At 54.3% G+C, this 53,892-nt stretch overlaps 14 protein-coding genes across 14 annotated transcripts; 6 read left to right on the top strand and 8 right to left on the bottom strand.

Moving 5' to 3' along the window:
• Positions 1-10,600: 10,600 nt before the first annotated feature.
• On the bottom strand, positions 10,601-13,098 carry NCS54_00833400 (ATP-dependent RNA helicase DBP2; the record flags this gene model as incomplete). The annotated part of the gene is made up of 7 exons (XM_053153723.1): positions 10,601-10,641; positions 10,699-10,842; positions 10,890-11,018; positions 11,493-11,600; positions 11,651-12,619; positions 12,674-12,819; positions 12,971-13,098. 7 exons carry the CDS (start codon positions 13,096-13,098, stop codon positions 10,601-10,603), a joined length of 1,665 nt encoding a protein of 554 aa, XP_053009698.1.
• Positions 13,099-13,996: 898 nt separating this feature from the next.
• On the bottom strand, positions 13,997-15,518 carry NCS54_00833300 (Kynureninase; the record flags this gene model as incomplete). Its single annotated transcript, XM_053153722.1, has 3 exons — positions 13,997-14,917; positions 14,968-15,328; positions 15,370-15,518. The coding sequence occupies 3 exons, from the start codon at positions 15,516-15,518 to the stop codon at positions 13,997-13,999; spliced, it is 1,431 nt and encodes a 476-aa protein (XP_053009697.1).
• A 797-nt stretch (positions 15,519-16,315) lies between these two features.
• Positions 16,316-18,172, bottom strand: NCS54_00833200 (Pyr-redox-2 domain-containing protein; the record flags this gene model as incomplete). The annotated part of the gene is made up of 3 exons (XM_053153721.1): positions 16,316-16,389; positions 16,448-17,752; positions 17,824-18,172. The coding sequence occupies 3 exons, from the start codon at positions 18,170-18,172 to the stop codon at positions 16,316-16,318; spliced, it is 1,728 nt and encodes a 575-aa protein (XP_053009696.1).
• Positions 18,173-22,929: 4,757 nt separating this feature from the next.
• Positions 22,930-24,432, top strand: NCS54_00833100 (Hypothetical protein; the record flags this gene model as incomplete). Its single annotated transcript, XM_053153720.1, has 2 exons — positions 22,930-23,331; positions 23,383-24,432. The coding sequence occupies 2 exons, from the start codon at positions 22,930-22,932 to the stop codon at positions 24,430-24,432; spliced, it is 1,452 nt and encodes a 483-aa protein (XP_053009695.1).
• Positions 24,433-24,681: 249 nt separating this feature from the next.
• Positions 24,682-26,805, bottom strand: NCS54_00833000 (Hypothetical protein; the record flags this gene model as incomplete). The annotated part of the gene is made up of 11 exons (XM_053153719.1): positions 24,682-24,720; positions 24,779-24,858; positions 24,918-25,133; positions 25,190-25,298; positions 25,356-25,421; positions 25,476-25,626; positions 25,680-25,839; positions 25,890-26,277; positions 26,328-26,410; positions 26,468-26,649; positions 26,753-26,805. The coding sequence occupies 11 exons, from the start codon at positions 26,803-26,805 to the stop codon at positions 24,682-24,684; spliced, it is 1,527 nt and encodes a 508-aa protein (XP_053009694.1).
• Positions 26,806-28,271: 1,466 nt separating this feature from the next.
• NCS54_00832900 (Hypothetical protein) lies at positions 28,272-32,516 on the bottom strand (the record flags this gene model as incomplete). Its single annotated transcript, XM_053153718.1, has 3 exons — positions 28,272-29,972; positions 30,023-31,523; positions 31,570-32,516. The coding sequence occupies 3 exons, from the start codon at positions 32,514-32,516 to the stop codon at positions 28,272-28,274; spliced, it is 4,149 nt and encodes a 1,382-aa protein (XP_053009693.1).
• A 1,718-nt stretch (positions 32,517-34,234) lies between these two features.
• Positions 34,235-35,243, top strand: NCS54_00832800 (Uricase; the record flags this gene model as incomplete). Its single annotated transcript, XM_053153717.1, has 2 exons — positions 34,235-35,060; positions 35,119-35,243. 2 exons carry the CDS (start codon positions 34,235-34,237, stop codon positions 35,241-35,243), a joined length of 951 nt encoding a protein of 316 aa, XP_053009692.1.
• Positions 35,244-35,622: 379 nt separating this feature from the next.
• On the bottom strand, positions 35,623-36,218 carry NCS54_00832700 (Hypothetical protein; the record flags this gene model as incomplete). The annotated part of the gene is made up of 2 exons (XM_053153716.1): positions 35,623-36,141; positions 36,198-36,218. The coding sequence occupies 2 exons, from the start codon at positions 36,216-36,218 to the stop codon at positions 35,623-35,625; spliced, it is 540 nt and encodes a 179-aa protein (XP_053009691.1).
• A 290-nt stretch (positions 36,219-36,508) lies between these two features.
• On the top strand, positions 36,509-37,738 carry NCS54_00832600 (Superoxide dismutase 1 copper chaperone; the record flags this gene model as incomplete). Its single annotated transcript, XM_053153715.1, has 5 exons — positions 36,509-36,647; positions 36,710-36,747; positions 36,855-36,984; positions 37,038-37,118; positions 37,224-37,738. The coding sequence occupies exons 1-5, from the start codon at positions 36,527-36,529 to the stop codon at positions 37,736-37,738; spliced, it is 885 nt and encodes a 294-aa protein (XP_053009690.1). The 5' UTR covers positions 36,509-36,526.
• A 4,405-nt stretch (positions 37,739-42,143) lies between these two features.
• On the top strand, positions 42,144-43,968 carry NCS54_00832500 (Hypothetical protein; the record flags this gene model as incomplete). The annotated part of the gene is made up of 6 exons (XM_053153714.1): positions 42,144-42,158; positions 42,226-42,375; positions 42,447-42,782; positions 42,831-42,992; positions 43,042-43,890; positions 43,948-43,968. The coding sequence occupies 6 exons, from the start codon at positions 42,144-42,146 to the stop codon at positions 43,966-43,968; spliced, it is 1,533 nt and encodes a 510-aa protein (XP_053009689.1).
• A 549-nt stretch (positions 43,969-44,517) lies between these two features.
• Positions 44,518-46,707, bottom strand: NCS54_00832400 (Glutamate--tRNA ligase; the record flags this gene model as incomplete). Its single annotated transcript, XM_053153713.1, has 5 exons — positions 44,518-45,267; positions 45,320-45,577; positions 45,634-46,023; positions 46,076-46,186; positions 46,240-46,707. 5 exons carry the CDS (start codon positions 46,705-46,707, stop codon positions 44,518-44,520), a joined length of 1,977 nt encoding a protein of 658 aa, XP_053009688.1.
• A 769-nt stretch (positions 46,708-47,476) lies between these two features.
• NCS54_00832300 (Hypothetical protein) lies at positions 47,477-48,973 on the top strand (the record flags this gene model as incomplete). The annotated part of the gene is made up of 4 exons (XM_053153712.1): positions 47,477-47,534; positions 47,621-47,679; positions 47,737-48,828; positions 48,881-48,973. 4 exons carry the CDS (start codon positions 47,477-47,479, stop codon positions 48,971-48,973), a joined length of 1,302 nt encoding a protein of 433 aa, XP_053009687.1.
• Positions 48,974-50,424: 1,451 nt separating this feature from the next.
• NCS54_00832200 (Vacuolar-sorting protein SNF8) lies at positions 50,425-51,216 on the top strand (the record flags this gene model as incomplete). Its single annotated transcript, XM_053153711.1, has 1 exon — positions 50,425-51,216. One exon carries the CDS (start codon positions 50,425-50,427, stop codon positions 51,214-51,216), a length of 792 nt encoding a protein of 263 aa, XP_053009686.1.
• Positions 51,217-52,042: 826 nt separating this feature from the next.
• Positions 52,043-53,180, bottom strand: NCS54_00832100 (Hypothetical protein; the record flags this gene model as incomplete). Its single annotated transcript, XM_053153710.1, has 3 exons — positions 52,043-52,423; positions 52,620-52,898; positions 52,983-53,180. 3 exons carry the CDS (start codon positions 53,178-53,180, stop codon positions 52,043-52,045), a joined length of 858 nt encoding a protein of 285 aa, XP_053009685.1.
• Positions 53,181-53,892: the final 712 nt, after the last annotated feature.

Below are 53,892 nucleotides of genomic sequence, written 5' to 3'. Positions count from 1 at the left end.
GCCTGCATCCTCGCGTTGCTCACAGAGCCTGTCAATTCCGCCGCACCACGCCGCAATGCATCAACACGGTGTCTGACAACATGCAGATGCCTCACATGACGAACCAATTGACGGTCAGCGTTGCCCAATCAAGCATGAATTGGGCGGCAAGCCCACAATGATGCAAGTGGGCAGGGGAAGCCAGGCGAACAAGCACAGTACATACCATCCATCGCCTATCACACGCCGTGCCCTGTGTTGCAAGGCTGGGCGATATCAAGCACCATATCAGGGTCATCGGACCCAAGCCCCAGCTCTGCCATCCTTCACCCTTGACCGCATCCCATCCGCCCTGGACCATCCAAGGGCGCAGAGTGATGCAGTTGCCGTTGCACAATCGAATCGAATCTTTCAAGAAGGCTCCACGTGTTGACTTGACTCTGTGCTCCCTCGGGCTTGCAAGACAAGACAGTCTCGACTGTGCTCACGTGGAGTATCCACTGATGCGCAACCCATGCCGATTCTAACCCTTTGTGGCCCAGTGGCTGGGCCCTTGTGCTACACTTGCGAATAGCAGCTCTTCCGCGACATCGTCCAGAGACAGGGTCGTCGACCGCTCAACCATTCAGCCGACACCGTTAGTGGCCGTCAGAATTGGGGGGCCGATTCTTGGTCCTCGTCGTCAAGACGTTGATCCCACCGACACTGCACTGTGCTGCATCGTGTCCACACCTCCAGGCCTTCAAACCCGACGTCAACCACCACAAGCTGTCCGTGCGCCCTGATATGCGGGCGGAATTGCTTTTCATTTCCCTCTTGGCGTGCATGCAGCACCTCAATATTCATTACTCTCCAAGTTGGTCCAAGTCGTCCGCATTGGACATGGGGAGACGCCGCTTCTGCCTCCCAACTCTGCTGCAAGTTGCCAAGGTATACCACACTCGCGAATCGGCGAACCAAGGTGGTCACCAGAGCGCATCGATCTATGTCCTTCTCCAGAGCGCGAAGCACCGCGTCCCAGATCGCCTGCGGGGGGTTGAATTCCCTAGTGGCGCGTCTAGTCTGTGGATGCAAGTCGAGGCGCTCGTGGAGGGTGGATGCCCACCTAGCTCCCGGCTCCCTGTCACGCATCAATGGTACAGTATCTCAACCTCAGGCATTCGGCACCTCTACCCTGTGGGCATGGAGGTGAACAGGCATTCCCTGACTCGCCTTTGCAATCAGCCATCTCCGCCCATGCGCCAGTCCCCTTTTGACCTTAGGCTTGCTCGAGAGGGGGGCTTTGATTTTATCAACTCTGGGGGCAGCGCGTCAAGACGCTGCTTATTCTATTCGACCTTCTTGGTTTGCTGAGAGGCTGGAGAACACGCTCCAGGTGATCATGTACCGACAGGAAGACTCCTTCGCGACAAAGGCGCAATGTTCGCGTTTTTCCTTCACATCCCCTCACACCCCCCCCTTTTTTTCTTTTCCCTTCTCGAATGCAACCCTCTCCGTAATGTTCGTCTTGACCGCCTTCTCGGTGCATTTACCCAGACGTCCAATAATTACGCAGCCCGAGCCCGCAGATGAACAAGATAAGGCATGCCTGATTTTGTTGCGGCATATTCCTTTTGACATGGGAGCGATGGGCCCGCAAAGGATGGGACGGAGAAGGGCATCATCGACACTGCACCTGGCTAACTCTGCAGGGGAGCGATTGTCTGGACCTACTGTGTACCAGGGTTGAGGGCTCAGCAATCATCAGCACGGTCAAAAAGGGACCGTCCATACTGTCATCAGACGGTCCACAACAGCAGCAGACACGCCACGAAGAATGAAGTATTTGAAGCTCGTCATTACTTGCATCTATGACCCACAGTCACTATTTGGCATGCCCATGTCTGTATTTTCTTTGCCCGTCAAAGAAAATCTTCACATTGGATGGTCTGATATCAAAGTGATCAGAGAGCTGCTAGTCGCTGCTCCTCGAATGCTTCGGTCTCGCGCACAGGTCAACTGGGTAACCCTGAGGCTCCCACCAAAACGATACCAGTCGGCCGGGAACAACCTCCCAGGGCCTTGTGGCTCACATCTTTCGGCTAACTAGAAGAGGATAAACCGTGCTGCAAAGCCCTAATCATGGGTGTGGGTCTAGAAGGAGTCGGAATCCCGGCTTCCCAAAGTCCCCACCCGCGCTGGAGGAACGGAGTCTGGTGGACGACAAGTCTGTCACGTCTGTGTCAATCCAAGGACAAACTGCAACGAGCTTTCGTTTATCTCGTTGGTCAACAGGATCCGAGCATTCGAGCCAGGAGCATTTGAGCGAGTAAGAGCCGAGAAAAGAACGACCAGCTGGGAGATGCCCCCCCCCCCGAAAAGGGAAGTTGGAGGGAGTCTTCCTCAAACAGAGATCCGTGTGAGGTCCTCCGTCTTTGCACCTGGCGGTATGGGTTCTAAGAAGCCATCATGACAGCTGCCACTGATGTGTGTGGGCTTGACACGGCGTCTATACGACCTTGCTAGCTGGTCCGATTTGGCGTCCTCCAAATGCAGATACATCTAATCAGATAGGCTTATTAGCCATGGGGACGCCAAAAAAGCCTGGGAGGTTAGTTGGCTGGTCCCCGGAGTGAGCATCACTAATCCATTCAGCACGGCCAAACCCCGGTTTTGGCTCGAATAGCGAACAGGCATGACATTTGCTATTTTCTTGTTGGACATGCGCTTTCGCTTTCTCCTTGGTCCAGCCATCCCGATGTCCGATGCTTAAACTGGTCCAGGGACTCGGCGTCAACACCGTTCTCCTTAGTGTCCCCGGCGTTGCACAGATACCGACATCTCGGAAGCTCGACAAGCCGGGCAATATCCACTCTTCCAAGGAGAGGAAGGCAGCTCACCTCCTAGTGGCCACTCTGGCTAGTGTCGTTTCGGGCGCTCTAGCCCCAAGCTTCCAGCACAGACATGAGCTTGAACCACAGGCAGGGCTCATGAGTCGGTGGATGTCACTTGCATTCAGGAACGTGTGAAACTACGGCAAGCCATGAACTGTGACGGTGGACGGCAGTCGGCCTAGCCTGCGTCGACGGTGTCTTTCATCCCCAGCAAACGGTTGAACTAGTCAAAAGCCGGGACGGCCACGATCTCAGGGCTTCCCGTGGTCCTGGGAATCTCCCGCACGCCGTCTCCATTGTCTTGTGCGACCTCAAGCCACGGTAAGAGGACGAAAGTCGCCGACCTCACTGCGTTGAGATCGAATAATGTACGACGGAAGGCCACAAGGAAGCCGGGCCAGGTGACCAGTCATCTCACTGATCTACGGGCCAATCTCAATTCCTCTGTGCTGGCCGCGCCCCACCGCACGACGAGGACATTCAGATCTTGGTGGGCTGAGAGACGCTAGCGATCTCCAGAACGGTGGGCGCAAACAACCAGACGACTCAGCTCATTAGCGCAAATCGACTTGGGTACGGTGCGCAAGGTGGGACTGGGGGATTGCGCACTTGGGAGTTTGCAGTTAGGCGCGAACTTGAAGAACTGGGGTGAATTGCCCAACCTGGCGTGTTGCTGGTGAGTCCGGAAGCCAACCTGTCGCGACTGTGGTTCGTCCCTTGTACTCCGGCAGTCGCCGGAACCAAGAAGCAAAACGCATATGAAATCTGGAGCACGGAGGTTGGGCTGGGGTTCTCTGCCTTGGTTTACTACAGCGGGCTCTTGGGGCGTCGAAGTCGACACGGGGCATTCCATTGTCGATGGCTGATATCAGCGAGCACCTAGAGATGGCAGACGGGCAGTTTCATGTCATGAAACAAGGCGGAGCTCGACGTCGTGGTGCCAGTGACGATCCCGATGATGGTTCTGGAACCTCGAGGCTGAAAACTGAACGACACCTTCCTGAAGGGTCTTCAGCTGAGCTGAGGCTGCTGGCTGTTGACTCGCGAGGATGATGCCTCATGGGCAGTGCTCACGTTTCAACTCCTGACCAGATGCATTGCCCATCCCCTCCAATCCGCCAACCCTGATCTGGAAAGATGAGACGAATCGCGACAAGACAAGTTGGCTCTGGATGAATTTGAGAACCAACAAAAGGGGTTGTTGCGCGCGGCAGCCGCTTTCCTCTAGCTCTTCCCCAGCCACACAAGGCGGCTTTCAAGTTTATTTGCTCATTGCTTCAACCATAAGCTGAGGGGGGGAGGGCGGTGCGTGCTAAGATCGCCGTGTGTTTACTCACGTATGCTGGGGCCATCCCACGCTCCCACTTGTTCCCAGGACATGGGTTGGGTTTTCAACCCATTCTTGTTGCTGACTGCTGCGCTGCACTGCATCGACGCTCGCTGCAAGTCGAGAGGGCGAGAGGGGGCGCTTAGCTTTTCCGGGTACGACACCTGGTCAAAGTTGGAAATTGCGGAGCGGAATTCTGGGATTCTGGGATTCTGCCGTGAGGGAGATGAGACTGACGGAGAGACAGGGCGATGCCGTCGGCAGTATCCATCCGGCACCTTGTCCCGCCACCGACGTAATGACCCAATGGGTGCTGAATCGCACGTTGAGATTTGGGCAATGGCTCTGGATGCGGGAGAGGTTGTTCTTGGAAAGGTGTCGCACCGAGATGAGCTGCGCGGTGCAGTGCAGACTTGGGTCAACAGCTCAGTCTCCACCAAACGAAACACGCCCAGCGGCGGCGAGACGGCTGGTCAGTCCCAGCAGCATGGGGCTCTTCAGGAGGTGGATCTCGCCCATACCTTGTACCCGGAACCGCAGCAACAAGGATTGCCCCCCTCTTAGCGCCCCCGTGATAGTTCACGACAGCGAGGCCTGGCTGTCGGGCCTGGGAGCCTGGCTATCGCGGCTCGCCTGTGGGCTGGGCGGGCACCCGATTTTTTCCCTCATGCGCGCTGATGCACTCAAGCGCCCAAACCTGCCAACATCGACAGGCAAGGCATTCTGTCTGGAAATCTTTCTTTGGTGGCTGTGACGTAGCACCTTGATGCCACAAAACGGAGAGATATCCGTATCGATTTCATGCCGAGTCAAGAAACTTTGCTACAGGGGCGTGGTGCTCGGCGAGATGGATGATTCTCAAACGACGGACGGGTCAATGGGGCTCAGTGACATGCAAGAAATGCAAAGATATTGTGTCTGCTGCCTGTTGTTCAATCAGGAGTCTCTCGAGGACGCCAGAGAGGGGGGCGTTGCTTTGGCAGGGCGTCCTCCTCCATCCAGGCAGAGAGAGGAGGCCGGATGCGACGAAATATACAGCATAATGACGGGCGTTCACAATTTGCACATGGACGATGTGGGCAGGCATACATGCGCACATGCGAGGGCACAGTACTTGGTACGGAGTATTCCCATCTGGCAATGGAAGTACGTCTGTCTCAGTTGGGCGTTCGCCGCGGCATAAGAGCAGGCAGAGCAGAGGCAGAGTGGAAGGGCTGTCAGATGTCACAAACCTGGATGTCAAATGACGAAGGTCAAGGCGAGATCAAGCACGACGCGAGCATGACAGGAGACCACACGAAACGATACGATGTAGCACGACAAGAAATGACTGTGCGGTGGTCCGGGCCACGGTCGCGTCTGGAGAAGGGCCCGGCTAGGCATGGAGAATCCAGGGCAAGGGCATTCATACTTTGCGTGGGGACGGGCACGCACACAGGAAGAACACAGGGCAGGGGGGGGGGCTGGAAACATGGAAGCGGGCAGGTTGTTGAGCATTGATCAGGAGTTGATTCAGCTCCACGGTGTTGCACAATCCAGCCAAGATTGGCACCAGGCACTCGGGGATAAGCCACAGGTCCAGATTCAAGCTCTCGTGCACATTCCTGGGGTGCGTCGACAGCACAGTCAACAACAGCAAAGGAAGGGCTCGCTCACCGTCTCTCATGTCACCCTCTGCTCACACATCCTTCCTGCTCTGCTCCCCTCCTAGCGGAACCACCGAATCTCTGGTCAACCAATCCGCAGACGCAGGTCAAGATTGGATTTGTGATGAATTCCCTGCCACCCATGGCCGCCGAGCGATTTGGCAGTGGCGGGTTTCGTTTCTTTTCCTGGTGAAAGGAAGGGATGTCTGTCTGGTGCAGGGATGGGACGTATCGGTATAGAGGCCTCTCTCTCTCTCTCTCTCTCTGTTCTCCCTCCCTCCCATGCTACAGTAACTATGTTTGTGGTCCCATTGACATGACTTGAGAGTCTTTCTTGACTTGTCATGAGCGAGGGTTTGTGGTCCCGCCTCCGAATATTCTCGGTCCCCTGTTCGTGTCGAGGGCGGGCAGGGCAGGGCAGGGCAGGGTGGACGCGAGGGCAAAACACCACGCGAGTCGCCTCAACACCCCCGTGAAGATGAAAATTTTGGACGGGATGACTTCGGAAACACGATACAGGATGGGAGAGAGTGTCCGACGTTGAATGTTTTGGGTCCCTCAGCTCTCGACAGAGGCTGTTCTGGAACTCGAATGTTTAGCTCGCCGCTAGGTCGAGAATCGGCGAAACCGTTCTTGGTCAGCATTCGCTAACTCGGCCAGGTCAACTCGTCCGACTCCAGCAGACAAGATAGCGCTATTGTCGGGGCCTCTTGCATCCAGAGGATGTCATCGGGGTACAGAATTCCATTCTCGTCGCTTGCGAATTTCAATCGAGATTGGCATAGTTTAGCTTGGGCAGACAGAGCGTGCGACTCAATGCGCCCGTCAAACCGCCCGCCATGTCATTCTCATCCCGACTATGCCCAACAAAATCGAGTCCATTCCTTGGCCAGGGGCAACGCCCTCGATCTTCTACCCTGGAGTTGCTTCTTTGTTGCCATTTTTTCAAGTGAATGTGGTGGATTGTCTTGTTTGTTCTGGCAGTGCCTGCGTGTAACACTTGGTTGATGTGTCGTGTCTGCTCCTCGTTGTCGCAACTCGTTTGATATTGGTACCTCCTACGACCTCTGCCTCAGACTTGTAGGGAGTCTATCCTATGGGTTGATGGATGTTGGATTAGGCCGCTGATATATGCAGTACCTTCCAGACCAATCATGCATACTGTAAATATTCCCACCCCTTGCACGGGTGTGTTCTTGCCATGCAGTGGGTGAGCTCCTGTCATGTTGATGACGATCTTCGCAGTACTCTCACTCGACGGGGCAGAGGGCCCATTGGCCCCCCCCGAGCGGATCGTCAAAGGTCCCTCCGATGACCACGGAGGCACTACTGCGCATTCTCTATACGGTGTTGAACCCGAGAAGGAGGCATATGGACAATACAGACATTCGAGGCCCTCGGTCTATCAGACATTGAGATGCCAAGTCATCGACGATCAACCCCCCGAGCCCAAATCCGTCCACCGAATTCACCGCGCGAACAAACGCACAAGGGGCCGGGTCTTTACGAGACGTAATATCAATAGCACGAGAATCCCGATGTCTCTTCCGGAATGGAAGACATCCACGACGATGAACTGCCCCCTGGCAGCAGCAGAGTAGACACCCCCCTGGATATCAAAGCTGGCATGGAGATGAGGGACTAGAACAAAGATTTCCGGGGGCGGCGAGGACCTCGACACACATCAAAGCTGAGAGTAGAGCATCAACTAGCGTGCCGGCAATGGGGCCCGTGATTCAATAGCCTCGAAGACCTGGGCAGCTGTTGCTGTGGGCACCAGCTCTGGCCAGAAGCTCGATGGGAAATTCGACCCTGAGCTGAGGGTCCTGCCCATTGCCCAGATATCGAAGTGTCAGCAGCTCCTTAGTGCCGCGTCTGATTGCTATGGAGTAGGATTTGCGATTGCGCACACCTGGATGACCGGCTCCGTCTTGGGAGCCGCAAGCGCATCGAGGATCGCTGCTAAACTCATAGCTGATTTGCAGTGAACCGCAACCATTCCCATGAAAGCAATCAATATGACAATCAACAATATGATGATCGATCTCACGTTGAGCAGTAGCTTCTATATGTGGACTTGGGGATTTGGGGATTTGGGGGGACCATCAAGTCCTCTTGTCCACCCATGTGTGCTGAGCATTCGGCCCATATTCCCCTTTCCCCGGGGCGTAGTAGCCATTGTAGCGTGTCGATAACTTGGTCCTGTCATCGTGGAGACTAGAAGATTGGGGGAACCAGACACGACGAGGAGTGAGAACTTGTAGGAGGGCGAACTTGGGCGTGGTGGTGAGCACCCCAAGTTGCACTCGCGCCGCCCATCGTCGCCCGTCGACAACAGGGACACGTCACGGGCAACGGGGGGGGGCTTCTTTTACACCAGTAAAGCAATTCACAGAGACTCATAGGTCCCTTCGTGATGACTGGCACCTCCCGACGCCAAATCAAAGGCGTGTTCTGCCTAGCTAAGGCAGACTTGACCGCCAGAACCCGCAGAGACAAGTCCGCTTGCCAAGAACTTGCAGCAGCATCACACTCCCTCGCAGTGTGATCTTCGCTGACACTACTAAGGAGGTAAGGGGCACGAAGTAGCATCTTCCCCGTCCCTCCGGAGCGTCCACTCAGGCCTCCACAAGCACATGATCCATCTGTGACTGCTCCAACACGTCTCGCGGATGCCTCTACTGCACGCAAACACCAAGTGACAGCCATGTAGGTTCTCGAAATTGTCATTCTGACCCCCTGACCGCGAAGTTGCAGCCCATCTCTATACTGTCAAGAGGCCTGCGATAGATTCCTTCCTTTCTCTGAACTCGGCGCTGCCCAACGATGCGAACGACACCTTACCGGACACCGACCTCGATTCTCCCTACAAGTCTTTGAGCAAACGAATGTGTTCATTACGAGTCGGTGAAGACTTGGTCCCGTCTTAGAACGCATATGATCGATCTAGCACTGCGTCCTACTGCCTGTTCTGCATCCCATCTGGCCAAACAAGATGCGGTGAGCGAATCTAAATCCAGCGGCGACCGCCCTCTACCGAACAAGATGATACATGTCGAGCGAGACGGAAGCGTACGAGTCGGTATAGCGAACCTATAGATTATCATTCGCTTTCGAGCGAACCAGAGCTCAGGACTTCAACGGGGAGGAGTTCAAGATTCAGAACTTCGCCCCCCCTGAAGACCGTCTGGAGAGAGAATAGACGATGCCGTATATCTTGATTATATCGCATCGGGTCTAGTTCCACAGCATGTTGGAAAAAGGCTGCGGTTCCTCTAGTAGGGTTGATAAAGGAGTGGCCCAGCTCTTTTGGTTCTAGGACTTGAAAGAAGAGAAGTTCTGAATACAGAACCTCATGCCCTCAATGAAGAGGGAGTGGAAGGTTCCGCAGGCAATGATTAAGCTGTGATGATTCTAGTTGTACAAAACTTGGAACAAGATGGAAGTGCACGAGTCGTAGCAAAGCTCAAGACGCTGATCGTTCTGGAGGAGTACTGGCGTGGGAGAGGCCATCTCCACTGACCTGTACGGAGCAAACTTCTGGATTTAGGACTTCAAGCCTTGATGGAGAAGTCTGCCTGAAGAGGGGAATGGAGAATGCCGCGAGTGAAGATGCCGTGAACTCTGAGGATCGAGCCAACTCTAATCCCACGACATCGCTGTCCCCGTTTCCGAGAGACTGCGCCCGTATATCAAGTCCCCTTACTCGCCAGACACCATCTCCAAGATCAGAACGAGGACGTACAAAAGTCTCTAAACGTGGGGGGGGGATAACCCACGCGAGTCGGCATCACGAGGACAAAAACCGTAACTCGGAGAGGCGTCATTGTTTCTGCCCTGTGTCGACTCATGAAACACCAACCCAGGTTGGCAGCAAGAGCCGACGATGCAGAAAATCAAACACCACATCATCCATCGACACGAGAGTCAATCAAGCAGGACGGCGAGTCAGCCACACATGCACAACAACTGTGTGTGTGTGCGTGTGCGTGTGCGTATAAGCCGTGGCTTCTGACTCTGCCCTGTCGTGTCGAGTCAGTCAATCAACCACGGCAACACGTGCCTCAAAGGTTGCCATGCAGCCAGCCTCGGGAGCATAATCAAGACGAGTCATCTTTGCCCGTCGTGCTTGAGGTTATGACAACGATGCGCACATTAGACGTTGCCTCTGGTTATAGAGGAGAGTAGGTTCGAACCCTCCCAGCGTCATTGGTATATTCGGTGGAGCTCAGTTGCAGAGTCGTCCAACATAACACGTGAGATGGATTAACCATGGTAACATACATGTGCGTACAAGTAGGTAGGTAGTTGCAGGTGCTGTCAGGCTCTGTCATTTGTATCAACTACAATAGTCTATTGAACATTTGCCGCTTCGATCTCATCGAAATTGTCATCGGCCTCCTTGACGAGGGAAGGCCTCCAATACGATATGTTTCCCCCATATCTCGGCCGAGTCTTTGTCATGCCTCTCGAGCCGTATCACCATCCCAATCTAGAGCCATTACCTCCGAGTAACAAACAAGACGAGGAAAAAATAGATAAAAAAAAAAAAGACTGCCACAAACAATGCGTCACCAAATTGGTCCGCAGGCAAACCGTGATCCAGACTCGCAAACTACGAGTCAAAGTCTAGTCGAACCACCTGTCCTCTAACTAACAAACGCCGTGGGTGTCATATACTTTTATGGGATGCCATGATCCGAGAAGAGAATGCTAGGCATCTTGCTTGGTCCGTGTCGTGAACGAGGCCTAGGGAGGCCTCAAGATGGCAGGGATTACCACCGACGGTTACCGATGGGCATGTTGTTGGCGTTGGCTGGAGGTCGAGTCAGCTCGATAGGCGTCTTGCTGCTTCAGCGTCGGCGATACCCACCTCTGCCACCGCCGCGGCCACGTCCCCATCCACCGTAACCGCGGCCACCGCCTCCGCCGTAGCGGGTCATCTCAACAAGACGGGGGTCGATCTGCTGCTTGGCCTCCTGGAGAACGTTGACGAGGTCACGAGCTTGCTTCTGGTCTATGATGTGTCAGTACTGATTGGTAACTAGAGTCAGGGATACTCACTGTCAGTGGTGAAAAAGGTAATAGCGGTACCCTTGGCACCGGCACGGCCAGTACGGCCAATTCGGTGAATGTAGTCCTCCGAGTTATTGGGGTAGTCGTAGTTCAACACATGAGTGATGTTGCGCACATCTTTGAGCAAGAATGGTTAGCAGGCGAAGCAGGGGTTTGTATAGCAACGTTCCAGCACGGGAGGTGAAGGTGGATAGCTAAGCATATTGGCAAGGCCATCTGTACTTCACTCCTGGCGGAAATGGGGCAATCCAAAGTGCGTCAAATGCCATCCTGGGTTATGCATGCAGTCACCGGGTCCCCGGGACGAGAAGCCTTGGTTTGGCCAGCAGCTTGATCAAGGGCAGTAAATGCCACCACCACGCTCATACCACGGAAGCGGGAACGGTACAAGAGTGGAAACACGAGTATAGCAGCAGAGCAACGCAACGGCTACACAACGGATCAAGATCTCGTTTGGGTGAGAACCAAGTGGACACCATGGTTATCAGGCAGATTCGCACAGTCAAGAGAGCCCCTAAACACGAGAGTAAAGTACAGCAGGTGTTTTTGCTGGAAGTTGCCATGGAGGGGGAGGGGGGACTTGATACTTACCAATACCACGCGAGGCCACGTCTGTGGCCACCATGATGGGGGACTTTGCCGACTTGAACTGGTCAAGGACCCAGTCACGCTCGTTCTGCTGCTTGTCACCGTGGATGGCTGTCAAATGTTAGCAAGAGTTGTAGTTTGTATCAGGGTATAATACTCACAAAGCGCGGGCCAGCCATCCTGGCGGAGGAATCGAGTAATGTCATCGGCGACACGCTTTGTGCCAACAAAGATGAGGATCTTGTTCTCCTTGTTCTCCATCACCTTCTCAAGATGCTTAATCATGCGGTCACGCTTCTCCATGTCCGTGACAACCTCGACGATCTGAGTGATTCGGTGGTTGGCAGCGAGGTCCATGGAACCAATGTTGACCTGGATAAAGTCCTGAAGGAAGTCGGTGGCGAGGGCGCGAACCTCCTTGGGCCAGGTAGCAGACCACATCAGAGTCTGTCGGTCGGGTCGGATCTGGCTGATGATCTTGCGGATCTGGGGCTCGAAACCCATGTCCAGCATGCGATCAGCCTCGTCGAGCACAAGGTAGGTGACCCGGCGAAGGTTGGTCTTGCCAGCCTCGAGCATATCAATCAGACGGCCAGGAGTGGCAATGCAGACCTCGACACCCCTGGAGAGGTCACGGATTTGAGGACCCTTGGGAACACCACCGTAGACGCAAGTGTTGCGGATGCGAGATGATCGGCCGAACTTGTCGATTTCTTGCTTAATCTGGACAGCAAGCTCACGAGTGGGAGCGAGGACCAGGACAATAGGACCATCGCCAGGGGCGAGGAGGGGCTGGGCGTTGATGTGGACGATGGAAGGAAGGCAGTAGGTGAGGGTCTTTCCGGAACCGGTCTCGGCAATACCGACGACATCGCGACCCGAAAGAGCCATGGGCCAACCCTGGGACTGAATGGCGGTAGGGGCAGGGAAACCTTGGGCCTTGACCTCATCCATGACATATCGGGGGAAACCAGCCTCGTCGAAGGTCTCGACGGGCTTGGGGACGTTGCTGCCGGCAATCGTCATCTGGTGCTTACGACGGAAGGCATCAACCTCGGCGTCGGATCGGTTCGCGACGTCTTCGTGCTCCTTGTAGAAAGACTTCTCGAACTTGGGCAGGGTGGAAACATCTGCAAAATTATTAGCCGTGAAAGACACATCAAAAGGACGACGAGAACACATACCCCACTCCTGTTGCTTGAGACCAGCGCCGAGGCCGCCCATGCGGTCGCCGCCGCCGCCTCCGTAGCCGCCTCCATAACCACCACCACCGTAACCACCACCGCCGCCGCCGCCATAGCCACCACCGTTGCCGTATCCGTTGTTTCGGCTGCGAGTTTTGTTAGCGATGAGTCGATGAAGAATGCGGTGAGGGCGCGATGGTTGATGGATTGACGCGCAGCCGTCAGCCGCAAGGCAGCCGCGTCTCCGGACCAAACCACCAAACTTGCGCCGAAATCACAAGGGAAAAATGTACTCACCCTCCGTAACCACCACCACCGTGACCATTGCGGTCACCGCGATCACTGCGATCACGGCCGTAGCCACCACCACCGTAGCCGCCGCCGCCGCGACCACCACCGCCGTATCCGCCTTCGTAGCCAGACATCGTTTTAGGGAGAGAGGGTCGTTTGAACTGGGGGAGTCGTCTGCGAAATAGGGAGGAAAGGGTGTCAAGAATGACAAAGAGAGTCGCGTAGAACGCAAAGTTTGGTCTCGATCAGTCGAGATGTTCCCTCTTGATGATGAAAGGAGTGCGCGCCTGAGGGTTGAGGATGATGGCGAAGGGAAGGGGGATGTGAGGAAGGGTGAAAGTTTTAAGTGAGCCTACGATTCCTTCGCGCCTGGTTTATTTTTTTTTTCGCCGCTAAGAAAAAAAAAAGTTGTCGCACTGGCGCCTTGCGGCAAGTCCGCCGAGTGGGTCTAATCCGGAGAGTTCTATTGGCCCTTGGAGGCAATCAGCGGAGGCCTGTTGCTGACGTAACGCCCCACAGCGATCTCCCGAAGCTGGCTACCCTATGCCTTTGTCTTGAAGGCCGAGTTTAGAAATTCCTACAAGATAGTATGAAAGCAATAGCTCTGTGCGTTGTGTATTGGAGTGTAGATTATGCTGTGTATTTTTATAAAAATGCCCCTTGATTAAAACAGGAGCCTTTTCCCCGGCGTGTGGTGCACAGCAGCTCTTTGTCCTCTACTTTCCTCGTGCTCGATATTACGACTTCGACACGAGAGCACACCACGTTGGGGATTCATTGTTTCACGCCACACCCAACAAGCCAGCCGGGATAAGAAAGACTCATACAACTAGAAGTATCGAGAATTCTTCACAAGACAACACCCATTGTCCGTGCGCCACGTTGTTCATGAGACACCGGTAGCTTTACTCTCTTCTCCTCACTTGCCTGCATCTTGGCACTGTGATGTGGACCTGGGTGAGTTAGACAGCAAGAAGCAAATACAACACCACGACAATTCGTCAAAAGTAAGAAGCAATACTTTTTTCTAGTCTACTCGTCCATTTGTTCTCTCTTCCACTTGGCATCCAAAGCCTCCTCGAGGGCCCCCTTGAACGCCACCACAAAGTCCCAGCAATCCTCAAAAGTATTGTACAGCGGCGCCGGAGCAACACGAATGACATTCGGCCTCCTCTCGTCAACCAAGACCCCCCTTCTCTCTAGCCCGGCCATCACATCGTCTAGCAGCCCATCCGCAAGTAACACGCTTATCTGCGCGCCTCGTCGGTCCTCTTCGCCCGGCGTGATGATGCGCCAGTATCCTCCCATGTCCTCTGGTAGGCGGTATAGTTCCGAGACGAGGTAGGCTGTTAGCTTCCTGCTCTTGGCGCGAAGGGGGGCCAAGCCACCGGCGAGATCGAAGACTTCGAGGGAGGCACAGAGCGAGGTTATGTCCAGGACAGAGGGGTTGCTGAGTTGGAAGCCTGCTGCTCCAGGGACGGGCTTGAAGCCTGGCCTCATGGCGAAACGGCTCTTCTTGTCATTTCCCCACCACCCAGCGAGCCTCACGTTGTGCTTTCCATCATCATCAACCCGTGTATGCCGCTCATGGACAAACAGGCCGCCGATGCAGCCCGGCCCGCCATTGAGGTACTTGTAGGTGCACCAAGCGGCAGCATCGACGGACCAGTCATGTAGCGAGAGCGGCACGTTTCCAACGGCGTGGGCGAGATCCCAGATAACAAAGATGCCACGCTCGCGAGCAAAGGCAGTCAGATGCGGGATATCGAGCAGTTGGCCCGAGTAATACTGGATGCCAGGGAGGAGGAGGACGGCGGTGGTTGAGGCGTGTTCGGCGATGACGGACTCGACGTATTCGTTGGAGAGGATGTCTTCCGAGTTGGGAGGCTCGAGTGTGATCATGGAGTCTTCGGGACGGAGGCCATGATGGCGTATTTGTGTCTCGACGACATACTATCCCCCAGTTAGAACCTCGCCATCGTATTGCAAATTGGGAGACGAACGTGGTCACTGGGAAACGCCTTGCCCTCTAGTATAATCTTATGGCGCCCCTTGATATCCGGCTTATAGAAAGCCGCCATCAGAAAGTGCAGGTTCGCCGTCAGGGTCTGCATGACTGCCACCTCGCTGACCTGCGCCCCGACGACGGGCGCAATCATCTCGGCAGCGCGAGCATCGACGTCGAGCCACGTCGGCAACGGAGAGTCCTCGAGCGGCTTGAAGTGTCCCTGGACACCCTGGGTGCGCCATGTCGCTAGGTACTGCTGGATGCGTTCGGCGGTGCGCTTGGGTTGGAGACCGAGCGAATTGCCCACAAGGTAGATTGCCTTGTCATTGGCGTCTGGAGTATTGGAAATAGTTAGCCTCAAGGCAAGACAGATCGAGGCATTGAAAGGAACATCGACTTGCCCGTGGTGGTGTCAGGGGGTAGGGTGCTCCGTGCCACATCGGCCTTGGAGGGGATGTTGAACTCATCGCGGAGGTGACGGAGAACGTCATCACGGTCAAGCTGGACCGCGAGATCCCGGCCGAAGAGCCTAGACTGGTCACTCATGGCCAAGGTAGGGACGCGACAAGTGCTAGATCAGGAAGTTGTCGCGCAATTGACTCGGCGTCTGTCTCTTTGCCCAGCAGCGATTTCCCTCTTCCCCACGTCGTTGAGAGCAGGCATGCTCCGCACATCGGCACGACGCGGGGACCTATTGCCCCGCAGTCTGGATCCCGGACCCCCGAACTACGCCCGTCCCCGGTAAACGGCTTCTTATGACGAAAATAGCATGGGGAAGCCGGCATTCGGAATGGGTTCACATGCACTACTATCTTGTGTCACCATGGGCACTGACCTTAGAGTCGGGTGGATTAGGCATCATATGCTCGGCATTGGCCGGGTATTGCATGTGTCTTATCGTAAAGGCACGCCTTTGAAGGCGTTCCGGATCTAGACATCACCAGCCTCTTTGTCCAGGATATGGATTCATGTTGATTGGTGTTTTTTTAAACTCATCTCCTACCCCCCTTTGCTTTTCCGTCCGCTCTAGCTATGTCGTACAAGGGTTTCTCTCCATACAATCCCATCTATAACCGTGAACAAAGAAAAATGTGTAAACAAAAAAGACCAACTGAAGGTTTACAGAGTGAAGCATCCTAGCCCAAGCCCGAGTCTAATCAGACGTCTATTAGTCCAGCCCAATCGGGTTCACAGACCCATGCATAATGCTCCAAGTACACCCTCCCAAGAACAGATCGTCACAGGCTGCATAAGCCTCGAGCTCTTTCAAGGCTCCTGGCCAACCGCAGCCCGTTTCAGGGTATCGAACCTCATTGCGTAACAGTGTTTTGTCGATCGAGGGTTTACTCGCGAGAGACATCACGGCCGAAGGCCTTGGACTTGAGCCAGTCCACAGCGACAAGGACACGATTCCGGGCTGGAAGTCAAATGTTAGCTTTGCCGCTATATCTGGCTTGGGTATTCAGGAAACTTACTGCTGAAGCACATGGAGAGGTAGGCACTCCGCCAGAACAGGTAGGTCAGGCTACCGCCACTGGCAATGTTGCCGTTGAACCACGGCACATCAGCGACAGCCTTCTCGCTGCCAATGTAGGCCAGACTGCCCTGGTGAGAGTACCTGAAGGGCTTGACGTCCTTGATGCGGCGGAGCTGCTTCTCCAGAGTCTCAATCTCCTGGGCGACCTCGGCCGAGTTGCCTTGCTTGAGGTTCAAGCTGCTGCTGAGCTCCTTGATGCGGCTCTCGTGAGACTCGGTCTTGGCCATGTTGTTGAAGAGACGGGCTAAGAAGGAACCCTCCTGGGAAGCGACCTGGGCGGTGGGGGCATAGCCGGCGACGGCGCAGTCACCAACAGCCCAGATGTCACGAGTGCCCTGGACAACCAGGTACTCGTTGACGGCCAGACCACGGCGCGACTCCTTCTGAGCGGGAACCTTGCCCATGAGGTCCCGGACGATGGGGCGGACGGCGTTGCCAGTGGCCCAGACGAGCAGACCGTAGGGGATACGGAGGGTCTGCTTCTTGCCATCGGGGCCAACACACTCGGCCTCGACAAAGTCCTCAGTGACGCGCTTGACCATGGTCTTGAGCTTGATGTCAATGTTCTCCTCGCGCAGGGTGTTCTCGGTGTACTCAATCAGCTGCTTGGAGAAGGAGGGGAGAACGTTGGGCAGAGCCTCGATAAGGGTGACCCTGAAGCGGTGGCTGATATCGGGAATCAGCTTCTTGATGTCGTCCTCGAAGAAGTCGCGCAGCTCTCCAGCGAACTCGACACCAGTAGGGCCACCACCAACCACGACCATGTGCATGAGGCGGTCAATCTCCTCCTGGGACTGGCCCTTGAAAGAGGCGCGCTCAACGCAGTCCATGATCTTCTTGCGGATCAGCTGGGCGTCGCCAATCTCCTTGAGGAAGCAGCTGTTCTCACGAACACCGGGAATGCCAAAGGTGGCGTTCTCGGCGCCAACACCAATCACGAGCATGTCATAAGGGATCTCAGTCTCAGAGTGAGGACCCTTGCCCTCGGTGTTGTCCTTGATTCTGACAATCTTGCGGTCAGGGTCAACGGAGGAAGCCTCAGCTTCGTAGTACTTAACGGCGCCCTTCTTGTGGCGGAGGATGGTGCGAACGGGCTCCATAATGGAGCGGTGCTCAATGAGACCCGTGGTGCACGAAGGCAGCAGGGGAGTGAAGAGGAAGTAGTTGCGGGGAGAGACGACGATGACATTGTAGTTCTCGGTGTCGAGGTTCTTGAGGAGACCGACGGAGCCCCAACCAGATCCTGAAAGAGAAATTGCGTCAGTGACTCAATTCGGGATATCGGGGTAGCTGTGTGCGCGCTCTTTTACTCACCGAGCACAACAAGGGTCTTCTTGGAGGGATCAGGCTGGAATTGCTCCTGAGGATGACGGTCGTCGTAGATAACCCAGCAGGTGTAGGCAACAGCAGCGCCGAAGGAGAGGTAGGTGAACCGCCAAGTCCATCGCAGGGTCCTTCGCAGCTTGCCAGGCCTGGGCTTAGGAGCCTCGTTGGCGTAGGCTCTTCGGAAGGCGATGCGACCAGAGTTGCTCAGCTTCATGGCAACAGAAGGTCGAGTGGAGGCCTTGGAGACGGTGGAGAGGGTGCGAGTCGCAATGCGACTGCTGGGGGCCATCTGGCCGACCCGGGAGAGGGTCATCATGGCTCGCGAGGAGGAAGCCATTGTGAGGGTCTGGAGGGGGAGAGAAAGCTCAATTGAGAGCAATTAGGAGAAGAGAGGATGGAGAAGAGAAGAGGAGGAGTAGGAGAGAGACAAGAGAGGGGGTCTCTGAACCAGACGAAGGCGTCGCGAGCGAATGGGGCTGGTGACGGACGGGAGTGAGTCGAAGGAGAATCGATCACGGAGAGAGGGCAAGAGGGAATCGGAGCTTGGAGGGCAGAGGGAATTAGGTAACTGGATGCGCGCGATGGGAAGGGCCAGGGCGTCGGCCGGCCGGGTTTGTGGAGAGCAGGAGCAGGAGCAGGAGGAGTGAGCCACAGTCAGAGGCAGCAGAAAAAAACGGTACGTATTCCTCGCTACGTGTGGTTGATCCTTTTTTTAACCCCTTCACCCATCGCCAGCGAGATAAGACATCCCGTCCTCCATCGATTTTCTTGTGATGGGCATGGCCATGGCCTCTGATGCTCGTGCTTGTGCTCCTGCTCGCTGGCCGTCCCGTTTTTCCCCACTAAAAAGTTCAGGTTCCCAGGTGCCCTGCCCGCCCTTCCAGCTTAGCTCGATAGCGGGGCGGGTCGGCGTGGGCTTCCGTCCACTGCTTGCGCTACTGTAGCCGGGGCCGCTAAGCAGGATGACGCCCACTGGGAAGCTTTTCTGGAGGTGGCACCTCAGATTTGAGCGCTCGAGAATCACCAAGTTGAGACTGTGCATGCATGCATGGTACATAGCTCCAAAAGATTGGAGCTCAGAGGGGGAACCCTTGGAAATTTTTTCCTCCTCTGTCACTGTCAGTGACTTTTCCTCTCCAAATTCTTCTCCAAGCTGTGTCCGAAATCATTGCCCAATTTGATGGACCGGACCGGAATTCGCCTCCGACCCGGAGTCTTCGCCGTGTGCGGCCAGTAAATTTGCAAAAATTTCACTTGGCGCGTCTACTGGAACTCGGGGGTTCCAGCGTCTGCCACCCTCACACTCCACTGAATGGTCACTGTGATTCTTTCACCCTTCTTTGCTCGTGGGTGCCGGTGAGTAGGTGAAGGGACAACCGGAGGTGCCGGTCTGTACACGGCCGGCGGCGCACCCATAGACGACGAACCTCCGGGCGACGTGCATGATTCCGTCACCACCACCAATTGGCGTCATTACCGCCGCTTGCATTTGCACAGTTGCAATTTTTCTTTCCTCATTCGTCCAGGACCTGACATGGCGCAAAATCAAAGACAATTGTGTGTGGCATCGAGAAACGCGCCTGCGGTTCCCGTCCATCGACGGGACGATACAAGACCCCGGCGTTTCTCCGGACGTCCGGCTCTCACTTCACGACAAGACGTGGCATTGGGATCCATGATGTGTGGGTTTGCTCTGATCCCTGAGCCTGAGGCCTTTGACGATGGATGTTGGTGGGAGGTCCCCCCCATCAGACCCCCGTTGACCGCGTGTAAAAGTGGCTTCTCTTGATAAGATTGATGTGAGGCGGTACTTTGATCTCTGCATCCGGAGCACGGGAAGTGCAAGTACTGTACTTTCCGTCCCCGGTTTTCAAGCCCTTTCATCCAGCCCTCTTTTCAAGATCCATTCACCCAGGATATGAATGCGGGCCTGGCCAATTAGGCTGTTCAACCCATCTTTCTCACGTTTGCGGATAGTGGCTTTGATGGGCGTGTGAGATATCCACGTTGGAGGCATGCATTCTGGTATCTGAACCTTGCGTGTTGGCTGCAACCTCGAGGTCATTGCTCGGTGTGAATCCGGTTTCTCGCGATCACGAAACCCAGACCCTAGCCCCATGCCTCACCTGCACGTATGTCGGTGTGTCGGTGAATCCTTTTGACTGAAGCAGCAAGACATGTGACATAGCAGAGGCTGATGAGAGAGGGCTCAGCGCGAAGCGAGGGCTCATGTGGACTGGCCCACCACGAGAGATAATTCATCGCTTATTAACGTTATACAGAACCGACAACGGCGCCCCCAGACGATAGCATCGTTTGGCCTGTTTTGGGTAGTTTCTAGCGCAACTGTACGGTCAACGGGTTGCGTTTCTACATGGTAGCCGCTTGAGCAAAACGCGGTATTACCTGAATAGGCGTTGGGCCAGAGGGCGATGGACGAATGGTGAAATTGCCGCTGTAATCGAATTGCAATCCGTGACATAGGTTGTCGTCGTATATCTCTCATCCCGCGCCCCTGACTAATTGCCCAATTTCATCATTTCGACTTGTTGCTGCTCACCTAGGTAAAAAAACGGCGAGCCCCGGTGGATTCGCCGAAGTTGGCAAACCAGGACTTTATCATGACCGGCCCCGTGGCCGAAAACTAGATGCCCCATGTTTGTGTCAACAACGTCTCGTGAGAAATCTTGCGTGTAGTCCCCAGATCTTGACATGTGTACTATGCGACGGCTTCGATACCCCAGACTCAGATACTCCAAAGGGGCTGCACGAGCATCCCTGACACGGCGCGTCGGAGCCGCGACACATCCCAGCGCCTCATTGCACAGAAAGCCAAGTTATGACAGTGCGCGGCACATATCTGGACCGCGACGGCAGTGCATCGCAGGCCTCTTAACCCAACCAGGCATCTGCGCGGCATGGATCTCAGCTCTGGCTCGCTTGTAAGCTAAGCTCCGACCTTAGGTCACCGGCCCTTGGTCTCGGAGACGCTCGGTGGAAGGTCTAGCGAGGAGCCTCACTCACAGACAACTGCATGAAGCAGCTTGTCGAACCCCTTTGGAAGAGCTTCACCCCCTGTATTCCTAGCGTCCGTCCCCCATCCCATCTGCAATCGCTCGCCTCCCTTGGACCGGGTGGATCTCGACATCGTGGAGCCTCAGTGTTGACCATCACGTCCGCAAGCGCGCTAATGACGGATCCGCGCTTCTGGGCCTCGCCGTTCATGCTCAGGATTTAGGGTTCGGTGAGCAGCATGATTGGAGCGCATTTTGGAGAGCTTCGGTGACAGATCAAGGTGAGGGAAGAGGTGACTCGGCTCCCTCCGTGGTGTTTAGCCGCGTTCACACATGAGAAATTTGGGGTGGTGTTGAAATCTTGTCGTCGTTCTTCAGGGGAAGAATTCGATAATTAAGCAAAAGGCCTAGGTCTTTCTTTCTGTATCCTCTCATAGTTTTTCGAAACCATGATGGACGTGTGTTGAAATAAAGAGACCTTAGGTGGTGTCCTAGAAATCATTGACAGAAGAACCGCACCTCCACTACTTATTTGAGTGACAAGCAACGCACTTTAAGAATATCGTTCCGACAACCATCTGGAAGGCAGGAGGATGATTCTTGCCCCCACATGCCTGCCTTCTAGAACTGAATTCACATGACTTGGACTTGATGATTTCTTCAACTCCCTGTTGACGCTTTTACCCACTAAAAAGTTGAACAAGGCATCCACTCCTGCAAAGTCCCATGGATATCGGACCGTCTCGGCGCGCCAATACGATGGGGTCCGGCACTTGAGACCCCGGATGATACTGATACTGATGGAGAGGTGGCGGCGCGAGATGATGCACGGCTGGATCTGATGACTTTGGCTGGAACGAGGTTGAGGCTCGAGAAAGAGACCCGGGGCGAGACACCTTCGAGCCATGATGAAATTCCATCAACCATCAGCGAGAAAAGTTGTTGATTAACAGGAGGTCACATTGTTCCTTTTATGGAATCCGGAAAGCCCGATACGAGAGTTTGTTACAACACAGAATGTGAGTGTCTAGCATGACCCTTGCTGATTTGTTTCGCTCATCAGTCAGCATCCAACTTATAACAGTTGACAGCATGCATGAGAAACAATGAGATGACGCCCTTGACCAGGACTCAATCTATTTCAGAAAACCCAATTTTGTTAGGGACGAATTGGCTGGCCCATGATGCCCGACGTTGGAGTCTGACTCAGCCCCTGCATGAACATCACCATCAAGCTCTGCGACACAAAGGCCCCCTGATAGTCCAGGCTGAAACAGGAGTCCTCTTCGAGCCGGGGACCCCATGCAGGTGGACAGGCCGCCAACACAGACCAACCGGACGGAGCGATTCTCTAACACTCCTGCAGCTGGTTCTGCAGGACAACTGTTAGCGCCCAGCCTACAGGCTCCCATGTTTCCAACCTGAAGCCTTGGCCTCAGCGTCGAAGCACGACGGCGACAGCCGTTGTCGCAAACCAATTCTTTTGCTCTCAAGAGCGCCGCGGTCGCTGTATATGCGACTTGATCAAGTCGCACCTCGCAATAGGCGAGTGAGTTTGGCCTGACTGGTTCCTGAGGTTGGCCAAAGAGTCAAACCACCAAGGACCCCTTGGATTATTGGATCGTCCGTATGTGGGTGGTATGCGCGCGGCACTCATACCATGTACCCCGGCTCACATCGTAACATGGAACTTGATGATGTATCAAACCATAACTAACTACCCATGGCCAGTTTGAGTTTCTTCCTCTTCCATCTTCCTCACCCTCTCCCACACTCAAACACTCGAAACAAAGTCGTGTGCCATAACCCGCCAAGGGCGCACTTTTCCTTTGTCATTCACTTTCTCTTACTCTCCTTCAAGGCTGGACCTTTCGTTTATTGCAACCAGTTTCTTTGATGCTCAGTCAGCGACTGCCATCGCCATCACTGTCATTTCCAGATACCCCACTATCGCTTTGAATCACCAGTACCAAGGACAGGACTCTCGAGGAGTTTGGTGGTCTGATTAATTGATTTCTTTCGATTCGGCATTCAAATATCCTTTCTGGAAAAGGCAATTTTTATTTCTATAACTCTTCCAATGGCACCCTCTCTCGAGTCTCGCCAGCGTCGGTGGCAGAAGGAAGCAAAGAGGGGATTCAGCGGGAGCATGCCGGACTGGACGAAGGCGGACGATACCGATCACGGGTACGATGTCACGATAATGAAGAAGCGAAGGCTCAGGATTAGAGTCCGTCGTGGCGAGAGCGAAGCCCCATCTGGAGAACCAAACATTGCTTCATCTCTATCACGACGATTCGTGACCATCGACCAACGATCAAGCGACGACAGCGACAGTGAGAGCGAGGATGAGGACGATTCCGACAAGGACGAACGGATAGAGAGCAGTGATGGAAGCAAACTTGTAGTCCCCTCAAATGATGCTCCCACGGTGGCCGCGCCATCAGCCGATGGGAGTGTTCCTCGAGAAGACTCTGGAATGGTGAGTCGATAACGTTGGTCAATATCAAGTCCAACATGCTAACTGTCAAAGGTTTCCGGCGGGGATGCGGTTCACTCAAATGTCCACAAGGTCCTCCTAGGCGTGGGAATCGTTGGCGGCTTTTTCCTATTACTGGCCATTGGTTTCATCGCCTGGAAACTCTATAAGAAGAGATCGGATCAGAAGAAGGGAGCTCCCATTGACGACATGGCTTTTGAGAAGCCGAGCCGGTTCGAAAACCTCGTTTCCAAGGTCCCATTTATCGGACCACGCTTCGGCTATCAAGGCTGGTACACCATCGACGCCCCATCTCAGGAACACTTCGCAAAGTCACAGCAACCTCAAGGCAACCTTGAAAAGGCACAGCTATCCCAAGAAAACCTCGAAAAGGCGCAGCCTGTCTCGTCCCCAAGGCCAGCCTCTAGCCGCATCGACTCTCAGCTCCTTGCACCCATGAAGCCACTGGGAGCCTACCGCCTCGGAAGCACAAGGGCATCAACCGTAAACCTTGATTTCGAAGCCATTAGCCCTACGAGCACAATGTTTGTCGAGAGCACCGCGGTCCAGGTCCAGGTCATCGCTCGACACGATCCCAAGGAATCCATCGCTTCGATTAGCGGACGCCAACACAAGCGAGTTCCTTCTACAACACCGTACATCTATGACGTTGGAGGAAGACGCCAGACCGGTGTCAGCTCCTTCTCTTCCATCTCATCTGGCTTTGGCGACGGCGATATCGTTGTCACTCCCACCAACAATACCATCCAGACCATTCCTTCACAACCTGCACCCGCGACCCTTCCCTCTCGACTGACCACATGGCGATCCACTAGCACGCTTGGTCGGCGGGACACTGATACCTCTTCTGGCCGGCGGGATACCGTGTCCACTGAGGCTTCTGTGGATTTCCGCCCACGATTCCGCAGTGTTAATTCGTGGGTGAAGCAGCAGAACGGACATCTACGACGGGCTCAGCGTCAGCAGGAGAGTAGCCCTGATGGAAGCACTCCTCCCGTGCCTGCCCTGCCACCGCCTATTGAGCAGGACTTTGGGCTTATGATGCCAGATGGTGAGAGACCGCGACCTGTGGAGATGGTGTGAGGCTTCTCTAGTATAGTATCTAGTTGGGTAGGGGTGGTGTTTATGAGTCGGTGAAAGGAGTATGGGTTGGAAAACACGGGTGGCAGGGCCATACACGGAGGTGGAGTCTTTTTGTTCTGTTCGAAATGTACAAGCAAACCGCATAAAAACAAAGTATATACTCAAAGCTTCTATGTCTATGAATTGACTGGTTTCTTAGTCCTTTTTGAGTCATGGGGATTTGACGATATCTTCCAGGGTTGACCGTGTCTATTTGGAAGGGAACATGTCCCAGAAACCAATCTCCAACTATCGATTGTCAGCAAGATATATTCTCATCGGGTTGTGTAAAAGGGGAATCGATTACCTTGAGGCCCTTGACAAAAATCTGGACGAGCTCCTCAATTCGAGATGGCGACTGGAGCTGGAGGTGCTTCTCAAGCAGTTCTGCGTTGCTGTGTTAGTCCTCACATCGGGGAGCATGAAACGAGGGCCTCAAGACGTACCAGATCCCAGTCTGACAGCCTGGGTATAGTCATCTTCATTATAGTTCTTGATCCATGCCCAGTACGTGTTGTTCTCACGAACAGTATCCTTGTGATCGTGCAGCATCCTGGCGACGGCACCGTAGCCGAGAAGGCAAGGGGCCAGGGCCACCTGGAGACCGAGCCAGTCGCCGTTCTGGCCGATGTCGAGGACGTAGCGGGTGTAGGCGGTGCAAGCTAGAGGCGTTTCAGTAGGGTTGCAGACGGAACGGGGAGAGGGGAGGTTGGTTTACCCTGCTTCTCCTCGGTGGCTTGGATCTCAGCGACGGAGATGCCAAATGACTCGCAGTATGTGGTGTGCAGCTTGAGCTCGTGCATGATGTGCTGGACGATCTCGGTGGCCTGAAGAGAGAAGCGTGTGAGTTGGAATCATGGGTAATAGTTGGGAAGGGAGCTTACTCTGGAGATATCGTCGACGTTCTGCACCTTGTACGCCGCGAGAGCGTTGGCACGCGAGAAGTGAATCTTAAGGGCATTCTGTTAGATGTGTTCCTTTTTATCATGGAAAACTATACGTACCAAGTAGAGATAGTCTTGAACAATGTATCCCTTGAAGGACTCGAGAGGGAGGGTTCCATCGCCAATGGCCATGACAAAGGGGTGGTACACAAACTCCCTCCACACGTCACGGACGTCAGGGCGCTCGAGGAGCCATTCGATAAAGTAGCCCCTATTCCCAAGTTAGCTAAAATTTGTTCAAGAAATGGAGTGTGTAAAACTTACGGAGCAAAAGGAAGCGTATAAGTTGAGTGGAAGTGGTTCAGGGGACCGTGACCCTTGCCGAGACCGGGTGCAGTCCTGATGGCAGCCTCGATGTATCGGCAAGCTGAACGAACGGCTTTAGGGGTGTCGAGTCCCTTAGCCAAGTTGGACGCGATGGCCGCTATTTCATAGTCAGTTTGACCTCAGGGGCTAACGTGAAGATAAACTTACACGCCAGAGAACATCCAGTTCCGTGGGTGCTGGTGCTGGCCTGGTACGGGCTTTGTACCCTAACGACCTCGTTGTCACCGCCGACCAGAACGTCGACAACAAACTTCCTCTCCTCCTCAGTAGTAGCCACAGTCAGGTCCTCCTTCATGGGAACGTGACCACCCTTGACAAGCACCCACTTAGGTCCCAGAGCCTGAATGCTCTGCGCCACAGCCTCAAGGTCATCGACATTGCGAACCTTAGGAGTAGACTGGCCGTTCTGCGAGAGGATGAGGAACGCCTCGGGAATGTTGGGCGTGAGAACCGTGGTGTGAGGAAGGAGATGCTTGCAGAGATGCTGGACGGCTTCGTTGGGGAGGAGTGTCGCCCCAGAAGTCGAGACCATGACCTGCCAGTGTGAAAAAGGAGGATAAATCAGAGATCGAGAATGAAACTCACAGGGTCGACGACGAGAGAAGGGATATTGTGCTTGACAACAATCTTTTCAACCATCTCTATCGTCTCTGCAGTAGCAAGCATGCCTATTTCATCGTGTCAGCTTGTCACGGTACGTCAAACACTAACACTCGTAGATTCACCAGTCTTGATAACATCAACACCAACATCCTCAACGCAGACTTCAATCTGTTGAGCCACAAAGTCGGCGGGAATGACGTGGATGGCCTTGACGCCCTGGGTGTTTTGTGCCGTGAGGGCCGTGGTGGCCGTCATGGCGTAGCAGCCATGGGCGGCGATGACCTTTTGGTCTGCCTCGAGACCGCTGAGAACAAATGAATGTTAGCAAATGGTTCTTGAGGAGACACTGACATCATGGCCCTCTATGGACTAGATGCCTTTGCATCGAAAGATGAGGCTCAACTCACGCCCCGCCCGAGCTGTCCGACCCAGCAATGACCAGCACTCGTCCCTGAGTCATGATGATACGTCCTCGTCAAGCCAGGATAATGTATCTGTTTAGGAGGGAAGATGAAAAGATATTTGAAAGATATGAGAAGAAATGTCTCCTGACTGTTTATCGGTCGTCAAGTTAAACTGGCAGCTTAATCCCGCGTCTCGCGCTGGGGTTATGCCCGGAGTCTTATTCGGGTACAGTCAGTGGGGCTCATCACCTCAGCATGTCATGGTGGTGACACGCCAACTTCATGATGCCTGGGCGTGAATTGCGAGGAAAATGCGCATTTTGTTTTATATCTGGATGGTTCGTGTTGAGTAAGGTTGTATTTGATCATCTGAGCTCAGTTACCAAAGCCACTGAGGTTTGTTGTAAAAAGGGATGAGATCAGCTGGAGACTTGGGTGGGCTAATGGTGTAGAGGATTTGGAACAAGCGTGAGGCTACCTCTTCTGTTACTAACACTTGAGATACTAAGGAAGGACAAGATGATAGGCAAGTTCAAGAATAAGAGACCAACAAAAAGAAGAGGAACAAGAACAAATAGCAAAGGACATGGCCATCTACGGAGCAACGACACCCAAGGCAGCGTGCAAACATGGGCAAACTTGTCTTCGTCGCAACACCAGCCAAGCCTCTAGCAGGTCCTATAGTCTAGTGGTCAGGACGTTGGATTGTATGTTCTCAACCACTCAAAAGCCCACCCGTGGATCCCTTGACTAACCTCCAACAGTTGATTATCAAACAAGATCCCCTTCCAAAGGCCCCAGTTCGAACCTGGGTAGGACCTTGATCTTTCCTTTTTGTCCTCGTCGACAGTCTTTCTTTTGCCGTGCATTCTATCCTGTTTCGATGGGATGTGAGTTAGTTGTTCATGTGGTGATGGATGGTTGTACGACATGCAGTGTAAATTGTTGTCCCACTAACAACCAAATGGGAATCAAAGATTATCATCTGATGTCTGCTTCGAGTTGTTGTTCCACATGATGTAAAGATGCAATTCGAAAAGTTCACTTCAACATCTATCCGTGTAGATGACGCATCAAAATCTTTATATCATGGGAACCGTCTTGTAATCTTCGTCACACTACCAGACGCCGTCCACAATGCTTTTCATCCCCTCAACCTCTCCCTACCTCGACGAGGAACGCTCTAAACAAATGGATAATGCCCCAGATTGCTTCAAGATAGGTACCAACCCACAGTCCACTGGCCACGCTCCCCTGACCTGACCACGCCCCTTGACTCCTTGCCAAAGAAACTCCTTGATCCGAAATCAAGCCTTGACCCCGGCTCCCTGACCTGCTTGCCATAAACGGGTATATACAGCTGCCAGAATCCGATCGTCTCTCTGACTTTTCATCGCCTGCTCCCAGCGTGCCCTCATCATTGCTGTCGTTGGTATCGTACAGTCGAAGCTTCATCAGCCTCCTCTTGGCCTCGTGCCTAAACGAGCCCACGCCATTCTCCTGCTACTATCCCCTGAAGCCACTAGCGCCTGAGGTTGAGCGGTGCTGGCGTCAAGTCTGCCGGCGGCCCAAGCGGTTCGCTCACGCTTCGCTGCCTCTCCGTTCTATCATCTCCAGAACTGGCTTCACCATCGTTGCTCTCCTCGCTCTCGCTGTCATCGCTGCTGCTGTCACTATCGTCTTCCTCCTCGTCAAAGACGATTTGCCGCATCACATTCTTGTCGAAGAGGTCAATAACCATCCTTCGTACACCCAGCCGGTAGTGGTTCCATTCCATCGCGCTCATGACTTCCTTAAAGAACTGCGTGCTTCGGAACGCACTTGGCTTATGTGCTCTCAGCTTCTGAAGATCTGTGAGCGCCTTCTTGTAGAGAACCATATTCCCTAGGTCGACAATGAGCTCAAGGACCCTCGTGTTCACATCCGCTTCGCTCAGCAGAGGTGGGAGCTCGGCTGGTTCAAGGGGCGGGCGTGCTGCGCGTGGCGGTGGTGGCTCCTGTGCAGTACACTGACTATTAGGCAGAGTGATTGAAGCCACTGTTTTTTGCTTCCACGGCGCCAATGAGAGCAGTCTGGATAGGTCGTTGGGGATACAGAATCCCAGCGAGTTGCCCATCGGCGTCGTGTTGGCATCCCAACCATTCTCTGATAGAATCTCCAGGCCATGAGTAGAGCGAGAGATCAGACCTAGCACAAAGAATGCTGTACCACGAAGGCTCATCACTTCGTGTTGCTCAGCGATCTTGATGATCTGCTCCACCACGTCACTGGATTCCAGGAAAGGAGCTCCGAGCTCCATCGATCCAACATTGCCGACTGCCCACAGGCAGCCTTTGACCTTGGTAAGCATCTCTGCATCGCCCTTGTCCATCCCGTGCTCACGGATTGTGGCCGCAAACTCTTCAAAGTGGCCCTTGTCGCTGAGAAGCCTGCATCCCTCCTGAGTGCGGGTCAACTCGCGGTAGAAGTGTGGTGGCACGTGGCTATCGTGGAAATCACCATCCATCTCGCCGTCATCAAACAGACTCATGCGATGGTTCTGCTCGTCCGGATCGGTCAAGAAAGCCTTGGCTAGACTGGCCTCGATGACCTTGACGTATGTGTCGTTTCGTCCCAAGAACCAGTCATCCATCTCGTTGCTGATATAGTCCAATCCATCTAGGTAATGGTAGCCGATAGATGTCGACAAGAACCGCAGTAATAGAGGTGCACCAATCTCTCCCAGGTGATCCAGGGCCGGCCTGCATTCGACGATGTACTCTAAATACGTCTTTCGATTGCACGCCTTCTCCAGGATCTTGACTGCTGTTGCGCATACCTCAATCTCAGGGTCATATAGTTGCGTTACCAGGAGCTGAATCGCCCACTTCGAATCGCTCAATCCACCTTGTCGCGACACTGGACGAATCGCATATTTTCGAAGTACGTTGGTGGCATGGATTCGAATGTCCTTGGTACCGGCTGTCAAAGCCTTGGAAACCAGCACGCGTGGGTGGCCTTGGACGCTGTAGTCAAAACTGGACAGCAGCAGCTTGATGAGGTCTGGCCGCTGCTTCAGGTCGACAATGTGGTACATCATGTTGAACATTCTCCATCTGTCCAGCAATTGAAGTCCCTTTGGGTCGCCGGTGAGGACACCCAGCATCGCGAAGTAACCCGCACAAAGAGTATCGGAAACTCTGTCCCTAGAAAACATGGGATATTGAGCTGTAAGCCCACTGGTCTAGGTAGTTGTTAGAAGTACATCATGGACAACAAGGTAATATCTCTTACCGGGTCGCATTGCGCCAGGCACTCGGCAATCTGCCTCAGCAGTTTGCTATCCGCCAAAAACTTGATGCCCTCTGGAGATTGCAATAGGGAGTGCATCAGAGCACATCCCGCCCTGACGTATTTCTGGGTTCCGCGTGTATTCTTGACGTCCGCAAACCTGTACTTGAATGGCCGATAGAAGCTAATGATTCTCTTCATGAACTTGGATGCCTTGATGGCCTCCTCAAGACGCTTGCCACTCTGGAGCGGGCCGTCAATGACTTTGATGATGGTTTCCCAGTTCCACTTGGTGTAGTTGGAACTATTGAGCACGTTGCTGTCAATAAGAAGTTGCCTGAATGTAGTGTCGTCAAAGACAACAGATTGGTTAGCCTTTGGTGCCTCATCCAGGGACGTCAAATCAGCCAGGCTGTTGCTCGAGGGCAGGGCCCCAGACACAGCGCCTGAAGGTGCGCTTCTGAACAATGTCCGACTGACGCTGCTAATTTGGTAAACTATACCAGAAGCAACCCAGTGGTTATTGTCGTCGAACTTGGCCGCCGATGAAAAGAGCTCTGGAAGGAGATGGAGCTCCGCACTCCAGGAAGGAGGTAGGAGGCGGCTCGAAAGCTTGAGCACTTCGCCGATCAGGAGTGTCGTCTTGCGCTGAAGAGTCGGGTTTTCATCCTCTCGGGCAATCTTTAAAAGAATGTGGAGGAGATCAGCCTTGATGAAGACAGCGAGCAGCAGGGCCGTGTAGTGTTCGACAAAGTTCTGCTCGCCATTATCTTCTTCAACAAACGATGAGCTGCCCTTGTCCTTGGCATTTGGTGACTTCAGATTAGCCACTCTGCCATACGTCGTCAATCTTCTTCCAGCTAGGAACGAAGTCGCCCACCCAGGTGATTTGATCCTCAGGAGCGAGAATACAAGATCGAGTACCGTCTCGCGGATCGTGTCATTCGGTAGTAGCATGCTTGTGATGAGGGATCTAACCGCACGGAAATTGTACATGCAGAGCGCTTGAAGACCTGGCCATGACTTCAAGGCCGTGGCAATGGCTTTGGAGTTCTGCTTGAGGACACTCTCGTTGGTGAGGAGTTGGTCGGTGAAAACGGTGAAGAGCACCTCCAGTCCGTAACCGGGTTGTAAGAATCTTCGTCTCCGTGGTGAGTCGAGGAGGTATAAAAACGCAGATGCCAAGCTTTCTGGGGCTTTGTAAATGCCCTCTGAGAGCGCCTCAGACAATGGCCCAACGCCTCCAGATGCCACCAACAGCGCTGGGTCTTTCACTAGAATCTCGGCCAGCGTCTCAATGCAGATGGGTCGCAGACGATCAACATCCTGTTCTGCAGCTTGAGCGTTTGTGCGCCGATCTTCCCCATGCTCAGCGACAGCAACGATGGTGCGCACGACTGCCCTCGACACCTCTTTCACTCCACCCTTCACGTCGAGAAAGGCACGAACGAACTTGAGGGCCTGCTCACGTTCAACGTCTGCCTTCCGATAATTGTTCAATGATCTAAGAGGGTCAATAACTGAGCACTTCGCCATCTTCAACTACGTACCTTATGACCAAATAATCGGTATTCAGGCTTCGAATCCTCTTCAGGGAGGCCACATCTGAGATGGCATATCTGGTCATCCGGTAACCAGCGGCAACCACCTCCCGACTTTCGCTCAGGAGCATGACCTGCATACGGAGCCCAAAGACTGACCAAACCAAGTCATACTTGAGGGTTGGATATCGCTTGAAAAGGTCGACCAACTGGTTTCCCCGTGAGACGTAGTACTCGGGCATCATGCCCTCGACCTCCAATGCCTGGAGGAGTTCAGCCAGCGCAAAGGTTGGGCTTTCCGTCGACTCTTCAATGTCGGATCCTATTACGGATCGCGACACGCTCTGCGGTGAGCGCACTTCATTAGTTCTGCCGGATTCGAGAACATTGCTCTGGGTTCGGTTTCGTGTCGGTGTGGTTGGCGGGGCCTTTCGTGTTTGCTGAGCATCCGAAATCCTCTGGCGTAGTTCTCTGATGCGCGAGTTACTGGCGTTGAGTTCTGCCTCAACCTTCAGCCGTTGCTCTTTGGTCTGCTTCGCCTTCTTAGAGTTGAGCGCCTCGAGCATGTTCTCGCTACCCTCCTTGATCTTCATCTCGCGGTTGAGCCGTTCCTTGAGGCCTGCCAGGTTCTTTTCTGCCATGGAATCGCCGTCATCCTCTTCCACCTTGTCCATGAAACTGCCTGGGTATACTGAAGCGGCGTCGGTCCTACTCCCTGCCCGACTGCGCAGCTCCGAGCTGAAGCTTCCTGGGGCGACATTGAGGCTGCTCCCGCGAGGCGCAAAGGATACGGCTGAGGCTGATAGGTTGCGTGCGTTGGCGCCATTCGGCGGCTGGAGGCCCGAGCCATCGCGGTCGAAACTGGTGCGTCCAGATAACTGTTGAGGGAGGTTCTGCTGAGAGGAATGGCTCGGGGGGGTCATGCCCTTCTGGGTCGCGGCAGAGGAGCTCAGCATGACGACGGCGAGCGGCCCACCGGTTGGGACGGGGCCCTGGCGCGGAAGTAGTGCATTCGTCGATTGCTGAAGCGTTTGAGAGATTCGTTGCGGCGAATGCGATCGTGGTCGGGGGTATAATTACGATGTCGACGGAGGGGGAGAGATCGTTCGCGTGACGGCGGTGTCAAGGCAATAGCGACAACCTCGATATGATATGTATAGAATAGACCGCGTTTGGTCTGACTGTCGTGCTCACCGGGCGTTAGAGGGGATGTCGAAAGTCTGTCCACCGAAATCTAAGTTCAAGGGAAGCCCCGACCAGGCTGGAGATGGGCGGAGACGGTTGTTGGAGGTGGTTACGTGGAGGTGGAGGTGGAGGCTCTGCAGCCGCGCGAGCATGAGCTACAGCAAATGATGCAGCCGGGAGGAGGAGGTTGAGAGGGGGGACCCAGATCGCCAACAGAAGCAACAACCAGATGCCCTACGCCAACACCAGAGCGAAACGAACAGAGCGAAACGAAGGAGGCTCGAGGTGCAGGGCGACAGGGTTTCGAGCAACGAGCGGCGTGGTGATTGGAGGATCAAGACGGAGGTTGTTGGCCTTGCGGGCAGCCAGAGTGGAGGAGGGACCCGGCCAGGCGGTGATGGCGAGGGGAGGTGCATTGTAAGCGGGCACTAGAAGTGCTGGTCAGCCACTGTAGCTGCAGCCTGCTTCAGTGGCTCGAAGGCCCAAGGAGAATGCTGCGGGCCGTTTGAGGCCGCTGAGATTGGTGGTGACATTTCTAAAAGCTGGGGAACTAGACGGGATGGACGGGAACGATCCAATATCAACACATGGAGAGGGGGATCCATTAGTAGCATTTGAATACTTTATTCCTTGCAAGGCTGTTTCTAGTTGTTTCATGGAGATGATTTTCGTATGGATATCACGAATATTCTTGCAGACCTTCACAATGATAAACTGAATTGTTATTGTCCTTGCCTTGTCTTCGAGAATCTGTCTCAACTGTCAGTGGTCGAGGCATCATGGGAGACACCTCCATTTGTACCTCAGGCACCTCCGATTCGAGTCCGGCTCGAGGACTTTGCTTCTTGCCGAGTCGTACACCTCGGCTTCACTCGTCAACACGAGAGAGCGACTCAAAACCTCTGAAATCATGCCATTTAGAGTCACATCAAGACTAGGATTGGCTTCTACTGGCAGATAAGATGCCAGACACACCACACGGGCCAGATAAGAAACAGCAGGTCGAGATAGCGTGGGTTAGAAGCTGGATCCGTCCAGGCGGCTCCCGATGCGCGGCGCCCCAGGGAATCGGCGTCCTCCGCGCCCGGGCGCCGACCCTCGTCTCCCCATGAGGGCCGTCGATTCGCTGCCCAGCGCTTCAGCGCGCTTCAACAAATTCCTCGGCCACCGGCGCTGTCTTCTCGTTGATCGGGGCGTCCGTCTCCGTCCGCCGTTGGGGCTGTCACTGTCGCCTCCGGAGGAGGAGGGGGGCTGACGTCTCAGGCCGAGTCTGGAAACGGTTATATATTAGAAGCTTATCTCCTCCTCATGTCTAGATTCTGCTTGTCCTCAGCTCCTTCTTCACTGCCTCCTCTCTCAGACAAGAGTCACTTAAAAGTTTATCAATCATTCACTGACGTCTTTCCGTCACATCCAATTCTGGTGCAACGGATACCTTATCTGGCCCGGATCCCTGCCGTATCAATTACACTTGAACCCTTCCGTGTCCATGCCTCAGTCATTCACCTCGAGACCAAAGAAATCATCCGCCATGCCTTATGTATCTGCTGCCCGCTACGGCAAGGACAATGTCCGCGTCTGCAAGGTCGACCGTGATGCCTCGACCGGCATCCAGACCGTCACTGAGATGACCGTCTGCTGTCTCCTTGAGGGAGAGATCGAGACCTCGTACACCGAGGCCGATAACAGCGTCGTCGTCGCCACCGACTCCATCAAGAACACCATCTACATCACGGCCAAGGAGAACCCCGTGAACCCTCCGGAGTTGTACGCCTCTATCCTCGGCAGCCACTTCATCCAGAAGTACAAGCACATCCACGTCGCCAACGTCAACGTCAAGACTGTCCGCTGGACGCGCCTGGCCATTGACGGCAAGCCTCATCCTCACAGCTTCTTCAAGGATGGCGAGGAGACGCGGAACGTCGAGGTCCGCGTGAGCCGCCAGGATGGCATCCAGATCAAGAGCTCCATCGTCGGCCTGACCGTTCTCAAGAGCACCGGCTCTGCTTTCCACGGCTTTGTGCGCGATGAGTACACCACCCTGCCAGAGACTTGGGACCGCATCTTCTCGACCGATGTGGACGCTTCATGGAAGTGGAAGACTTTCGAGAACGCTGCGGCAGTCGAGGCCTTTGCCCCCAAGTTTGATAAGGCTTGGGAGGTGGCACGAGCCGTCACCCTCAAGATCTTTGCCGAGGATGACAGTGCCAGTGTTCAGGCCACCATGTACAAGATGGCTGCTCAGATTCTGGAGACTGTGCCCGAGATTGAGACTGTCGTCTACGCACTACCAAACAAGCACTATTTCGAGATTGGTAAGTTTACACAATACCTGTTCTCTGAATCTCACATGAATGCTAATCCTCTTCTTAGATCTGAGCTGGCACAAGGGCATCAAGAACACGGGTAAGGACGCCGAGGTCTATGCTCCCCAGTCTGGACCCAACGGCCTCATCAAGTGCGAGGTGTCCCGCGACACTCTGCAGTCAAGGCTATAGATACTGGAGGATTGTGCTGCTAAGATGACATTCGTGCGGAATGATGAGATATGACAAACCCGGCAGAAAGAGAGTGATACCAAGAGACTGTTAGACTCAGATACCTACTATGCCAGGCGCAATTAATATGGAATTTTGATATAACCATCTTCTCATAACCTTCGTGCTCACCTGTGTCCAATTTGCCTCCCGATGCAGAGTAGTTGCTTGAAGGACGTACTGGGATACAGCAGTCGTAAAAACTCGTTGTCGATTGCTTAAAGCTAGGTCATGAGATGCCCACAATATTGGTACAGATAGTACAAGACGTCCCCAATTCATCCGCACTATTTCTACAGCATGATCACACTCCCTTCGTCCTCAACCCTCCCATACGCTCTCATAATCTGTTCTTGTCCGCGTTACGGACCTTCTCCACGGCCTTCTCCCAACCCTGCTTTCCGACCTGAACGCCGGAGAACCGTATCAAGTTCTGCTTGTACGGGTGGGCCTCGCCCTCGAACGCCTTGAGTCTCGCCAGTCGCTTGTCCCGCAGCCGGTTCTTGGGCAGCATTCCGCGCACAGCCTTGCGTAGTACCTCGCTGCCACCGTGCTGCTCCATGAGCACATCCATCGTCACCGTCTTGAGGCTACCAGGTCGGGTCGTGTGTCTGTAGTACGGCTTCTGCCACTTCTTGCGGCCGGTTGTGTGGAGGGCCGCGCAGTTGGTCACCACGACGTAGTCGCCGCAGTCGGTAGAGGGGTCGAAAATCGGCTTGTGCTTGCCCATGAGGAGGACAGCGATGCGCGAGGCGAGACGGCCGAGGGAAGGGGGCGTTACGCCGGGCTGAGTCGAGAGAGTGGCATGAGGGGCGGAAGCAGAAACGCCGTGCCATACTCGGGAGTAGGCCAGCCTCGTCTGTTGCGGTGGTGTCAATGGATGTGAACTGGTCGAGATATCACGGGTTTGCCTACCAGACCGAGCGTTTGAGACATTTTGGGGGCTTACGAGAGGTCAATCCCTCTAGGAGAATGACTTCAGTCGGTTTGAGTTGGCCACAGAGCCCGGTGGAGGAGAATTGGGTCGTCGATGAAGCTGCGCTTAGCCGTATCGCAGCACCTTCAACTCGCTCAATGAAAGTTTGATGCCAAGACTCAATTGCTGACTAAGGAAGAGCCTCCGTCACGTGCTTCCAGATGATCCCGAAGTCGGTGGCCCACTCCCGGGGTGGCAGGGATAATTCCCGATGGTATCACTCGGTTTAGGTGGATTTCAAAGCAACAAATCTACCTCCTCCTCAAAAATGACGCCCAAGATCACGCCTCCTCGGGCACTTGCTGCTGCATCTCTTCTTGCCATAGCTGGATATTCCGCATACCAATACAGAGCCTCTCGCCTCAATTCTAAGAACACGCCTCCCGCTGGTAGGTAGTCTTCATGCACGGTGCTCTCTCTTACACCGGCAGTATGGGCTAACGGCTCTTAGCATCACCCGGCAAGATGACCGTGGACAACTCGTTTGAGGTGCGCCCGAAGCTCGCAGAAATGAGTCACGATTGAGAAAAGGGGACGAGGGGAGTAGAGGTTGAGACATGAGGCTCAGGGATACTAATGAAACACCTCGAAAACAGACCCTTTTCGCCGTGCCGTTGTCATGTGACGGCTGTATCAAGGCGGTTTCAGACTCGCTATACAAGCTCGGTGGCATTAGTAACGTCGAGGGCAACCTGAAGGACCAGTTGATCTCTGTCAAGGGCACGGGTAAGTCGAATTGGGCAATTGAAGTTGTTCACGTGCTAATTGTCACTTCTCAGCTGCCCCCTCGGCCATCGTGGAAGCTATCCAGGCAACGGGCAGAGACGCTATCTTGCGTGGATCAGGATCCTCAGACAGCAGTACGTGCATTTTCTCATCAGCATTTACTGTGGCAGTTTTAAATGGCCATTGATGGTTGTATTCACACATGCACGCCATATGACTGACCTGAAGGACTTGCACAGGTGCCGCTGTAAGCATCCTCGAGACTTTCGACGACCCCGTAGAAGGACGTTATGAAGAGCCAAGCCGGGACGTAAGAGGACTGGCAAGGATGGTTCAGGTTAGCTCAGGACGAACACTTGTTGACTTGACGGTCCACGGCGTCACCCCAGGAAAGTATCGGGCCTCGATCCGCGCATTCGGAGACCTGAAGGACGGTGCACGATCAACCGGACCTGTGTGGTCAGGAGGAGAGAAGGAACTCCGAGGTGATTTGGGAGAGGTTGAAGTTGGTGAGAATGGAAGGGGAGCAACGTTCCTAGACCACGGATTTCAGATTTGGGAGGTAATCGGGCACGCCATGGTGCTGACCAGGCAAGAGGAGGGACCCGAGGGACTCAAGAACGATAAGGACACCGTCTTGGGCATCATTGCACGAAGCGCGGGCATGTGGGATAACGACAAGACGGTGTGCTCCTGCACTGGCAAGACGCTCTGGGATGAGCGCAAGGATGAGGTCAAGAAAGGCATGCTCTAGGGACGAATGGCACTTCGAGGTGTAGTACCGGATGAAGCGGCCGTCGAGCCATAAGCTCCGATCCTGCAATATTGCCAATACTGCCAAGGGCGCAAAGGATACTCTGACCAATGCTGCCGTATTCGTGGTGTGATGCAAGTCCAGCCTCGAATTCTGCTCGTCCATTCTGTGTTGTCTCCCCGCAAACTTGAAACCAGTCCCGTGCCAGCGAGGCATGCCCTGAGAGTGACAGGTGAAGGATCTCTGGCGTATCGACCGTACTGCGGCGAAAGGTGGTGCGATATCTTGCCTGGGGGACCAGATCGAGCATGGGTGTGAGCGATGTTATCGTTCGATGCCCCCCGCGCATAGCATACGGCCACGATAACTCTGGGCTTTACGCGCCGTTGAGCCGTGGGAAAATATGTGATTCTGATACTGGAAAAATTAAGAACTCTTCAGGGTTGGAATTGTTGCCTGCTGGTACAAGCTCCCGCGGATATAGGAACACTTGTCCGTCGACTGGCGAAGCATGGCGAGACATGGCATGGTGTCGTGCACTGGGCACCTTGTCATCTCGATTTCTCGACAAAGTCCAAATGCCGGACGAACGGTGTGTGGATCTGACGGCACTGACTTCAGGAGGCTCAAGATCTACCGGGACGAAGATGAAACCTTCGATTCCAGCCACAGAATCAAGAAGTAGCAATGCGAGACGACGGTTCAAGCGCAGTTTGCATTGAATATCCCGTAGTTTGGAACTTGACGTCAGTTAGCTCGTTAGTGGAGAAGAGGGGGGGAATCCACCGATCCCATGCCGGTAGGTTCCGGGTACCAGCTTGACAGGTTTTTTGGAACGGGGGGGAGAAGATGAGACGAAGGGCGACAGGGACAGGAGGTGGTTTTGTGTGAGAGAAGAGGCGGGTGTGTGATGCAGGTGTCGGTGTAGCATGAGGCTGGACGATGGTGACACTGCATCGAACAATCCGACTCTTCAGGGGTTAGAATGATTTGACTCGAGGTTGAAGATGCAAAGGTGAGAGGTGAGATGTGAAAACAGAGAACAATTTGATTGCAGTTGATGTGCATTTGTTAGAGAGGGTGAACCTTGATGGATGCGGCTGAAGCCTTGTAATCTGGTTGGCTGTCTCTTTATTGAGACGCTTCCACAACGCTTCCTAGTGTTGCTGGACTCTTTGCCAAAGTTAACCTGTAGTGGAGTCTGACTTTGCCAACTGATTAAGCAATCTTCTAGAAATCGATTGTCTGACGGCTAGTTTGGTTCCTGGCTCGCGGGTTCCTGAACTCTGATGAAACTAGATCATAATCGTCAATCAGGACTAGAAGTTGACGATGCATGTTAGATCTAACAACTCAACCCCAAGATAATCTCCGGCATTGGAATGTTTCCAGCTTCTTGGTGCCTGAAAGACACCCAGACATCTGGAAACTTGCCAGTCTCGGGCTGTAACCCTCACTGGTGCCCCCTGTCTCCCGGAACAGGAGCAAGCCGGTGGATAAAACGTGTCAGTTACCAGGACTCTCCAACATCCTCCAAGGATGACCAGGGGGAGGGGGTCCCGATCTGGCGGTGGACTTGCCCTAACCAAGGAGGCAAAGTCTGGTTGGCATGTGCAAGAGCAGGAAAAATCCCAACAGAGACGTCTCTTGGAGATGGGATGAAGAACTTGAGTGTGTGTGTGACTAGTGGGCAGCTGTTGGGTCTGATGCGTGTTGAGTGGGCGCATTAGTGCACGACCTGGGCGGTAACCGTCGCAAGGGATAGGCTGGAAGGTTTCTGAGGTGAAGATGGGAGGGATCCATGTGAATGAGAGAGTAAACGTACATACTCCGTGGATGTCACGATGTTGAAGTCGTCATCAATTTCAGCAAAAAAGCTGTCGGTGCCGGTTTCTTCCTCTGTTTCCCGCCGCCATAGCTCGGCACCGGACGCCAAGATCGCTTGAGGTTCTTGTTCTGGTGGTTGCTGGGGTTGGATCTCGGCTCTATTGGTGAAGAAGAGGCATAGCTCGAGCATGATCATTTCATCACATCTAAATTTGTCCTTCTTCTTCCACCGCAAGCTCCACAGGTGCTGTCCTCGCATCTCGGTAAAAAGTCAAGTGCCACTCCAAGAGGTTTTCACCATCCCGTGCGTGCCCTTCCCTTGGGATCCGAAGACTTGGAAAGCCTCAATCGAGCAAAGTGGCTGCCCTCCAAGATGCAATGCATCGATAGAGTTGCTCTAGCATCCTGCGGGGGCCGTCACGCAAATCTCGTCATGCCAGCTCCATCACGGCGCTTAGAGGTCTGCCTTGGGATGGGACGGACGGGTGCGCACACGTCATTCGACGCCGACGGCGTGGATGCCGTTGGTTGTCTCCCATGGCCTATCAGCCTCGTGGCTGGGGTGGACAGGGTCTGTGGTCTTCGATGTTATGCGCAAATGGCGGAGAGTGCATCTGGCATCCATGGGATGGATGGAGATGGAGCTCGAGAAAGGGAATGGATCCATTCCTGCCCGGTGAAGCTGCTCAGATAGGCGCCGAGGGGTGGGTCGTCCAAGGGCTCCAGCGATCCCAGGACCCTGAACGGGGGGCAGTTGCCCAATCAGGGCACCCGGCGGGGACTTAGCAACACCTGTGACAGTCGCTGCAGCAGGTGTGAAGAGCGCTCGGCCTCCCACGCAAAACCCCCCGGCTCAGGGCAGAGAAAGCGATCAGAGTTCGCATCACACCGTTCGATTCTGGAAAGGCATCTGACGAGGCTGAAGAGTGCAGTGGTTCGATCGGGGAAGAGGGGAAGTAATCGCGGATGGTAGCTAAACCACCTAGTTGTCCGAGTGAGGCCTATATCACATCTAAATTTGTCCATCACATCACACCTTGGATTGCTAGGGTGACAGCGGCAGATAGACGACGGATAGTCGACGAGATAGAACTCATGGAACAGAGCCTTGAAGTACCGGAGAGTCAGAGATTAGCTCAAACCCGGTCCGGTAAGAAAGAATATAATGCTTTTGCTGCATCAGGCTGGTGGCCGATCAGACGTTGCACATCAAACGTCCAAAGCATGCACTTGAAGTGTCATTGGAGATCCGTGAGACACGACAGCGCGAGAGAGGGAGAGAAAAACGTGTAAAACCCCTGCTGCACATCCCCCTGACCCGCCGGCAGGAGGTGGTTGTAGAGTAGAGGCACGTTGTGCCCTACTACCTAGTCTCTCTCAGTAGTAAGCCGGGTCTGTGTGACGGGCCAACTTCACGACCAATTCGAATCGTCTCTACGCGCTGGCTCTAGCCCCATCAGCCACTCACCATCTTGCGCACGACATGGCATCTCTGGCCCTGCTGCATTAAATCATGTCCATCACCAGACCATCGGTTCTTGGCTCGCCTTGTCGTCGATAATCGACGACTCGCGTGGCTCCGATTCTTGTGAAATGCGATTCCATTCCCTGCATTAGCATCGAAGACGGGCAGAGAAACATCCCACTTACACCGACCCTTTGCGTGGCCGACTTGGAGCATCGCCAGACTGCGCACTCGCCCCATTGTTTCCATGAGCAATATAATTGACCAGCTGGCCCGTTTCATCAGCCTCCTCGATATGCCTAACCACCTGCAACCTCTTCTCTCTCAGTATCAGATCGACACTTGATCTCTCAGCCCAGCTCCGTTGGGCATTGCACTTCACAGCACCGCAGAGGCCGGATATAAGCGCTTGGCAACCCACCACCAACAATATCATCTACACAACAGCCATCCAAGCCAAGCCAACAGGCACAGGTTAAAAAAAGACTGCCAGATAACCTAGCAATCAATAACCCGTGTCTTCCTACTCTAATCTAATCTCGCACCGATCATCACAAGACAGCCGAAGCCCAATCTCATCCCCGAGCTTAGCTTGACTCGACTCTTGTCCTGCTAGGGGCAACGCCACTGATCCGGCTGCCAAGCCATCGAGACATTGGCAGCGAACCAATTGCTTGCTTCAGGCGAAAGGCACCAACCGTTTCGCTCCATTGGCACGGACAACACCGCTCCTTGCCCCCCTGTTCCCTTGTGCTGGTGCCGTTAGACCTAACCTTTCGCACCCTCACACACCCCCGTGGCCTTGGCCGTGGCCCCCCCGTACCGTGCCTAGCGTGCCTGCCCCGCTGGGACACCACAGGCCACAGGCGTACCTGCCCACTGCTGCCCGCCCGCCATCCGAATAATAAGTCGGGGCAGCCCTCATTCATCGGACTGTTTAAGCGCCCTACCCAAGCCCCCCCATCTTGCTCCCTTCCATCACCATTCCTCTTTTTCTACCACCGAGATCCCCTTCCGGAGCTGTCTTGAAGACACGGCACCTTTTCACTTCTCACCTCTATACAATTCTGGGATCCCATCTGCTGTGGCACCTCTTGCCCTGCAGCGACAGCCATGTCGTTGAAACAGGTACGCCTCTTCTCTTAGACCGCGGATGGCCTCAAGGTCAGCCCACTGACTTGACTGCTCACAACAGGAAATTGAAACCTGGGTTGCGGCCCTAGCCCGCTACGACAACAATGAGTTCGAAGACGCCATCAACGAGTTTTCCAAGATTGGAGACACGAGCAAGATCCTCTTCAACATGGGCGTGATCCACGCCACCCTCGGCGAGCACGAGAAGGCTGTAAGTGCAGATCAACCTCATGATGAGTTCACACCGCAAAGTTCCTCCCATGCTAATCACTGCGCACACAGGTTGAGAGCTACCAGCGAGCGATCCGGCTAGACCAATACCTCGCCGTCGCCTACTTCCAACAAGGCGTTTCCAATTTCCTCCTCGGCGACTTCGAAGAGGCTCTTGCGAACTTTAACGATACCCTCCTCTACCTCCGCGGCAATGCCATGATCGACTACGCTCAGCTTGGTCTCCTCTTCAAGCTCTACTCTTGCGAAGTCCTCTTCAACCGTGGCCTGTGCTACATCTACCTGCAGCAAACGGAAGCGGGCATGCAGGATCTTTCATACGCTGTCAAGGAGAAGGTTGTGGAGGACCACAATGTGATCGATGAGGCTATTCGCGAACAGGCAGAGGTTTGTGGTCCCACATGGAACTATTGGGCTATTGACTGACCAACCTAGGGCTACACTGTCTTCTCCATTCCCGTAGGAGTTGTGTATAGACCCAACGAAGCCAAGGTGCGAAACCTCAAGACCAAGGACTACCTCGGCAAGGCTAGACTCGTTGCCGCCTCGGATCGTTCTAATGCTTTTACCGGCTTTGCCGGCTCTGAGATCAAGAACGTAAGTCACCCTGCAACTCCATGCAAGGTCATCATGCTCACAACTACAGGCCGGCAAGTTCGAAGTCAAGGATGACAGACCCCCCGACAATATCTCCTTCGCCGCCACAAACCTCGTCAAGCCCGGCCTTCAATCAAGAAGGCAACAATCTGAACCACCAGCCAACCGAAATGTATTTCCGCCAACACCCCCGCCCGAGAACGAGCGCCCAACGCGTGGTGCCTCCGTGCGCGGCCAGAAGCCTCAGTTGGCTAAACTCAACATCCAACAGGCCGAGCCGAACCGCCGCTACGAGAAGGCAGCTTCGCCGCCTGACGGCCGTTCACGACCGACACCCACGAGGTCTGCCTCGATCAACTCTGTCAGGCCCATGCAGAGGGATCCTCAGCCCCTGCAAATGAGACCTAGGCAAATCCCCGAGCAGGAAAGCTTCCCTGGCGAAGTCTACGACATGTATCAGGGACCAGGCGGTTCGCGCAACTCAAGGGGATCAGCTGGTAGCAGACGACAGAGGCAACGGCGGTACTCGGACGAGGATGACGCCTCAGACTATGATGGCTCAATCAACGAAGGTGACTTTGAGATGGTGGGTGGTAACCGCCGTGGCCCCGGGTCCGTATCTGGCCGCCGCCGACCAGAGATGACCAAGATCCGAGTCAAGGTCCATGCCGACGAAGTCAAGCTCATCATGATCTCTCCGAACGCCGAGTTCTCAACCCTAGTTGACAAGGTCCGTGACAAGTTCAACCTTCGACGTCGGTTCAAAATCAAGGTCAAGGACGAAGATGCGCCCAACGGTGACATGATCACCATGGGTGACCAGGACGACCTCGAGATGGCGATTGATGCCGTCAGGGATGAGGCAAAGAAGCAACGAACAGAGACTGGAAAGATGGAGGTATGTGAAGATTATCCCTGGGTACCTACTTGAGCAGATGGCTAACTATTGACGCAGATTTGGATCTTTGAGACTTAGACATATACCCCAACAGCGCGCATCTGCATTTTGGACATTACCCATTCATCCCACGAACTCATGATTCGTGGGTGGATTACATCTATCCCCAACGGGACGGATCTCTTGTCTTTTCTTTTCTATTTCTTCTGACAATCTTGTCATTATTTTAATCTTGTATTTGTGTCGGAGGCATGTCATGAGCAATCGGAGCATTCCTAGGATTTCATTGTTAGAGAGGAATCGGAGTATAGGGGTCATGGGATGACTATCTAATGGTTGATTTTTGGGGGAGCTGAGCAAAGAACAGGAAGGAAAAAGCCCCAGTGTGTTTGGATTCCATTGTCTCGATTATCAATCATGACGTTATGACGTTTTCTTGTTCAATTCTTGTTCCAAGAGAATGAATATTTTCATATTTCCCTCGACTTGTATCTATCCAAAACTTGATGACTTTTGAGTGGTATAGTACATGCGTGATGCTACAGTATGATACAAGACAATCGTGATAACGTTGAGAGTATGAAGCCCCAAGAGATATCTACATGCGTACAAATTGTAGAGCTATATCTAAGCGGCGGGTGTTAGACTGGCAGATTGGTTCAGCCATGTCTGACGAAGGTCGTCCCCGCCCTGGTCCAGCTCATCGAGTAGCTTACGCACAACGGCGGTACGGGAACGCCACTCCTCCTGGCCCAGCACGCTGAATAGTATGCGAGACGTCTTGCCGACGGCGTGCGGGCTGCCTATGGCGATGAGACGGAGGATGGCATGCAAGTCGGGCGCCTGGTCCGAGGGCACACGCTCCAGGAGATGATCGAGAACCAGTTCCCATGCGTCGAGCGATCCATTGACGGTGTCGTTGACGAGGTGGAGTAAGTCATGGCGGATAGGGTCGGAGGCCAGAGCAGCGCGGTAGACGGCCGGGGGAGGACGCCAGAAGAAATAGGGAAGTTGGCGAGCTATCTCGGCGGCACTGCCGTAGCGGGCGGTCTCCTGAGAAAGAACCTCAAATGCATACGGCTGCTGGGAATCTTCGGAGAGCATGGCCGGGACGGGGGACAGGGGGGCGGGCCAGATGAGGGAGGGGCCGCGGGGTTGGATGGGCTTGTATCCGATGGGGTCGGACACAGATGAGGCAGTGAGTGCAAGGATCTCATCAACGAGTGGCTTGAGTAGGTTCTCCTGGATGAGGGCTTGCTCACGCGGCGTCTGCTCTGATAGGGGAGTCTTGAAGAGGAGGTTGCGGTACTCGTGCTGGAAGAAGTCGAGCTTCTGGGGGTTGAGCTTGATGCCGCCACGGGTGAACTTGAAGGTCAGCTGTGACAAGCGTTAGTGAGTGCCATAGAAAAGAGGGTTGAATTAAACACACAGCTTCGGCGACATCGTCGAGGGTACGCGGCGTCGAAGCTCCCCTCTTGAACGAGGCACCCAGGTTGGCGAGCCAGGCCTGGAGAGCCATGGGGAAAATCTTCTGGTCCATGTACGTCGAGAGGTTGACGCTGTCGTTGCGCTTGCTGAGCTTTGAGCCATCATTGCTGATGAGGAGACCCAGATGGGCAAAGGTGGGAGGCTTCCAGCCAAAGGCCTCGTAGAGAGCCAGATGCTTTGGTGTGGAAATGAGCCATTCCTGGGGCGTGTAAGTCATGAAATGCTTTTCAACTTGTAGTAAAAGGGGACACTCACCTCACCACGGATAACATGGGTGATCTTCATGAGATGGTCATCCACCACGTTTGCAAGATGATACGTAGGATATCCATCAGTCTTCATGAGGACAAAGTCCTCCTCAGGCTCCTTCTTCTGGAAGGGCCCGTAGATGGCGTCCTTGAACCCGGGCGTTCCGAAACGGCCAGAGTCGAGACGAACAACGTGATCCTCGCCGGCTGCAGCCCGGGCGTCCGACTCGGAACGGGGGATGGAGCGGCATGTCCCCGGGTAGGCGGTGGACTTGCCGGCGTCGTGGAGGGCGCGCTTCTGCGCTTCCAGAACTTCAGAGTTGCAGAAGCAGCGGTAGGCGGAGCCGTTGTCTACTAGTGTCTTGACATGCTCTTTGTAGATGTCAAGGCGCTCTGACTGGGGTGGCGTGTTAGTTTTCACAATTCTGTTGGAAGGGGGGATTAGTTACCTGACGATACGGAGCATAGGGACCGCCCTTGTCGGGGCCTTCAGTCCAAGAAAGACCGGCCCATTCGAGGTCTTGGAAGACACGCTCCTCAGCGTCGGGTACTAGGCGGTTCTTGACTTTCGATTAGCAACAGTGTAGGAGAAGTGAAAGGGTAGGGTTCTCACCTGATCGGTATCCTCAATCCGTATGATGAACTCACCCCCCTTTGTCGCCTTGGCCACCAGATTGTTAAACAGAGCCGTCCTCAGAGATCCTAGGTGCAGGTAACCAGTAGGAGATGGCGCAAAGCGAGTTCGAATTGGTTTGTCTGCAGACTGTCCGAGGATGTATCGCTGTTCGGTCTGAGTGTTGTCACTCTTAGCCTGGTCACCTCGGCCACGCTTCTTCAAAGCAGCCAGCCTCGATACCCTTCCATTGGCCTTGGTTTCTCTACCTGATTGTGCGAGTTTCTCTTCAAGATGGGGTTGAGCCGTTGAATCCTCCGGTTTCACTTTTTCGACAGGGTCTCTAGGATCATGTTGTCGGATGAGCGAAGTCGTAAAAGCCCGACGAACCGGCAACGGCCGGTGAAGCCATTGGACCTGTGAGATACGTCTTGATAGCCGTGCTGAACGGCCTGTCGAAGGTATCATGATGTCAAGGGCGAGGCGCTCATGACAACCTTAACTTAGCCAGGGTGAGGTCAAGTAGACGGGAGGACTTTCCCCATGAGTTCGGGAAGTTGGGGCGGTGCATTGAAGAGGTGGTGCGCCACAAGTGGCATGAATCGCGTGGATAAGGAAGGGGGCGATAAGAACTTGTACTTTTCTTATCGAGAATGTGAAGGCATTGTGGCAGAGCTGTTGATATTGCGTTGCTATTTAAAGAGACGCGAGTCTTGTTTGCTACATGATACTGATGAATATTGGAAGAATATTCAAATTTGTTGGTAGCGGTTCTTAACCCCTATTCTTGGTTGAGGGCCAAGTGTTGCTGCCGCAGCCAAGCAAGCAAGCATGGATGTTGCGATTAGGCGTCAAACGACATGACGCATGTGAAGTTTTGGGCTTGTGTAAATAGGCTTTGATGGCAGGTGCCTAGTTAATAAGGGTGCTTGCCTTAGCTTATCCCTCGAGAACAAAGAGAGAGAAAATATTTTATATTTCAAACAATCCCCTTGTTTTCTTGCAAACCCTTTATTATTTTTTGGCTGTGCCTGTCTGTGCTCTGCTGTAGTCTACCCCGCGCTGGTCTGAGGTTGCTTGCGCCCGCGCCAAAAGATTTTCTTTGGACCAACTGGACTTGGCTTGACTGGACCCGATCGACAAAGCGGGCTGCCTGCCTACTGTACCTCTGGGCGACCAATTCTTCATCCTGCATTACTATTGCTGCACTCAAACCCCAGAAAAAACAAGCGACGAGATGGATGATAACCCGTTCAACGCCGCCTCTCAGGGCGCTGAGGAGATCGATCTCTACGGTGCGTATTTGTTGCTATCCTGGTCGGGCAAAAATGTCTGCTTTCCACTCGCTCGACAGCCTGACTAACTCGACTCGAATCTACAGAGCTTCTGGGTATCGAAAGAACAGCAACACCAGACCAGATCAAGAAGGCTTATCGCAAGGTGCGTGGTCGCCGATTTACTGTCTTGAACCCTCACCAACAATAACCACAATAATAGGCCGCCCTCAAGTATCACCCAGACAAGGTTCCCGAGGAGCAGCGAGAAGAGTCCGAAGCCAAGTTCAAGGAAGTCACCCAGGCCTACGAGATTCTCAGCGATGAGCAGAAGCGCGAGCTCTACGACGCCCACGGCATGGCCGCCTTCGACAAGTCCCGCGGCGGCCCCGGCGGCCCCGAGGTCGACCTCAACGACATCCTCTCCCAGATGTTCGGCTTCGGCATGGGTCCCGGAGGCCCTGGCGGTCCCGGTGGTCCTGGCGGCCCCCGCCGCCCGAGACGAGGTCCCGACGAGGACCAGGAGTACAAGGTGACGCTGGAGGAGCTCTACCGCGGCAAGACTGTCAAGTTTGCCGCCAACAAGCAGGTTCTCTGCGGTCAGTGCAAGGGCTCTGGCGGCAAGGAGAAGGCCAAGTCTTCGCCCTGCGAGCGCTGCAAGGGTAACGGCATCGTCGAGGCCTTCCGCCAGATCGGCCCCGGCATGATGCGACGAGAGACTGTGCTGTGCGACCACTGCCAGGGCGCCGGCCAGGTCTTCAAGGAGAAGGACCGCTGCAAGAAGTGCAAGGGCAAGCGGACAACCCAGGAGAAGAAGGTCCTCGAGATCTATATCCCTCGAGGCTCCATGCAGGGCGAGCGCATCGTCCTTGAAGGTGAGGCCGACCAGTACCCGGACCAGACCCCTGGAGATATTGTCTTCACTCTGGTCGAGGAACCACATGACGTCTTCAATCGTATCGGCCACGATCTGTCGGCCGAGTTGACTGTGACGTTGGGTGAGGCTCTGTCAGGCTTCTCGCGGACAGTGCTCAAGCACCTCGACGGCCGAGGCATCCGCATCGACAGGCCACGAGGCAAGATCCTGCGGCCCGGTGACATTCTCAAGGTGCCCGGCGAGGGTATGCCCATGAAGCGAGGCGATGCCAAGGGTGACCTCTACCTGATTGTCAAGGTTGAGTTCCCTGAGGACGGTTGGCTGAAGGACGACGCGGCGTATGAGGCCCTGCAGAAGATGCTCCCTGCTGCCCCCAAGGACATTGAAGCCGAAGAGGTTGATGACGTCGAGTACGAGGACGACGCCGACATCGAAAAGGTGAGTTTTAGTCTTCCTAAAACGAAGTGAACTCGTAACTAACAAGAGACAGATGGGCGAGAGCGCTGGTGAACGGTTCGGTGACCAGTGGGAGGATGACGACGACGACATGGGCGATGGCCAAGCGCAGTGCCAGACGCAGTAAGCATGTAGCCATGTGCATGAAGCGAGCATAGAGCAGCGCAGACCTAGAGACGACGCGAGTATCTGTCTTGGGTTAATGAAGTGACGACGATTTCAAGATCAAGGGGCGGTCAGCTCAAGCCAAGGCGGCTAGAAGGAGCTGACAGAGCCCAAAAGATACCAGGAATCTTTTTCAAAAAGCGGACAAACAGAGAGATGATGGCCAGTGTTTTTTGTTACGGATGAGGATTATCCATGGATCGCATCACCACTCTTGGATCGGAAGAAGGGACTGGGTTTCACTCCGGAAGACGAGTGAAGGGTTCCCGGGCGGGGGAAAAAGACAAAATAGATGCCCGTGCATATAGGAAAACATGTGCATTAGAACTTGACGTAGACTGTTAATGATTTGAACTGGTTGAGGCAAAGGAATGTTGTTGGTGACGGGTGAAGGCAGGGAGAAGGGTTCACGTGATGTCTATCCCTTTGGGGACTCCGCCCCAAGAGGACCTCTATGGGTAGTTTGACTTGCATTAATGATCATTAAAGACTCGGAAGCAACCGAAATTGCGTTTTTGAGGATTCATTTGCTGTTTCAGATTTTGTAGCCAGAGTTAACAAGAGTGTATGAGGTATTTGGATGTCAGAGGTGAGCATCACTTACACTTTGAGAACGAACGGGAGGGGACGATGTACACGTCGATCAACCTGCATATCAACATAAATGTGAAGATCTATTTCCCATATAGCATTCTAGGGTTCTTGAGCTGCTGCTATCCCTGCAGTTGAGGCTCTTGGGAGCAGCTTATCGAGCAGGTCTCGGCCTCATTCGACGCACAACTCGCCAACGATACAGGTTTGGCCAGGGCAGAGATTTCCATTCCCTGACTTGGCTCAATATTTACCTGTCAAGCATGACATTTCTTCCTCTTGCTGAGAAGTTTGATGTTGCCTCAATGGGGCATTATGGATCATTGCGAGTCGATGAAGCTGAGTTAATGAAGCTGTGGAACGGCTATCCCAGCTAAACAAGAGTCCAGATAACCCAGTATTTCAGATGTAAATATGCGTTTGTGTATGTATGTGTGTGTGTGTGTGTGTGTGTGTAGTTGTTCAGCTACCTTGGACGAAGTGTATATATCTCTACTCTAGAAGAAGTTGGCATGTCGTCTAAACTTCCAGATACCAAACCCAGAAGCATAATCACCCCAGCACTGACTCTGGGTACCTAGACAGAATGTTATCTAGGAGCCTATTCAATATCATCAAAGGATATACTTTTCAACCGTTCATGTTTTGTAAACACAAGTTGTAGGCCAACCTCACGTGGACCAGATATACCAGCTTCGGAGCCGAACAACGTCAACCCCCACCCTTCTTCGCCAACTGACGCAATCACGAGCTCCCCTCCAACCTCCAACCTCCAACTTCAACCACAAACCTACAACCTTCCCTCTCACAAACCCGCCCACCATGTCCCGCAAGGGCGTCGGCCTCGCCGCCTTCGACCGCTCCCGCCTCACATCCGCCCACTACGCCTCTCACGGCTCATCCCTCCGCGCCAGCAATGCCCAAGCCCTCGAGACCCAGCTCGCCGTCTTCCGCTCCCTCCTGCAGCAGTTCGCCAACACGCACGCCCGCGACATCCGCTCCGACCCTGCCTTTCGCGCCCAGTTCGCCCGCATGTGCGCCGCCATCGGCGTCGATCCCCTCGCGAGCAGCAACAGCAGTGCAGAGGGAGGCGGCGGGGGTTCGTCTTCTATCTGGGCGCAGTTGCTCGGCAAGACGGTTAATGATTTCTACTTTGAGCTTGCTGTGAGGATTGTAGAGGTCTGTGGCGCTACGCGTGGTGAGAATGGTGGCCTCATCGGTCTTGCGGAGTTGAGGGAGCGTGTTGCTGCTGGTCGCATGGATGGTGCAGACCCCATAGCCGATGACGACGTCCGCCGCGCCGTGCAGACCCTCGCGCCTCTCGGTGGTTCCTACGCCGTTGTAAAAGTTGGTCGCAAGGAATATATTCGGAGCGTACCCCGCGAGCTCAACGACGATCAGGTTGCCGTCGTCGAGGCAGTGCAGGTTCTAGGCTACGTGAGCGTGGGCATGCTGAGTGATAACCTGGGCTGGGACCGCGCACGAGCAAAGACCGTCATCGATGATCTTGTCGCTGGAGGGATGCTGTGGGTGGACAAGCAGACAAAGGGCGAGTGGGAGTACTGGAGCCCAGGCTTCATGGCCGACGCGGGGGGTGCTGAGGAGGGAGGATGAGACTGTTGTGAAGCATCACATCTATCATATACAGGTCCTTGGGTCAAGGCTACTTCTCGAGCCAGCCATGAGGGCAAAACACCCCGGCCAAGCTCAGCATCACTTCAACGAGCTGAAGGCTGTTACGCCAGTCCCGACCAGCCCAGTCTCAACCCTCGGTTCAGCATCTCACTTGATCACCGACGGCATTCTCCCCTGGGCAATATCTGGGAACTACACCTCAACACCAGACTGATTCACCACCACTACCTGAAGAAATAGAGGGAAAACTAGGTGGGAGAAATCTAGAGACCCGTTTCAAGCCACAAGCCATGGCTGCTACAGGATAGAGCAATCACCACCGAGATCGGCTTCGTAGAATGACGACGTCATTGCACACCTAGATAGAACAGACGCTCTTGAAAGGCAGTACTGCCGGACGACATCTAAAGAAAAAAAAAAGAGGATAAATACTAGTTCGTTTCATTAACCAGCAACCCGCACATACAAACATACACGCACAGCAACTTTCTCAACTCTTCCACCCCCACATCTTTCCTCCTCCAAATATCCTCTTGTAGATACATGTTAAATAGCATGAGTGTAGGACGAGAACTGGTCCTATTCCCCCCCGTGTCTCGGGTATATACTTGTCGAGCGACCTATCCGAGCCTGAGACTGTCGTCCTTTGCCCCCAATCGCCAAAAAGCCTTCGTCTGCTCTCTCTCGCTCACCTCGCCTCGTCCCCTTCGTTTCCTCCTCTTTCAAACTCGACATCTGGGCAGCTGTGTTTCGTGATCATCTTCTTGGCTTCGTTTGGCTCGGATTGGCATTCACAGTTGGTCGCTTAGTAGGGGGGGTTGGGGCCGCCCATAGGGGGAGGGTAGTCGTCCCGGGGGTTGGGGGGCATGCCGGCGGTAGACCGGCGGTCGTCGGGTCGGCGGTCGTCACCGAAGTGCTTCTTGCGGAGGGCTGCGAGGCGCTTCTTCTTGGTGACGGTGTTGATGTAGGTACCAATGATGAAGGAGACGATGTTGAAGAAGGGGATCCAGAGCTGGTCGGGAAGGAACTTCTGCGCAAAGGCAAGGCAGATGGGAGAGGTGATCCACGAAACGCGCATCACCTTCCAGAAGCCGACCTTGACGGTGGCGCGAACCTGGTGGTAGGTACGGGCACCGGCGATGAGGGCCATGGCGACCAGGTAAACGCTGTTCTGGATAGGAGCGATCTGTCATGGCTGTCAGCAACTAATATCTCGCGATTCATGCCGGAGATGCGCTTGAATCCTCATCCGTTTGCGATATCCTTGCTCTTGTTGAATTGGTTTCGCCTTTCAGGCACAATCGCGATCCTTGCTGTGTTCCCCCTTAAATCCACCTCCTTCTGCGCAACATCTCGGCTGGACAAGGGAATCGGCCACTTACAATCAGATTGCTGACCAGAATCTGCAGAATCTTGGCGCGCAGGCTGGTGCGACCCTTGAAGGTCTTCTGGAGCGCCCAGATAAGGAAGTGGCCAAGGGGCGCGCTGACGAGGGCGCCGTACGCGGCCATCTTGGGAACACGGGCGGTAAAGTAGTTGCCATGCTTGTTGCGGTCCTTGGCGAGCCACGAGGCAATGAGCTCCTGGGCACTGGCGAGGGTGCCTGCGGTGAGCATCTTGGTGCGCAGAGGGTTCGCCTCAAGCTCCTTGATGTAGGCCTGCTGTCATTGTCAGTCAGGGTTCGGGACGCGGCTTGCGCAAGCATCTGGGCCAGCATTCGGCCGTGGAACCGTGGTTCAACATACCGCCAGGTAGCCCTTGGTGCCAGCATTCTCCATACCACCGGTCAGAGCTGTGCCGATAACAGCAGAGACGGGGTGGTGGCCCTTGGTGCCGGGGATCTTGCCGGCCTCAGCCTGGTCGAGCAACTCGCCGACCCTCTCGTGGGCGCCGGACACCTTTTCCGACACCTTCTGAATGGTTTCACTTTTGAACTCGACCATGGTTGCGGTTTCTCAATGCGTCGTCGGTGATGCTGAGTAGGGTGATAAATAGGAAGCGCGTCTCGGGAGGGAGGCAGGATCGGGATCGAACTAGCGATAACGTCTTTGGTGGTCTCGGTTCAGGTTCCTCCAGTTTGAATGATGCTATACTCGAATCGACTTGTTTCTTTGCGCGTGGCGTCTCGTCTTGGTCGGCGTCGGTGTCGTTGTCGTCCTCGTCAGATATAGTCGTCGGAGTCAACGCGGCGGCGGCGTCGTCATCAACAGGAACGGGAGAGGGAAAACACGCGCGGGAGAGACGTGACCTGGCTCGTCAGTATCGTTGGTTCGGCACGGAGGGCGACCACAGTGGGGTGCGAGGGTTGACAGTCGATGTTGATGGCAAGGACGGAGGTAGTAGAGGCTCTCAACACCATCAGGACACGGACAACGAGACCTTGGAGCCCCAACAAGACGGTCGAGAAGGCGCTGAGAGGTGAGATGGGGGTGGGTCAGAGCCAATTGAGGCTCTCCAAGGTGATGGGCCAATGGGTTTGTTTACCCTTTGACGGGATAACGCCAGAGGGATCAGGAAGGGGAGGGAGAGGTCGATGATGAAGGATGATGATGATGTTGTTTACTTGGGACGGGGCGAGGGCCGCCAGTCCAGGGTAAGCCATGGACAAGCAGCCGACATAAAAAAAAAAGTGCATCATGTACTTACAGGCGCCGT

This window comes from Fusarium falciforme, chromosome 6 (genome assembly GCF_026873545.1).
Source record: "Fusarium falciforme chromosome 6, complete sequence".
NCBI classification, from domain to species: domain Eukaryota; kingdom Fungi; phylum Ascomycota; class Sordariomycetes; order Hypocreales; family Nectriaceae; genus Fusarium; species Fusarium falciforme.
Note: the sequence above shows the minus strand (reverse complement) of the source record. Positions and strands in the feature narration are given on the sequence as shown.